The 72,089-nt window shown below is 36.1% G+C and overlaps 3 protein-coding genes and 1 long non-coding RNA gene across 4 annotated transcripts; 3 read left to right on the forward strand and 1 right to left on the reverse strand.

The window, feature by feature from the left end:
• Nucleotides 1-31,173: 31,173 nt before the first annotated feature.
• Nucleotides 31,174-43,357, reverse strand: LOC149162335 (potassium transporter 1-like). The gene is made up of 9 exons (XM_089437219.1): nt 42,887-43,357; nt 42,516-42,759; nt 39,075-39,320; nt 38,382-38,432; nt 37,807-38,067; nt 37,610-37,662; nt 37,414-37,528; nt 33,051-33,305; nt 31,174-32,940 (listed from the first exon to the last, which is right to left on the reverse strand). Exons 1-9 carry the CDS (start codon nt 42,914-42,916, stop codon nt 31,883-31,885), a joined length of 2,313 nt encoding a protein of 770 aa, XP_089293345.1. The 5' UTR covers nt 42,917-43,357; the 3' UTR covers nt 31,174-31,882.
• A 2,248-nt stretch (nt 43,358-45,605) lies between these two features.
• Nucleotides 45,606-46,391, forward strand: LOC149162336 (uncharacterized). Its single transcript, XM_089435161.1, has one exon. The coding sequence runs from the start codon at nt 45,606-45,608 to the stop codon at nt 46,389-46,391; it is 786 nt and encodes a 261-aa protein (XP_089291287.1).
• A 390-nt stretch (nt 46,392-46,781) lies between these two features.
• On the forward strand, nt 46,782-50,221 carry LOC149162337 (uncharacterized). The gene is made up of 5 exons (XM_089435162.1): nt 46,782-46,896; nt 47,237-47,446; nt 47,546-48,637; nt 48,978-49,079; nt 49,296-50,221. Exons 1-5 carry the CDS (start codon nt 46,782-46,784, stop codon nt 50,219-50,221), a joined length of 2,445 nt encoding a protein of 814 aa, XP_089291288.1.
• A 7,848-nt stretch (nt 50,222-58,069) lies between these two features.
• LOC149162338 (uncharacterized) lies at nt 58,070-58,436 on the forward strand. The gene is made up of 2 exons (XR_016261727.1): nt 58,070-58,171; nt 58,337-58,436. It is a non-coding gene; the product is annotated as an uncharacterized LOC149162338 (long non-coding RNA).
• The last annotated feature ends 13,653 nt before the right edge of the window (nt 58,437-72,089 follow it).

Below are 72,089 nucleotides of genomic sequence, written 5' to 3' on the forward strand. Positions count from 1 at the left end.
GAGGTTCATACCCAGCTACGCAAAAATTGTCAAGGGTATTATGGACATGCTCAAGAAGGAAAAATAGGTCAGGTGGAGCTCTTCCCCCAGAGATTCTTTCATCAAAAATAAAGAAGCTTTGGTTGAATCCCTAGTACTAGTCAACCCCAAATATTCAATTCCTTTCTACATCTTTTCTTTGGCCTCCCTACACATTATTGTTGCAATGTTGGTACAAAAAAATAAAGAGGATTATGAACAAGCCATTTCCTTATTCAGCCAAGTCTTGAGGGATTTTGAGCTGAAATATAATATATTGGAGAAACAAGACTATGCACTAGTCAAGGCTCTGAAGGAATTTTGTATGTATGTGCTACAATCGTAAATTATAGTGTTTTTCACAACAACAACAGTCAAGGACATCCTGGTGCAAGGAGAAAACGAAGGAAAGAGGGGTAGGTGGATAGAAAAAATACAAGAATATGAGCTAGAAATAAAGCATACCTATCTCATTAAAGGCCAGGGGTTGGCCAAGGTTTTATTCGAATCCAATTGCCAAGCTCTAGGTATAAACCGAATCATAGAGGAGGGCAGACCCAAGGATCATCAGAGAGGGATTACAAAATATGAGAAGAAAATCTATGCCAAATATGAGGGATCTCCCTGGTATAAGAACATTGTTCATTATCTATTATTCCTGAGGTGCTCGTTGGGGGTAGATAAATACAAATATTGGGCCCTGAGGTTGCAAGCGTAGAAATGTATCATATCCAATGGCCTACTCTACTGGAAGGACCCAGTGGGGGTATTTATTTTATGTTTGGTGGAGGGTGAAACCCATAAGGTGATAAAAGATTTTCACGGAGGAGTATGTGGAGGACACTTGTTATGAAACCAGCTCAGAAAAGATATAAAAGAAAGATAAACACCTTAGAAATAAGCCTCTTTGAGGGGGAAACCTCCTTTACATTACAAAAATGAGAAATTCTTCGATGATTCAAATGAAAAAACATGCTTTCTATATATAGGAGTCTAAGGGGTCACAATATAACCAAGCCAACCTAACAATAATAATATAAAGGCACAAAAATAATAATAGCGGGATTATATGGGGCACAATAATAACAACATGGGGATACAATGACAATAGTAATGGGGGAATCACTAGTATTATAGGGACCTAACATGCCCTTCTCCTTAAAAAAATCGGTGTCCTCAACGCTTGCGTAGTTCTGGATGCTTCTGTATAAAATTCTCATACTCCCATGTGGAATCTTCAATGGGTAAGTTCTTCCACTTGATGAGATACTTTGAAATTAATCGATTTCGTAGTTGTCGAGTTCGTATTTCTTTGAATGCTTCAGGTTCTAATATGATTTTTCCTTCCTCATCAAGTTCTAGCAATATTGTTTGAACCGGAAGCTTGTCACCTATAACTTTCTTTAAGCATGAAACATGGAAAACTAGGTGCACTCAGGAAACTGCATGAAGCTCCAATTTGTATGCCATAGTACCAATCTTTTACAACACCTTGTATGGACCATAATACTTTGGTGATAATTTATTATCCTTCTTAGCTTGCTTGAGGGACATTTGTTTATATGGTTGTAGCCGTAGGAATACCCAATCACCTACATCAAAACTTCTTTTGTTGCGATGTTGATATGCCTACTGTTTCATTCTATTCTGCGCCAAGGTGAGGTTATCCTTTAAGAGTTGGAGAACTTGTTGTTGATGCTCGATGTGATCTTCCACTACTTGAACCTTATAATTTTCTCTTAAATATGATTTCATGGATGGTGGATGATATGCATAAAGTGCCATAAATGGGGTCATTTTTGTTGCAGTATGGAAGGAAGTGTTATACCACCATTTAGTCAGAGGCAACCATTTGGCCCATTGTGTTTTTTTATCAAATACAAAGAAAGGAAGATATCCTTCCAAACATTTGTTTAGTATCTTGGTTTTCCCATCAGATTGAGGATGATAAGATGAGCTATGAGCTAACTTAGTACTAAGACAAGAAAATAATTTTGTCCAAAAACTTCCAGTGAAAATGGGATCTCTATCGCTTACAATAATCTTTGGGTTTCCATGTAGCTTTTGAATTGTTTTCATAAATGCAGTAAAAAATGCACTCGCTTTAAATGGATGAGATAATGCACAAAAGTGTGCATTCTTGGCAAGTATGTCAACTGCCACCATGATAACACTCTTTTCTTCGAACTTGGGTAAACCTGTGATAAAATCCATTGAAACCTCCTCCCAGTGTTGGCTTGGAATGGATAAACATTGTAATACTCCTGGGGTCATAATTGTTTCAACTTTATTTTGTTGGCAAACCAAACATGCTGCCACAAACTTTTGAATATCCAATTTAAGGCCATCCCAAAAAAAATGCTTCTCAACCTTGCGGTAGGCTTTTAGAAATCCTGAGTGCCTTCCTAAGGGATAGGTGTGCAATTCCCTAAGAATCTGTTGTTTGAGTTGGGAATTATTACATAGGTATAACCGATCCTTGTACCATAACGAATCATTTTTCCAGCTAAATCTATCAGATGTACTGGGATCTTGTTGTATCTTTTCAACGAGTGTCCACTTTTCCTCATCATTCTTCCATTCATCCCTTGCTTCGTTTATCCAATCTGGTTGGATAATAGAAATGGCACAAAGAAATGTTTCCACATCCTCATCCTTTATTGAGAGTGCATCTGCCACAACATTTTGCTTCCCTTTTTTGTAGATGATTTCAAAGTCATAGCCCAACATCTTTGTGACCCATTTTTGCTGCTCTTCTGAAGATAATATTTGTTATAAAAAGTATTTAAGACTATCATGATCTGTTTTTACCTTGAAGTGTCTTCCCATTAGGTAGGGACGTCATTTCTTAAGTGTATGTAGTATTGCCAACATTTCCTTCTCATAAATAGCTTTGTGTAAATACTTTCCTTTGATTGGACAACTTTCGAAATCAATGAGTCTTTCTTCTTGCATTAAAACAACACCAATTCCATTTCCTAAGGCATCGCATTCCACAATAAAGATTTTTGTGAAATCCGGTGTAGCTTAGATTGGTGTTTGGCACATTGCCTCTTTAAGATGTTCAAATGCCTTCGTTGTTTCTAGAGTCCATGAGAATGCATATTTCTTCAATAATTTTGTTAGAGGTGTTGCTATTCTCCCATAATTCTTAACAAACATGTGATAATACCCTGTCAACTGGAGAAATCCTCGTAGATTCTTTATGGATGTGGAGATTTGCCATTCCTTAATGGTTTTAATTTTGCAACCCTAACTTCCTCAGATCATATCTCCGAAAATATAGCGAGACAAGATATGAAATTCAGACTCAAGGTTCAACGATATTTCATCTCAAATGAGTTTTTTTCGCTTCTAAAACATCGCAAGTAAAAAAAAAAGTTATAGTGAAAATTCAAAAAAAAAAGAAAAAAGAAATGTTATAGTGAAAATTCCACGATGACCTGTTTGTAGCAGCGAAACCCTAGAATCCAAAGCTCTGATACCAAATGTTATGAAACAAACTCACAAAAGATAGAAAAGAAAGATAAATGCCTTATAAATAAGCCTCTTCGAGGAGGCAACCTCCTTTACATTACACAAATGAACAATTTTTCAATGATTCAAATGAAAAAAACTTCCTTTCTATAAGAGTCTAAGGGATCACAATATAACCAAGTAGACCTAACAATAATAATATAAAACCACAAAAATAACAATAGTGGGATTCTATGGGGCACAATAATAACAATATGGGGATACAATGACAATAGTAATGGGGGAATCACTAGCATTATAGGGACCTCACAACACTTCAATTGGAATATCATGGCACATAAAATTCTTAAGGCAGGGTTTTATTGGCCTACATTGTTTGGGAATGTTCACTCCCAGGTTAGGTTGTGCCAGAAGTGCCAAGTGTTTGTTGAGAGGCAAAAGTTTTCTCCTCTCCCCCTAATTCCAGTACATGTGGAAGAACCTTTTGGATAGTGGGGACTTGATTTCATAGGAGAAATAAACCCACCATCCAGTGGCCAACATAATTGGATATTGATGGCCACGGATTACTTCACCAAGTGGGTAGAGGCCATCCCAGCCAGAAATGCTACAAACACAGTGGTAATCAAATTTATGGAGGATAACATATTGTCTCGTTTTGTTTGACTCTCCAAAATTATCACTGATAATGCTTAGGTCTTCAAATATGCCAAGTTCACCAGCTTCTACCATAAGTTCAATATCATCATCAGGCACTTAACTACCTATTATCCTCAAGGTAATGGCCTGGCTGAGTCCTCCAACAAGACTATCGTAAGGGTGTTGAAAAAGACCATCTCCGAAAATCAGAGAAACTGGGACTCCAAACTGAAGTTTTCCTTATGGGCCAACCAGGTAACACCTAAACGATCCATGGTGAAATCACCTTTTTAGCTAGTGTATGGTAAGTTTGCACTCTTCCTGATCCAATTAGCATTGTCAGTGGCGAGATTATTACAAGAAGCAGAGGAAGAGCCAGGTGCCATAACGTGAAGGATAAATTAGCTAGTCAAGCTTGATGAGAATAGAGAACAGGTGGGGGCCAAATTGTCAAATTACCAACAAAAGATGAAATCCATGTTTGACAAGAAGGCTAAGGATCAGCTGCTGCAATCAGGAGATTTAGTTCTCCGCTGGCATGTCCGATGGGAAGAAAAAAGTAAACATAGAAAATTCGACCTGTTATGGTTCAACCCTTTCAAGATTGCAAAAGAAAGAGGAAATACCACATACATGCTTGAGAATATAGATGGTGAATCTCTGGAACTATCGGTAAATGGTCAATTCCTCAAACTTTATTTCCAAAACAAGAGGTACATGTCTCACATCCATGGTAAATATCAGTGTGTGTATTATAATTGTTATATGTAATTTTCAGTTTTGTTAAAAAATCAATTTTCACAGAATTATAGTTTGTTTAAAAATAATTCCATGCCCAATGGAAGGAAAGCTACTGGTCTGCAGGTTCTCAGCACCTTGCCAGTAAGGCACTATCCCCAATTGGAGCCAATGTTGTCAATCACTGCATTATGAGTTTTCAGTTGATCAAAGTTGCCAAAGAGAAGTGAATTTTGAAGCCATATTCTAGGCCATAGGAGCACTTAAAGCCAAATTGGAACCTCTCCATTGCATAGTGACTAGAACGAGATTTCCAACGGTATATAGAAGTCCCAAAATGGACTTCTGGATCAGAAGATATGGCATGTTGAAGATCAGGAGTTTTTTTGTCTTGAAATGAAAGAGCTTATTAGAGGGCCCCGGGCACAACGAGTCAAGCATATCCGCGGTGGGCAGATCCCGCAATCCCATAGTCCTGCGATCCCCCATATCGTAGTCTTGCATTCCCGCATATCGCAGTCCCGCAGCCCCACGATCCTGCAATCCCCCGTATCGCAGTCCCGCTTATCACAATCACGTAGTCCCGTGATCCCACAACCTTGTGATACCGGCAAATCGACGATCGCAGGCCCAATGTGCCATCCTTTAGGGAATTATGGGGAAGCGCCGATACAATGTTAAATTGTAGGGGAGGGCCAAAAACCTTTAACAAATAAAATCAATGGAAAACCAAGGTAGGGCGGCCCTTTTCTCTCTCCTCTTGGGGGGGGTACGTGGCAGAAGATGGTTGGTCCCGCATTTCGCACTTCCCGCAGAATGGCGATTCAGGACGGGTCCAGGGTTAAAAGATTGCAAAACAAAAAAAAATCGTCATTGTAGTGTTAAATCGCTGGGTAGGGCTGATTTCATTTAACAAAGGAATTCAAATAAAAACCAAGGACATGAAGTTATTTTTCTCTCTCCTCCAGAGGGCCACGTGGCGGAAGATCACTAGTCCTTATGAACCCACGTGGTAGCTGATGTGGTAATACGGAAGACACGTGTCATGTGCATTCGGCAATTTCAGGGTCCTGAGGGGGGAATTTCTGGGTGACATGTGGCAGTGATGACGTCACCCATCACACAAGGCAAGATACTTCCTTTGTCGATGTCCCTTCCGATGTTGCGATTGTGATACGCAGGATCCTCCCTGTGATATGTTATGTGATCCGACCTATAAATTTTTCACGTCCGGACGAGTCGGTCAGCGTTATAAAGAAAGGTAAAGAGGCTTCTTCTCCTAATTGTGATATGTGATGCCTTCGATGAGCCTGACCCCACAGATCGACGATTGCAAGAGTCTAGTGGAAACATAAGGGAAAGCATCGAAAATCATCGATATGTGGGATTTCATATAACAAAGGGAAAACCCCTTGGTAGGTAGTTCAATAGCTCTAGCACCCTCGGGCTAAGCCCTGGTTCCAGCCCCCAGTCATATGAAGAAAATCAAGGAAAGGAGCTAAGGAGGATCGAGACATTTCTCTAGAAAAATGCCAACATTGGAAAGTCCTCCATATTTCCACCAAGAGAGCATCACCAGGTAGATCATGGTTTTGATAGTATGGGGCAGGGCTTTTAACGCGTGATGGGTTGGCAGTTGTGGCTTTAAGGGAAATAGGTGGTGCATTCAAAACCAGCATGGGCCGATTCAGAAAATCCCATTTTGACACAGAATCAGCGTCAACGCTGACATGAGTGAAAAGAGACTTGGTAACTCATGAGGATTTAATTCTCAGGCATGGTTTCCCATACAACAGAAAGATAAAGTACCTCCCTGAGGCCCTCTACTCCAAAACCGCAGCATGAAATCGAGAGCGCCCATTCACATCTTTTAAGGATGAATGGGTCAAGCAGTGAAAGCAGAAGCGGCGGCTTGGCAGCACAGGAGGGCACATCGTGAGCAAATTACAGCATAAGACAGAGGTGATCACAGGATGGGCATGGGTATATTTCATTTACTTTTATGCCCGATTGTTTACTTATTGTTGTCGTGAAACGTGCCTCTCTTGAATGAGGAAATTAATTATGTAATGCTTTTGGGCCTCAAAGCCATCTCGGATGAGACATCTAGTCAATCTGACTGCTGAGACTCTGCTGAAAATATTTTTACTGTAATGAATTTTCATGTTCCCCTCTCCAGAATAAATAGGAGGAAGAAAGACTTAACAAAGGTTCATAAATTCTAAAGAAAACACTACATGTTATTTTCAGGCTGTATGGATTTAAAATACAGATTTTCCAGAATATGAAGGAAATGGTGGTGATTTCCCCTTCAAGTATTACAGTATGTTATCCCTTTGTTAAAACCCATTATGTTCATGTTTCTTCTCTGAATTCATGCAATCACAGTTGTTAGAAATATTTTAAAACTTCCTCACAGATTCGTTGGTGTCAATATGTTATGCATGTTCCTGTAAGCTCCTCACAGATTCATATGCATCGACATTATTAATGTTAGTACATGTATGGATTATTGAAATTATGTCTTTAAAATTTTCTCTTCATGAATCATAGCACCTAGCCTCTTTTCTGTCAATTATATCTGCCTGCAATCAAGTAAGTGTAGGAATTCTTAAAACTACAAGCTCTATGTGTTAAGCATAGAATTATTGATGTTGTAAGCTCCATATGATAAGTTTCTCCTTCTCCTTATCCTCTGTCATTGCTCTACAGAAACTTACTAAATTGTAAGTCATTGAACTACTCAGCCTCCACTATTTTACGCATATTTATGAGATTTGTATATGTGAAGAAGTACCAATAATGTATTTCTCCTTTAGCTGAATGAACCAACCCATTATATATACATATAGAATATAAGTGAGGTCTCCCTTTACCGAGAATGATTTGAGAGACTCCAAATTTAGATGTGCCCAGGCACTGGCCTTGTAAGCAAACTGAAGTTGTCTCTGGGAGCTACAACACAGAGAGTGGAGACAACCACTCAAGCAGAGGCATCCATAAAAGGATGGAAACAAACCAAAGAAGCTGACAAATTATTACATGATGCTAGAAAGAATGTGGGAGAAACCACTTCATAGTGCAGGTAGAGGAGGTCATTGGATCGGTACACTGGCTACATGATTCTTATGGTTGAGCTAATAGAGGTAGAGCCATCCTCATTCAAGGAAGCAATAGAGAAAATTGTATGGGTTGATGCTATGGTAGAGGAATATGATTCCATTGTTAGAACTGTGTTTGGGAAGTGGTCCCAAGGCCAGAAGATAAATTAGTGGTGGGTTCGAGATGACTTTATAAAGGGGAGAATGCAGTAGATGGAAGCATAGAGAAATACAAGGCCAAATTTGTGGCCAAGGGGTTCTCTCAGATTGAGGGAATTGACTATGAGGAGACCTTTGCTCCAGTAGCAAGGTACTCTTCCATCAGATGAATTCTAGCACTGGCTCCGTAGATGGGGGAAGATCCAACATATGGATGTAAAGACAAAATTCCTCAATGGAGTTATTGAGGAGGAGGCGTACATCAAGAAGCCAAAAGGTTTTGAGGCCTTTGACATAGAGTCAGGTGTGTGTTGACTCAAGTGAGTGTTGTATGGATTTAAGCAAGCACCACGTGTTTGGTACACCAAGATCGAAAACTATCTCACCGGGTTGGGCTTCACCAAAAATGAAGCAGATGAAAACCTTTATCATATTGTGGTTGAAGGTAAATTATTGATTATTGTGTTATATGTGGATGAATTAATTTTAACCAGTGATTAGAAGTTGATCAAATCTTGCAAGGTCCAAAATGAAGCATATGAAAACCTTTATCATATTGTGGTCGAAGGTATATTATTGATTATTGTGTTCTATGTGGATGATTTAATTTTAACCGGTGATTAGAATTTGATCATATATTGCTAGGAGGACCTTGCAAGAGAATTTGAAATGAAGGACATGGGACTCGTGCATTGTTTCCTCGGTTTGGAAGTATGCTAAGGAGATGGGGAACTATTTTTCTTTCAAGGCAATAAGATATTGAAGAAGTTCCACATGGAAAGTAGCAAACCCATGGAGACTCCTCTAGCATGGAATTGGAGGAAAGAGGATGTTACTTCAGGTGAAGTCGTGGAGGCTACCATTTATCGGAATCTTGTGGGTTCACTAATGTATTTGGTAAACACATGATTAGACATGGGTTATGCAATCAACCAGCGTAGTCAACCTATGGTTAGGCCAACCAAATCGTATTGGAAGGAAACAAAGCATGTTTTATGGTACCTCAGAGGCACCACCCAGTTTGGACTATGGTACAAACAGATAAAGGGATTGAAGCTTCAAGGCTTCACAAATGCAGATTGGGTGGGGAGTTCATAAGACCGTAAGAGCACATCAGGAGGAATTTTCTGTGTTGGATTCGCATTAGTTTCTTCGTACAATAGGAAGAAGAGATCTGTGACATTCAACTCAATGGATGCAGAGTACATCCAATCAAGCGGCATGTGAGGCAATTTGGATGAGAAATATTCTTGTTGGATTATTTGGTCAGATGATGGATCCTATTTTGATTTATTTCATGATCGATCCAAGCATATTGACATTTGGTATCACCATCTACGGGATTGTGTGCAGAGGTAGATTATGTTGTTGGAATACATTCCTACAAAGGAACAAGATGAAGATATTTTAACAAAGGATTTGTTAAGGGGAAAATTTGAGTTCCATAGAGGTAGGATTGGGGTATCTGATAATCATTTTCTTGTTGAGAGGGAGTGTTGAAAATGTAGTAAGAAAATATAAGTTTGACTTTTCCTTGGTCAAACTAGATTAAAATTTGAATTTCTATTTCAGCAGAAATCTTGGAGGTAGTTAACTGAGATGACATGGAACTTATCACTCAATTAACTTAGTTAATTTAAGTTGGAGAATCTTGAGTTCTGTTCAGTATGATTGATTGCTAATTTCTAGTAATCTGTTTCAGTTAAATTGGGTTATGGTCAGTTAAACTAGTTCTAAATGTTAGAGGAACAAGTGGAAGGTCAAATAGTGGGGTGTGACTTCATTCATCTTTAATGATCAACCAATGAACTAATCAATCGGCCCAAAGTAATTGATGCATGCATGTAAATCAAGTTACCCATTTGAGATGGATATTTAAGGGCAGTATACTATCAGTTGTAGAATATTACAAGTTGTATAGGCGATGCATGTAGTCCAAGATCAAACTCAAGGAATTGCGCAATCTAGAATAATTTCCTAACTAATAGGGGCCTAATTCCTCAAGGAATGGCGCAAGGAAATAGGATCTTGGAGGGCTTGAAAATTGGCTAGGTATTGACCAGAGTAAGTCAGTCAAGTAGAGGGATAGACTATACAATTGTAGGTTGTGCTCAAGCTTGAGCAAGCATTGTATTTCATATTTATTCTTTGATTAATGCAATATAGATAGGAAGGGGTTTTGAGTAGTTGCTTTCCCCTAGATAAATCTATGTGTATGTGTGATAAATCTAGATTCATGTTTATGATTTGTCTTCTCGATCGTGAATTGAATTCCACGGATGAGTAGAGTAGATTTGATTCTTGTGTTGTAGTAAATTACATGAACAATTTCATGTCTATACATTGAATTTCTACAAATTTATACATTAGTGGGGAAATATTTTTATTTTACTTCGAAAAAAAAATAATTGTGAGTAGCTTTCCTTGTGGTCATAGTTGGCGGTGTAAATAGTGTCAAGTTCTTACAATTGTTGTATCTAGGCTCTCAACAAGGCTTCAACAATTCACCACATGTAGGTTGGAACTCATGATCAATCCTACTGCTAACAATTTCTCCTTAAGCATGTTAAATGGTTGTGAGGCTCATTGTGTGTTTTGCATTGCCATATATTAGGTCTATGTTGTTAAGAGAAGATATATTCCCACATTCAATGGTAGCAAAATTGAAAACTTTCCATGGCTTGGACTTTTATGGACAATGGTTCTTACTCCATGAAATTTGTAGCACCTTAAATGTGGATTTGGCCCTTGATAGTGGTTACTGCACAAAAATACAATTTGTACAACCCAATATGAGGAACATGAAATTCCTTTCATGCTCAATTTTACAATGCAATATGAGGGACGTGTAATTCCTTCCATGTTCAATATGGAGTTGACATATGTCATTTAAAAAACATTAATAGAATGGCAATCATAGACAAAATATTTGAATGTCCACTTTGAAGTTAAAATATATATCAAGAAAAAAAATTAAAATAAAATAAATCTTACTACTTCCGTACCTACTTAACATGGAGTTAAAAAGTGACATTAAAAAAACTTAATAAATAAAAATTATTTCAATATTGGTCAGAAATAAAATATTTCAATATATCAAATTGAAAAAATAATATATATATATATATATATATATATATATATATATATATATATTATTGGGTAAAGAGGCACTTCTTGGAATATGAGGAAAATATATAATTCCTCAATTACTCAACATAGAATTAAAATAAAATGTAGCATTTAAGAAAAATATTAATAATAAAAATTATTTTAATGTCGATCATAAATAACAAATGCAACCAAGTATATAAATTAAATAGCTAGTAAACACTAATAGACATCAATATACCATGTGCATCAAAACACTAACTTTATGATACATTTCATGTTGTCAAGAATAAAAATATAATAAAATTTAACTAATTATAACTTTATTTTAAATTATTATTATTATTAATTATTAAAGAATTAATATACCAGTTAAACATATATAGATTAAAAAAACAAAAAACATAAAATATGCAACAATATTCTTAATCATAGAGATTCACCTTATCTTTATCTTGGAGTTTTTTAACTTGTAAATAGGAATTGTTACAATACCATGGATATTGATACCACATGCCTAAAAAATCCTGACTCATTTCATATGACATTTTTTAATTAATCAATTTAAATAAAAGGGTAAAATTAGCATGGGCTGTAGGAGCGAGAGGGGTGATATATTCCCTCGATGAATATGAAGAGATTAGATATACTTGGTGTTTAAGCACAACTACAAACAATAGGGTTGAATTCCTAGTGTCGTGGAAAGGTTTAGATATTTCCAAAAACAAGGGCATAAGAAAGCTCAAAATTCTTGGATTCTATGATTGTGATTAGTATAATCACCAAGTCTCTTTCAACCAGGGATACTACATACCGACCTATGGTAAGAAAAATTGCACTCCTACTAAAAAAAATGAAGAAATATTCTTTTTTCATGAGGCAACTAAATGGAGAGGCAAATGGATTGGCTAACAGTGGGGTGGAGATGGAAAATGGAACCATCAAAATTAATGGATATGGCAAATAATTTCCCCCTGCCATTATCTAATGTGAATGAGCTTGGATCAAAGAACCATCGAGGATGGTGGTAGTCTGAAATGTCATTCTCGAGCAATTAACTTCCACATGCACAAAGGAATGGTTATGATGTTCAAAGAGAGACCGCTTGGAGGTTCAATTGAATTCAAATTGGTACGTGGTAATTCTGGGAGCACAACACTATTTCCGAAGTTCGATAAGGCCAGGACAGCGGACAGTTGGATGGCACTGAACCTGGGCAGTACGGGATCCCAACTGGGCGTATTAATGGAGTAGGGTAGATCACATTTCTTCCCATAGGTATTCATAAATACTCTAAAAGGAATGTTGGTTTGGTTCCTCGATAAGGACAAGCCTGTAATAGATTCAACTAGGGACCATCCCTTGGAGCTTGAACTAGTGGAATGGAAGAAATCGACGAAGTTCTTATTCAATTTGTTGATGGGTCGAATAAACCTTTTGTCCCGCAAGATAGACCTTATGGAGAGTGAAAGAGAAGTGAGGGCTGCTCTGACAAAGGAAAATTTTGAAAGCTTTGAGGCAAAGGTGGAAACAAAAATCACAAAGTTAGAGGCGAAACTAATGTCCAGTATTGCAGAGCTCTCCAGTGGTGATCTATTCGCAGATTTCCAAGAACTTCTATTTGGTAATTCAGAGCTTGACATCAAGGAACAATGCGAGCACTCTGGCGATGGCGCAACATACATGCGAGAGAACAAAGGAAAAGAGGTCTTCTAGACTGAAATTGATGAAGCTAGGCCTCCAAAGCCGGTTTAATTCTACTTTTGTCTATGTATTTGCAAGGATATATTTTTTTGTCATTAGGTTTCTAATCAGAATTCTTGTTCAAAGGGTTTTTATAGGCAAAAATAAAATGTAAATGGCACTGGCTATGAAATTCAGTTTTTATAATAGACAAGTAATCGTTTCGTTAAAAAAAAAAACATAAGTATTTTTAAAATAAATCTCAATTTCTGATATGTGATTACTATTAAAAATATTTTAGAATATTTTATGGAAATTAAATTTCCATCATTCATCTATTAATTATTGCTAATTAAATTAAAAAATTTAAAATTTTATCTGATTAACTATTTCAATGACCACATTCACAAAAATATTTCAATTATATATATAGTAAAAGAATTTGTTATTATTAAAACATTTCAACGGTGTATTTCTTAGCATGAAAGATACATGTAATTCTATGTTCAATATGAACTTGACATCATTTAAAAATATATGTAAAAAAATACGATTGAAAGTAAAAAAAAACTTATGTTTGTAACATTTTAATGGTATATACCAGAGAGATGTATAATTCCCTCCATGCTAAACATGAAGTTGATATATATATGAGAGATGCAAACCTTTTTTCTAATACAAAATATAAGAAACTTTAAGAAATGATTTCACATCCTTGGATTTGATCCCCTTGATATATAGTTAAAAAATGGACCTTGGTTAAAACATTTCAATGGTGTATATAGGAGAAAGATGTGTAATTCCCTTGTTTCTCAATGTGAAGTTGACAAATGGCAATATATATATATATATATATATATATAATCCACCATAGATTCATCAAGAAAAATCAAGTTTTTGTAGGTGAATTTTTTTTTTTAGACAACAAAACTTAGAGATTAAACTTGGAGCAATTTGATCTCCTAATACATAATAAATATATAAAGTTAAAACAAGTCTAATATGCAATGTTTTTTCTTAGTACATGTCTGTTAGGTCCCTATAATACTAGTGATTCCCCCATTACTATTGTCATTGTAGCCCTTATTGTTATTATTGTGCCCCTATTGTCACCATATTGTTATTAGTGTGCCCCATAGAAGCCCGCTATTGTTATTGTTGTGCCCTTATTTTATTATTGTTATGTCGGCGTTGATTATATTGTGACCCCTTAGACTCCTACATATAGAAAGGAGGTTTAGTCATTTGGATCATCGAAGAATTGTTCATTTGTGTAATGTAAAGGAGGTTTCTCCCTCGAAGAGGCTGATTTTGAAGTCGTTGATCTATCTTTTCTATATTTTGTGAGCTAGTTCATAACATTTGGTATCAGAGCTTTGGATTCTAGGGTTTCACTGCTCCAAATAGGTCATCATGGAATTTTCGCTATAACTTTTTTTTTGCGACGTTTCAGAAGCGAAAAAATAAACCATTTGAACCAAAATCTCGATTATCCTCTGGTCCGAATTTCAGATCTTGTCTCACTATATTTCCAGAGATATTATCTAAGGAAGTTAGGGATTTTGCAGGCTCCCAAATTACATCCCAAATAGGTGACCTTGGGAAAATCGCCATAACTTTCTATCTGAGTATCATAATGAAATTTAGTAAGAAGTTATAAAAAGAGGACGAACTATAATTTTCTATGCATCATTTTCAGGTCTAAAGGTTGAAACAGTGACATGTGGAACTTTGCACAAGTTCGCTCTACTGAAAAAATAAAAAAATAAAAATAAAAAAGAAGAAGAAGAAAGTGTATAATCAAGTCATCTTGGGAGATTGGACATAACTCTTTCTTGGAGAATCAAATTTTGATTAGACTGGTGGCGTTGGAAAGAGGACTCGGAGCGCTATCACATTTCACAATTTCAGACCTTGGAGATCTGAAATTTCAGAGATACATCAGATTCAATATCGAGCTCCTACAATGTGAAAAAAGGTGTGTAGTTTTTTTTAAATTTTGCATAAATTTGATTTGAAAAAAATTAGTTTGAAGGAATTCAAAGGGAATAGTGAAGCATAATTATCATTAATTGATGCCCTGAAGAAAGAAAATGGAAACACCTAGTAAGCAACCTAAAAGCTATAGCATGACTCATGAAGAAGAGGAAGAAATGCAACATGATATATCAAAATTACAAGACCAAGTGCAACAAATTTCACTCTAACAAAAAGTAACAAAAGCTAAGATGGACGGTTTGAAGAAAGGCATGGAAGATGAGATGGATGGTTTAAAGAAAGGCATGGAAGCTAAAATTAATAACATGGAAGCTAATATGGATGCTTTAAAGAAAGGCGTGGAAGCTAATATGGATGACTTGAAAGCTAAGATGCAAGGAAAAATGGAAGATTTGAAGACAAAATTGACAAAGTTCCTAAAAGAAATGTTTACTAATGGTCAAAGGGTAGTAAAGGAAACTCATGATGAGAACAAAATAAATGTTAATCATGATTTCGTAGACTCTAACATTGGATTGAATACCCACCATGTTCCAAATATCGATATGAGGAAGTTTGATGGCAAGGATCCCGTAACATGGATACTATAAATGGAGCAATATTTTGATCTCCATAATGTGCAAAACACACCAAAGATACACATCGCAACTTTATATTTGGAACCAAATCAGTTTGTATGGTAATGATGGCTTTTCTCTTATAAACAAATTGTTACTTGGGCAATTTTTATGGAAGAAATGATAACACATTATGAGGATACAAAAAGAAACAACTTGTTTAACAAATTGTTAAATCTCAAACAAAAGGGTTCAATGATGGAGCACATTGAGGACTTCAAAAAATTGAATATAAGGGTAAAAGATATTCCAAAGGAGCATAGGACTGATGTGTTCATAGGGACTTTAAAGGATAACATCCAACATGAGGTTTGCCTTTGGGAACCTGATTCATTGGAGAAGGCATTTAGGTTGGAAATAAAAATGGAAAGCAAAATTATGGCAACCAGGAAGCCTACCACTCACAACTATAAAGATGCAAGTGTTGTTACCCCTAGGATTCCACAACCTACAAGGTTGACACCACAACAATTGGAAGAAAAAAGAGCAAAAGGGCTTTGTTACAGTTGTGATAGCAAATACACTAAAGGTAATAAGTGTACTGAGGAGAAATTATTTTACATAGATTATGAAGATGAGGAAGAAAAGGAACAAGAAACATCAAAAGAAGAGGATATACACTAGGAACAAGCCCTAGTGAAAGAAGAAATGAATCTGACCATATCTTGTAATGCATTAGCTGGAATTACCACTCCTCAAACTATCAATATAGAAGGACATATCAAGAAGAAAAAGGTAATAGTGTTGATTGATTTGGGCAGTACCCATAATTTTGTTCATTGTAAGATAGCCAAGGAATTGAATTACTTCCTATATTCAACACCAGAGTGTCAAGTGATGGTTGCAAGTGGAGGAACCATAAATTGCTCTGGAAAGTGCCATAATATCAAGCTATCCATGGGAGAATATGTATTGAATATCCCAATGCTTTCCATTCCAATGGGTGGTGTTGATGTTGTACTAGGAGTCCAATGGCTATAATCCTTAGGTACAATAGCTTTTAATTTTCAAAAACTTCTAATGAAATTTTGTTCAGAAGGAAAGGAAGTTGAATTAAAGGGTATCACAAGGAAACCGAGAAAGATAATCAACTCTAATGGAATGACAAAGCTTCTAAAGAAAGAATAACGAGACATAATTGCACAATCATGTTCGCTAGAGGTTTCCACATCAAAATCATCTATTTCTCCAGATCTCCAAAAATTATTGGACAATCATTCCAAGGTATTTGAGACTTCCAAAGGCCTCCCACCTATTCGTGAGGATGATCATGCTATTCATTTGATTCCAGGAAGTTTTCCTCCAAACATCAAGCCTTACAAATATCCCTATGCCCAAAAGAATGAAATTGAATGTATGGTTGCAGAAATGCTAGCGGCTGATATAATTCAACCTAGTCAAAGTTCTTTCTCTGCTCCAGTAGTATTGTGGCACAAGAAGGATGGATCATAGCGCATGTGTCCGGATTATCGGGAGCTCAACAAGCTCACTATTAAAGATAAATTTCCCATTCCTATTATTGATGAATTATTGGATGAATTGCATGGATCAATTTACTTCACCAAGTTGGATCTTCGTTCAGGATATCATCAAATCAGAATGAAGATTGAAGACATTCCGAAAACATTATTTAGAACTCATGAGGGTCATTATGAATTTTTGGTCATGCCTTTTGGCCTTACCAGTGCACCTTCTACATTTCAAGGTTTAATGAATTCCATTTTCAAACCCTTCCTTAGAAAATTTGTGTTAGTATTTTTTGATGATATACTAATCTACAACAAGTCTTGGAATGATCGTGTTCAACATGTTGACAGGGTGCTCAAACTATTGGAGGAGAAACAATTATATGCAAAAAGATCCAAATGTTTCTTTGGAGTACAAGAGGTGGAATATCTGGGTCGTATTGTATCTCATGAAGGTGTTAAGGTAGACCCTAGAAAAATTAAAGCCATTAAGGAATGGAAAATCCCCACATCCATAAAGCATCTGCAAGGATTTCTTGGGTTGACACAGTATTATCGCAAGTTTGTTAAGAATTATGGAAGAATAGCAGTGTCTCTAATAACATTAGTGAAGAAAAATGCATTTTCATGAACTCCAGAAGCAACAAAGGCCTTTGAACATCTTAAAAAGGCAATGTGCCAAGCACCGGTCTTAGCTACACCCGACTTCACAAAAACCTTTATTATGGAATGTGATTCCTCAGGAAATGGAATTGGTGTTGTTTTAATGCAAGAAGAAAGACCCATTACTTTCGAAAGTCATCCAATCAAAGGAAAGTATTTACACAAAGCTATTTATGAGAAGGAAATGTTGGAAATACTACATGCACTTAAGAAATGGCGACCCTACTTAATGGGAAGAGACTCCAAGGTTAAAACATATCATGATAGTATTAAATACTTTTTAGAACAAAGATTATCTTTAGAAGAGAAGCAAAAATGGGTCACAAAGATGTTGGGTTATGACTTTGAAATCATCTACAAAAAAGGGAAGCAAAATGTTGTGGCAGATGCACTTTCAAGAAAGGATGAGGATGTGGAAGCATTGCTTTGCGCCATTTCTCTGATCCAACCAAATTGGATAAATGAAGCAAGGGATAAATGGAAGAATGATGAAGAAGTGTGGGAATTCATTCAAAAGATACAACAAGATCCCAATACATATGATACATTTAGCTGGAAAAATGATTCGTTATGGTACAAAGATCGCTTATACCTATGTAATAATTCTCAACTCAAACAAAATATTCTTATGGAATTGCACACATCTCCCTTAGGAGGGCACTCAGGATTTTTAAAAAATTACCGCAAGGTTAAGAAGGAATTTTTTGGGGATGGCCTTAAATCAGATATTCAAAAATTTGTGGCGGAATGTTTGGTTTGCCAACAAAATAAAGTTGAAACAATTAAGGCCCCAGGTTTATTACAACCTTTATCCATTCCAAGCCAACGTTGGGAGGAGGTTTCAATGGATTTTATCACAGGTTAACCCAAGTCCGAAGGAAAGAGTATCATCACGGTGGTAGTTGACAAACTTACCAAGTATGAACACTTTTGTGCATTATATCATCCGTTTAAATCCAATACAGTTTCTACTGCATTTATGGAAACAATTCAAAAGCTACATGGAAACCCAAAGATTATTGTAAGCGACATTGATCCCATTTTCACTGGAAATTTTTGAATAGAATTATTTTCTTGTCTCGGTACTTAGTTAGCTCATAGCTCATCTTATCATCCTCAATTTGATGGGAAAACTGAGCTAGTAAACAAATGTTTTTAAGGATATATTCGTTGCTTTGTCTTTGATAAACAGACACAATGGGTCAAATGGTTGCCTCTGGCTAAATGGTGGTATAACACTTCCTTCCATACTGCAGCAAAAATTACCCCATTTATGGCACTTTATGGATATCATCCACCATCCATCACATCATATTTAAGAGAAAATTTTAAGGTTCAAGCAGTGGAAAATCACATCGAGCATCAACAACAAGTTCTCCAACTCTTAAAGGATAACCTCACTTTGGCGCAGAATAGAATGAAACACCACGCAGATCAACATCGTAGCGAAAAAAGTTTTGATGTAGGTGACTCGGTATTCCTATGACTACAACCATATAAATAAATTCCTTCAAGAAATCTAAGAAGGATAATAAATTATCACCAAGGTATTATGGTCCATACAAGGTGTTGCAAAATAATTGTACTATGACATACAAATTGGAGCTTCCTGCAGCTTCCCGAGTCAAGCCAGTTTTCCATGTTTCATGTTTAAAGAAGGTTATAAGTGACAAGCTCCCAGTTCAAACAATATTGCCAGAACTTGATGAAGAAGAAAAAATCATATTGGAACCTGAAGCAGTCACAGAAACAAGAAGTCGATAGCTACGAAATCAACCAATTTCGAAGTATCTCATCAAGTGGAAGAACTTACCACTAAAGATTCCACGTGTGAGGATGAGAATTTTATACAAAAGCATCCAGAACTACTCAAGCGTTGATGACCACTTTTTTTAAGGAGAGGGGCATGTTAGGTCCCTATAATACTAGTGATTCCCCCATTACTATTGTCATTGTAGCCCTTATTGTTATTATTGTGCCCCTATTGTCCCCATATTATTATTAGTGTGTCCCATAGAAGCCCACTATTGTTATCGTTGTGCCCTTATATTATTATTGTTATGTCGGCTTTGATTATATTGTGACCCCTTAGACTCCTATATATAGAAAGGAAGTTTAGCCATTTGTATCATCGAAGAATTGTTCATTTGTGTAATGTAAAGGAGGTTTCCCCCTCGAAGAGGCTGATTTTGAAGTCGTTGATCTATCTTTTCTATCTTTTTGTGAGTTGGTCCATAACAATGGCTCTTATGCAAAAAGTAAAAACTAATTAACAATCAAAAATATTGATAGCATAAATTATCCATATTAGTTGCTCTATTATTCAGACGTGAAAGTACAGTGGTCTTTCTATCTAAATATTTAATGCATAATTCATTCTATATATATATATATATATATATATATATATATATAACACTTTTTTAAAATTTTATTAACTCCAAATCAATAGAGCAATGAATGAATTTTATTAAAATTATAGAAATATAGAAAGTTTATAGTTTTTTTATAAAGGAAACGGGTAGCTTTATATTATACCTAACAAATTAGTATTTAAAACACTTTTTAAAATTTTATTAACTCCAAATCAATAGAGAAATGAATGAATTTTATTAAAATGATAGAAATATAGAAATTTTATAGTTATTTTTTTAAAGGAAACAGATAGCTTTATATTATCAAACTGGAAAATGGCCAAGAACCCTTACATTCACAAATTGTTCATCAACTGTTGAAAACCAAAACTGATCAAAATGGATTTTTTCGCTACCTTGCCTATATCCTATTATACTTCTAATTGAGTTTATCTTATATAGTCTCCAATACATGCCATTATAGAGCACTAATTTACATAATATTGATAAAAAAATAAGGTTGAAAGAAATCTACATCCTTGGAAATTCTCCATTTTCCATTGGGGTTCCATTTCCTGCGTCTACAAGTACTAGAACCTCTATTGCTGCCAAAGCCTTCCTTAAGAACCCTAACAATTGTTGCTTCCACCGTTACCTTGATTTTGTCCACCTTTGCAGAGAGATTGTTAATCTTCATTGCTACATTCACCACTTTAAGTTGAAGCCTCTCCACATCCTCCTGCATTATTTCAACCTCTCACATCAACAACGAAAAGTGAGTTCGCGCTTCCTTCGTTAGCTCAGCACCAACACCTTCCAATTTGGACAGTTTATCTTCCATTGATGCCACCTCCTGATCTATTCTAGAGCTATTTGCACTTACCTCACTTGGGGATGCCATTCTGAACTTCAAACAAATTTTAACTGAGACTCGGCACAATTCCTCTTCTGTTGATTACCATTCATAGCATGTTTATTTCCCATACCAAGCTCTATTTTCATTACTGATCATTGAATGCCCTTGCTGCTCATTCGTTAGGTGATGTTGTTTATGTACTGCAACCTTTCCATATTCCAACTATCAATCTTATCACATTTACTCTTCACGCGGGGAAATAAAGAGTCGGCATGAGGAATGTTATATTTCATGTTGAGATCATGTGGTGACTATCTACATATGTCCTTTGTAATAATATGTGCCTTCAGCATTTTACATATGGACGAGCTACCTGCCATTAATTCCACTCCCGAGAACTCTTGCTTCTTTGCTTTCTCTAAATTCATTATTATGCAATTGATGAATACCCAGACATACCTCACATGTGCCTTCACCATTTAGGCTACCTGCCATTAATTCTACTCCCAAGAACTCCCACTTCTTTGCTTTCTCTAAATTCGTTATTGTGCAATTAATGAATACTCGGACATACCTCAGGTCCCTATCATTCCTTCGCGTTCTCTAATGCTTGATGATTCTTATCATATCTTTATCAATTTTTTTAAATATCATGGAATATGATGATATGATTTATCTCCTTGATTGAGTAGTAGATCACCTTGTTCAAGGCAAGCCCCAATGTTTGCCTGCTCATCAACAATTTTATTGTTTTCTCTTCTTATGTGATAGAAAACAATGGTCTCAAACTTTTTAATTTGCTCTCTAATCCTTAGATCCAAGGGAAGCCAATCATGTTCACTTGGCTCTTTATCTTTATGAAATTTCCGAATGTTTAACATCCAGTTTCCCAATACAATTAATTGTTGTATACCTCTATCTATGGCTAGCTTCAGCCATAATCATAGAGCAAATGTTTATGCCTGGTTATTGGTGGAAATTCTAAATCACCACACGTATTTTATCTCTGTTTGTTCATAGGGGCAACAAATTACCCCTCCGACTCCTCCTCCCCCAAAAAAATTATAGTTATTAACATCTTACCATGTAAGAGTTTTAACATATTTTGAAATTCCTTTCCAACTAATAAACATATGGTGAAAATAAATGGAATTAAGAATTCCTTTAAAATTTAAAAATTTTAAATGAGAAGACAATAACTGAAATAGAAAAAAGCAAGCAAAAAGACTTATGACTAATGAAAAAGCAAAAAAAATCAATTGTTTTATTGTTAAAAATAAGTATGATAATGAATAGAAAGAAAGTATTAATTATGGAAAAAAAAATTATGTAACTAATTGTATTTCATAGTGTTTTCTTGAGAAAATAGAGGGAAAGTTTCAAATATTTCCAATCTATGAGGACTCTTGACTATTAGAGTGTTTTTTTTAACAATTTTTCATTCTAACAAATTGATTTTAAACCACACAAAATTAGATTGAAAAAATTAGAAATTCAAATTTAAAAAATTCAAAAATTAATTTTTAATTTCTAAAACAAATAAATTTAATATTTAATTTTACAAAGACTTTAGTAAACTTGAAAATAGTTTTAAAACATTGTAAATTAATTAAAAGTGAAAGCATTTTGATTCAAAATGATTACAATATATTGTGTCTTTGACAAATGTTTGAGAAGAGTTGTCCTCGTGCTTTCAGTGTTTATCCATACCCAATGAAAGAAAAACATGTATTAAGTGGTGCTTTCAATGTCTATCCATACCCAATAAAAGAAAAACACATATTAAGTTTTTCTTTTGGATTGTCATATGTCCATATAAAAGTGAAAGCATTTTGATCCAAACTGATTAGAATATACTATGCATTTGGCAGATGTTTTATAAGAGAAGAGTTGTGTTGGTGCTTCCAGGGATTTCATTACGCATTCAAGAGCCTCCCTCTTCCGGAATCGCACAGACTGTTAATGTCCTCCTCAGCCCCTGCTTATGTGAATTTACGATAATCCAACTCCCAAACAAGCGCTTAAAACTGTGCCAGTTTCTAATTAGGATAGCTTAGGATAGCTTTAGGGAGTCGTTTACCGAGGCGGAGGACTTGCTTGCACGGCCAAAAGTGGTCGGAATTTCGTAAAAAAATTCAAAAAATCTTGTACAGACAGTGTTTGAATCTTGTTTTTGAGGGTGGAAATGAAATCAACACCATAAAAAACTTCTAAGACACCTAAATTTTTTAAGTTTAACAATTAACTTAAATTTACAAAAATCCTTAACAAATTTTCTCTAAATATAACTAAAATTTCCATAAATTTCCCAACCAATCCTCCCGCTAGTTAGACTACACGTAGCTTTAATGGTAATCGCTGAATTAACAGGATTCGATATGAGCACCGAATGAAATGGCCTGGGAGATGACGACACGAGGGATGAGGTTAGGCCTCTATCCTCGATGTGACGGAAGCATTAAATGTCTCAAGCCACACTCGATCTAAACGTATAGGATTTATAAACATATTTTGTTTAATTTTAAACGAGTATGTGATGTGAGCTTGTAAACACCATACAAATTAGGGTCATTATGGAATGACCAGGGAAATGGACGTCGATTGTTTATTTTTTAAATCCTTAATTGATATTTGTTGGAAATATTAAATTATTTATAAAATGTTATTTTAATTAGAGAATAATTAACAATGTCGATGACTAAGGTTTATTTTATGAGATCTAAATTTTAAAGTTAAAGATATTTTAAACTAAATTAGCACTTATTAAACAAATTAAATAAGTTTCAAAAATGGTTATATAAGTTTGTATTTTAAAAATATTGATTCATTTAAAATAATATCAATAATAATAATTAGTCGTTAAAAGTATTTCATTAATGAGGTTATTGGCTTAATTTTTTTGTTTTCTTTGGGGTTAGGTTATGATAATACGGTGACAAGAAGTGATCATTTGCGGGTCAATTTTCCTTGATGCCTTTGGGGTTAGGTTATGATAAGTGATCCTTGTGATCCTTTTGGGTGCATTTGCTTGGATATTTCATTAAATCTCTCTCTAAAATCTATATGGTTTACTAGACCTTAAAAAGGTAAGAAATTAATAAATAAATAAAATAGCTTTTTTATTTCTATACTCAAAAAGAAGATAAGGTTGGTAGTGTGAGAGATGTATTGAAAATTAGAAAACATTTTAGTATAAGATGGACAATTTAAGAGAATGTGTTTTTCACCTTCAACCCTCTTAAGACCTCACATGATGTTAAATTATTATTCTCTATACTTAACGCTGATAAGTATTATTAGTATACGTATGAGGTATACATAAATTGAGAGAATTGATCTCTCTTTATGCATTATATATATATATATATATATATATCATTCCATTTGAGGAATGTCTAGATTCATCCTATATCTTTTCATTTTAAAAGAGCTTTTCATCTCAAGAAATTTGATCCTTCTCTGTGTTTTGTAAATCCAAAGTTAAGATAGATCTAGGTTGGTTTAATTATTATTTATAATTAATTATAAATATAAATATAATTATTAATTGCGTATTTTTATTTTATTTGTATGGAGTCAAAATATTTTTTAATTATTTTAATGTCCACGAGGCTAAAGATAGCCTATGGGACAGATTGCTTCTTCATCTACTTGATGTATTCGTCCCTTTTTCTTCTTCACCTACTTGATGTATTTGGCCCTTTTTCTGTGAAGCTTCAAAATAAGATAGCCTATGGGACAGATTGCTTCTTCATCTACTTGATGTATTCGTCCCTTTTTCTTCTTCACCTACTTGATGTATTTGGCCCTTTTTCTGTGAAGCTTCAAAATAAGTGCTCAAATTATTTTAATGTCCACGAGGCTAAAGATAGCCTATGGGACAGATTGCTCCTTCATCTGCTTGATGTATCTTGATGTATTCGGTGCTTGACTTATTCGGCCCTTTTTCTGTGAAGCTTCAAAATAAGTGCTCAAATTATTTTAATGTCCACGAGGCTAAAGATAGCCTATGGGACAGATTGCTTATTCATCTGCTTGATGTATTGGATGCTTGATGTATTCGGCCCTTTTTCTGTGAAGCTTCAAAATAAATTCTCCCTGATTCTCGACCAACCCCTAGCTAAATAGATTATCCCAAGAGCTAGTTGCCAACATATCTTTATAACTTTCCCTGATGTCTTTGAAGGCATGATTTAAGTTTACTTATGAACATCAAATATAAAGAATTTTTTAAATAAAAAGTGAATCTCGTGAAGGAAATATCTATAAAATATAATATTACAATATTATATGTTACCCAATATTTATTATCAACCTCATATTGGGTAAAATGCAATACACGAATACTATGGGTCAATACCATTGATTCTTAAAACCATGGGTCATTTTTATTTTTTTATTATTTAATTTTTAAAGTGTTATTTTTTTTTTGTAAACATATCCATGAATACTATGGGTCAATAGCATTGATTCTTAAAACCATGGGTAATTTATTTTTTTTTAATTATATAATTTTTACAAAGTTATTTTTATTTTGTTAAAAAAAAAATTACCTTTACAAACTACATGGATTCAACGCCATCACTTCTGCAACTAATCATGTATATAAATATAACACCAAAAGAAGATGGATCTAGGCTAGTTAAATTCCCTCAAATAAGTTATATTCACATGAATATTATGGGTCAATACCATTGATTCTTAAAACCATGGGTCATTTTTATTTTTTTTATTATTTAATTTTTACAGTGTTAGATCTTAGACTTTTGTGATCTATATTGCAAAAAAATCTATTTTATTTTCACAAAATGTTTACATTACGTTACACATTTCTAGCATACTATAGCCATTAGATCTAAGCTCAACAAAGGAATTGCATATATCTCTCATACTAAAAAGTAGATTTTATTTTTAATTCCAATTATTTTATCTCACCATATAAATGTAAAATAAAGGTAAAATTGAAGTATTTTATTTATGACTGACATTAATTTTTAAAGTGAAGTTATTAATTCTTTTTTAACATCTCACATGTACATATATTGGCCGCCACCACACACACACATATATATTTAATGTAACCTTTCATGAGAATATCTCCACATCTCCCTCATATTATGGGCTATAAAGCAACTCCGGCGGCAATAAGTTCTTAGAGGGATTGATTTTCAGGTTTACATGTCCATTATTCACCTCGCTACGAGGGAGGGTAGCCCAAGATTTGAACCCAAGACTTCCCGTTGAGTATTCATTTCCTTCTTAGAGGGATTGACTTTCGGGTTTACATGTCCATTATTCACCTTGCTAGGGGGAGGGCAGCCCAAGATTTGAACCCAAGACTTCTCGTTGAGTCTTCATTTCCACGGCCAGTGCCACTTGACCTACCCCAAGCGGCTACGTGTCCATTATAGCCCAAGATTTGAACCCAAGACTTCCCGTTGAATCTTCCTTTCCACGGAAACTGCCACTTGACCTACCCCAAATGGCCGAGTTGATATGGAAATATTTAAAAGACATTAAAATATTTTATTTCTATTTAATATTAATTTTTTTAAGTAATCTCTTTTTAAATGTCAAGGGCCAATTCCATTTTTAATACAAAAGGATTATATATTTATTTGATGATGATGATGGTGGTAGTGGTTAACGTCCACTGAGACCAAACTTTGGTCTATCAGACCTAAAGAAACAAATTATTTAGTTTGTTTTAAGATTTTATTCCTATGCTCAAAAAGCTTGAAGAGAAGCCTCCCAAGCTCACTGTAATTTTGACAACGTAAAAGGCTAGGAAGGTCTATTGCAACAAAGATTTTGAAACTGAGATCTAATGTGGTTGTCCCCGGGGCACTCTAAGAGAGTGATTTTCATCCTGGATGTTCGTATTCTCATAGAGATGGCAGAACCTTTCCATCCATGTTGTTTTAGGAATTGCCCAACGACCCGTTTCACTATGGAGCTCATGAGAGTTCGTTCTAATCTTGGCTATATTAATTTTCTTCTTTGAGCTAATTAAAACAGAGAGATACTTTTGATCTTCTAAGGTGAGGTTGATGACCTCTTTATAATATCTTAATTTTCCTTTAGCTGCTAAATCTTTCTCACACCACATTTTTTTTTGAACTTAAAAGTGACAGTAACTTTAATGTTTTTCTCACACCACATTTTTTTTTGAACTTAAAAGTGACAGTAACTTTAATGTTATTAAATGTTATTAATGTTTTGCAATGCAACATTCTGGTCTATCTCCCAATGGTTTAACGAGGACCTGGTGTCTTTATACCAACCTAGTTTGAGCCTTAAGTGGTTTTGGCTGGCATTTAAAGCTAGCTTAGGAAGTCTATGGTCTCCTATGTTAAAATATTTGTGTTATTAATATTTTTCCTAATTCTATCTATTAATTATTTATATATAAAATTGATAATGAAATATTTGATCTATAATCTACATTGAAATATATATTTTGTTATTAATATTTTTAAATATCACTTGTTAACTTTATATCGAAAACAAAAAGAATCACACATCTCTCTCCTCATGCATTATTTGTCATCTTTTTAAGTTTTCTATCATGGTGAAGAATGGAGTTGTGTCCACTTTGAAAAGAGAAAAAGTCACTAGCAGCAACATTATTGGTTATTGCTTATCTAAAATTAGTTTGAAACGAAGAAATTTATAGCTTGAAGATGACTTACAACAGCTATGGATGAATTCTGAAGATGACTTACAACAGCGATGGATGAATTCTCACCTTGGTTATTACTTAGCTAAAATTAGTTTGAAACAGAGAAATCTATAGATCTGAAGATGACTTCCAACAGCTATGGATGAACTTGAAGATGACTTACAACAGCCATGGATGAATTCTCACCATTGTAGACTGCAACATTTTTAATTCTTCACTTTACCCCTTTCTTTCCTTTTCCTTTTTTATAAATTAGTTTTTCTTTTCTATTTCATATTTATTTCATATATAAGAAAAACTATGTATATGATTTAGGATAGGTGCATTACATTATGATTATTACATTTTTTTAAATGAATTTATTATGTTGATCTTCTCAAAAGTTGATGTTAAGAAAATGTCATTTTTATTTAGAAATTAAATGGAAATTATTTCTCATTTGCATATTAAAATGATGGATTTGATATTACATAGTAAGTTCATTTCATTTCTATCTCATTGAAATTTGGTTCAAGATCCTACCCTTTTTCCTTTGATGTTACAATTAACTTTGTGATGAAATTGAAATTTTGTTACTGTGGCACTTAATTTACTCACATTTAGATTTATTTTTCGACCATAACTTTGTGATGAAATTGAAATTTTGTTAGTGTGGCACTTAAATTACTCACATTTAGATTTATTTTTCGAGGGTAAACCTAAAGCTTAACTTCCTTTTTCTTTATTTCAAATGTTGAGCAAATCATTTTTAGCCACTAAGTTTACTTAAAGCTAAGTTGAATAAAAACATGCTAACATGGGTAAAAGTGTCCAACCTATTAATTACTAAACAAAATCTCAACAAACATTAAATGAGAAAAAAAATTACACAACTTTTCGTTCGTGCTAATGCAGATGCATGTTATAGTATACATTTTATGTTAAACCATTATAAATGTTTGGGACTATTAGGGAAGAGATTAACAACTACATCATGGAATTAGAGAGGGTTAGGATTGTTAGTTGGTGATCTCCCCTATGATGTCTCAATTTCATGTGACATATGCTTTCATCATTTGTCACATGTTTCTTACCTATAAATTAGCATTTTCAACAAAAACAAACCAAAACAACATTATATTTGGCCAAAGTCTTAATTTCCTCTATAAAACTTCATGTAAATTAAAACCTATTCATGATAAAAAGTGATTTAGCCAAATATACCCAATTGAAAACAACATAAGATTTGTGATATTTCTCTATAATGTTTTTTAAATCTCCATTTAAGAATTGTATTTGCACTTAGAACTTGTGATTCTGTTACAAGAAAAGTTTGGAAATCCCTTTTACAATCCATGGGACTCTAGTTCTGTGAGGTATATTATGGTATCTACACAAATACTAGGCTCTTTTAGGGCCAACATTGTGATGTGACAATATTTTACATAAGCATCATGGAATTGGCATTGGTGGTGTGATAATATGTTACTTAAGCATATGGAGTCTACACAAATTTTATTCTCTTTTATAATTGAGATTTTTGGCATGACAATATGTTACTTGCAACATGCTAGAATCAACCATTTTCATTTCACTAATTTGAATTCAATGCATTTCTCCTCCCCATGTAGTATTATAAATTGTAATCAAGAACGAAGAAAGTGGATGATAATAATTCCTATTGTAACCACATAATTTACTATCATGTAGGCATCCATATACTTCTTCTCAAAAACAATCTTTCTTTGAATAAGATCGGTTTTTATGCATTGATCTATCTTCATCTCCATGTGACCATCAATGTAATTCTTGTAATAGCGAAAATTTTGGCCCACCCAAGTATAACCCTTTTATAATGTGATGCTTTGGTATATTCAAGAGACAAGAAAGTCAGTAAGTGTCAACGTACTAGAGTTTGTAAACACCTATCACTTATAAGATCCACAATTTCGTGGACATGGTAAGATGTATTTAACCATGACTTCATGTCATGATATTAATTTACTTAAATATCTCTGTTGTTCTGTCTGACATCGTGGACATGATAAGATGTATTTAACCCTATTTAACCGTGACTTCATGTCATGATATTAATTTTACTTAAATATCTCTGTTGTTCTGTCTGACAAACTTTATAATGTCCATTGGACACATTGACCCATTATCATAGAAACAACATTCTACCCTCCGTTTACAAAATATCCACCATCTATTTTCTTCGGTGTCTACTTCCCCTGCTCCGGGGTATGCTAGTTATGTTTAGCCCACATATCCATGTTACTTATGAGCATGTGTCGGCCTTTATAGTAGCTTGAAAACATGGCTAAAACACGGCCATAATAGCTTCCTTGACACATCATGGTCTGTAGTGGTATGGATAACAAAGAACCCTAGATGATACCTGAATGTTCTATCAAAACGAAGAGTTAATTAGTTGAATGTGAATAAAATTAAAGCTATACTCATAATGAAAATGACGCAGAGTTAATTGTTGAATGTGAATAAAACTAAAGCTTTACACTTCACGATGGAAGTGTCTCTTGGAATAGACTAAAAAATTATGTATGTCCATCGGAGAAACTCGTTCCTGTCATGAGTCATTTCCCCATAAACTGTCATGTAATCTTTGAATCCGTTTGTGGAATAAAACAAGTTTGAAAATTAAAGGATGATGAAAGTAAAACACTTAGTTCAGAGATCAGTAGAGTTGAATGTGACGTGTTTGGCATAATTATTTGGTTGAGGAATCCATATGCTTGGAATGTTGATGGAAATGACATGTAGAGAACATAAATGATGATAAGCATTAGCATAGAAACAGAATGCTTTATATTGCAACTGTTTGCAATGCTGCCCCAATCAAATGGAATATACTCCAGCGATAGAAAGCAATTGTATAACACTTGTGGATAAGATTCCGAAACAGAACAATAAATGCTCTGATATGCTTTCGTTATAATACCCAACACTCTTAAATAGCCATTAATGGTGTAAAGGACTGCAAATTGCTCATGAATGCTGGTCATAACTACTCATGCTACTTGGTAAATATGTCAGCTAGTTATAAAATCTAGTAATATATTTGTTCGATGTTGGGTACTGCCAAATATCATTTTGATCTATTCTTTTATTTGTTCGTTTATTTATTTTTGAAAATATATCATTTTAGTTAATTTAGTAGAAATAAATTATAAACTTTAAAGACTCGCTGTCGTAGGTAAGCCTTAAGATCCTGTGCAACTGCATGAGTGTTATTCAGGTAATGTATATTATGAGAATGACTTGAAAATATTGGAAATAGGTGAAATGAATTGAGTTTTGCACTGGCATCGGTTGTGTGTAATCATTGTTGTATTTAAAATATAAATATTTAGTCACGTTTTTGGTTCACTCTTGTTGACATAACGCTGAGGACGTTACTTTTTACTATTAAATACAAGTATCCAGAACTGGCAACCGAAGAGAGAGAAACACTGAGCATAAGGGTACTTTTTCTGAAATTATTTTGCTTTTTGAGCTTTCTGTTGAGTTAGAATTTACAATCCAATGCCAAATCCCATAAAGCATTCGTAAAGAATATTTTGATGACAAATGATTACATATGTAACAGACATGGGTACAAGATCCACAGCTAATGTCAAGATTATGTATATTATGAACAAGTTCCCTGTTAGCTGAGTATGACAGCGAAATTGTCATCTGCTTACTGTAAGTTGCTATGGTAGTTGGTGGAGTGAGTCCACAACATGACTGGATATGCTTCAAACTAGGTATTATACATTACCCATCAAGCACCGAGTCCAAAATAAAAAAGAAACAAGCTTGAGATGTACTCAACCTTCCAATTTAGAAAATTTTCCTTCAATAACATCACACATCATGTGTCAAAAATACGGATTGACCTTCCATATTTCAGTGGAGAGGCTCCTCATAGTGCTGCAGGCTACAAATTGCTGTTAATTTTCCTTCTATTTATGTTACAATTGCCACTCAACCCTAGCTCCCTCAACCAATAAATAAATACCTGTCAGGAAGAGACAAACAGATCTGCAGGAAAGGATGATGTTTAGTTTTTCTTCTATCAAGTATAAAAATCCAAGCTTTATCCAATCAAGCTAAGCTTATGGACTTCAACTATGTTCAGTTTTTGGCCTGTTGCACTGGAGCGCATGCTTTGAGGCCACAATTTTCTAATGTAGGTGTCTTCAAGTAAAATGGTTCGAGTCTACAACATCATGGCTCTGAGCATACAAAGGACCTGCGGGTCAGAGTAACTTAAACTTGAGAGCATCACTTGAATTTTGTGATTTGTTAAGTTTCTTTGTCAGTCTTTACTTTTGCTCAGACATAGTAGATCATCCCCACCTCAATGAGAGAAATGTGAGGAATGTTGAAAGCAACATCAGGACCTCTGCAGTTCTTGCGGAGAAAATTGTAAGCAATATCAATGGCAAATTTCTTCAATATGGAGGATGACTTTTTGGCTTTCACATGTGAGTGTCCTAACATGTATGCAACACCTGCTTCCCTGGCTTCAACAAGATCTATAAGCTCTTGTCTCACTCTTGGATCTATATCAGGGCTCTTGAGTAGCTCAAACCTGACTTCTTTTTTCCTTGGTGTAAGAGAATCTATCTCAGATGATCTAACATGAAACTTGTGCACTGGGGATAGTTCATTCTCCTGATCTGAAAGAACTATCTTCATCACAGAATCAGTTGATGTACTGAATACTGCCATCCTAGCAGTGCTACACATTTCAGTGTTATAATCAAGAGAATCCTCTTCATTGTCCTTCTGTATAAATTCGCTAATGTTTTGAACTATCTGATTCTCAAAGTCATAGTTCTCTTGATGAACATCCTTGTAACCATACCTCACTATGCACCTGAACATCCGGTATTCCTTTGGACCTATTCTTCCTATCAGGTAACGCTCTTCAGATGGGACATACGGAACTTGAACGGATTTGATGCACACAAACACAAGCACTCTGTGAAAAGCTGGTAAATTTGTAACAAAATGACCAAAGATAGCAGGCACTCCTGTTACTAGATCTGTGTAAATAAGCCCAATTCCAGGCACACGCACCATCCCAAGACTCGGCCCTAAACTTAATATTCTTTTCATTGAAACTTTGTTCTGGGAATCAAACTCGTGCTTCTTCAATGTTCCATAATGCCACACATACATGATTGCCATGAAAATTAGAGAGAGTGCCAATGGAACCCATCCCCCTTCAGGAACTTTGATCAGACACGTTGAGATATATAGGAGTTCAATAGATCCAAAAATTACCAAAAAGGAAAGCGCTACAAGAATATTCTTCTGCCATACAATGATGATCACCAAAGACATCAAGCAAGTTGTAACAAACATCACAGTAACAACAGCTAAGCCTGCAAAACAATGAAGAAAATCTGATCAGCCATGGCTGCCCACTTGAGATATTGGCACACATCATCCATATTTTAAGAAAGTGTCTAGAGAAAGTTGATTCAACACATACCATAGGCATGGCCGATCAGATTTGTGTCTCGGAAACCAATGGTAACTGCAAGACATAGACACATGAGAATCCAGTTTACTTCCGGAATGTATATTTGCCCAAATATTTGATTGGAGGTGTGAATAATCTTCACTCGAGGAAAGCAACTCAGTGCTGAGCATTGACTGATAATGGAGAAAGTCGCTGAGATGACTGCTTGACTTCCCACTACGGATGCCAGAGTAGCCACAATGAAAACTGGCCAGAATACAGCTTCTGAAAGGAGGACACTGTAAATTCAAACTCTATCCATATAAATCTAGAAAGCACTTATGCAAAAACATATCTTTATTATAGGGGTTTGCATAAATGTAGATTTGTGTTTGAAATGGAGATATGTATTTGGCAAAGCAGATAAAATCAAAATTCCATTTTTTTAAGTTTATAAATTACAATATATACTTAAGGATAAATAATAAACTGTAATGAATAATATCCAGTTATGCTTATAAGGTTTTCTGAAGTTTTGATTTTTTTGAAGATAATTTTAGGAAAAAGCTGGGCGAAGTAACCTATTTAGGCCTGAGATGTATTCTTCAGACATTAAGAATGAATGTTGCAGCTGCATTTAATGAATCAAAGATTTATGAAAGAAGCCTGTCTCAAATACTAGGTGTATTCAACCCCATCTGGCTAGGCTGTGACCTTAAATTATATTATTATTATCATTTAGTGACTAGAGTAATCGGCAACTAGGGCAGTCTCGTATTCTTGTGACACGGGGTCAATTCCATCCGCTACCACCATAACCACTAGGTACACCATACTGACCCTACTGCAGACAGAGGTAAATTGAGGGGATCAAACCAAGGACCTCATAATATTTACATAACAGGTTTACATGCTTTGCCAAGTGAACTACATCCCTGGGTTATTATTAAGTTTATCTATTATTTTTCTGGAGTTCCCTGCATTAAGTGGTGTCAGAGCAGGTTTTGATTTTCTTTGGGCAGCAGTAGAGAGGACTACAAATTGGAGTTTTGCAGGGATGTCGTCTGAAATACAGCAAGATGCCATCAAAGAAGACAGAAGATTCTACTAATGAAACTAGTGCAATTAAGACTAAGGGTATTTCTCCTCTGAAAACTTTAAATTTGCAGAATATGATGGCAACTATTCTGCAAACTCAGAGTAGCTTGAGCTCATCAACAGCCAGATGAGGTACTCTTAACAAGGGAGAAACTTCATCATCCCCAAAGCTCATCATCAAGAGGATTTAGAGAAATGTTGAAACTCAAAACAAAAGGAGTCTACATCATAGGATCTTAAAGTGTAAAAATTCTTCGTTACCTTCATTTTTCTGCTCTAGGAAAAGTACAAATTGGTATTTCAAAGTTTGAAAGGAAAGAAAATGGAGGAAAAGTTACACAATTAGACTAACCAAAAAGAATCAATCATTCTGCAACATGGGGAGATTTTTTGGTATTAACGGACACATATTGGGCTCAAGATTACAAACAAGTTATGTTCAAAATAGAACAAGCTCGATGAGTCAATTGTATACTATTGAAACAAATTTTGCAATTGGTGCACCAGAATGAATTTGTCTGAGGAACCTTAGAATCTAGATAATGGCTACCTGATTCATTAATGAGTTGGGATTTCCTATCCAAAAGGAGACGAGGCTTCTGAACATGGGAAATATGCAGGAAACACTAAAGCCAATAGAGAAGGATAACACAACGAAGGACAAGTGAATCAACAGAGAGGCCGAGGCACTTACAACTTCAGCCATGGAGGTGCCAGGCAAGGAATCTGACCAGGTCATCTAAAAAAATTTTGAGACAAAGAGCATCCTGAAACCAAGATCATGGACATGGAGGAAAACACGTGAATGGCCAAAGGCATGGATATGGATTCCCAATAACTTGTTGCTAATGTAGTGTCATTGATAGATTGGCCAAGTCATGGAAATGTCCGACAGTCCCAAGAACCGACAAAGGACAAAAAGGAGCACAAAGATTTCTTTTACAAGTTGAATGCAAGGAGACTAAACAAAAGGAAGGGGTGGATGTACCTCAAGTTTTGCAAAAAGAGGGGGAACCATGGTATGAAAGAGCCTATTTCATATAAAATAAAAATGCAATGTAAAAGTTACAGTATGCACTTTGGTAATTGACTCAGGTAGGAGTGAAAATTTTATACGTTCCTATGCAGTTTCTTCTCTGAATGTGGCTAAGCAGCCACACCCAAACTCATATAACCCAGGTTGGGTGTATGATGCAGAGGAGATGTGTGTATCTCAATGGTGCCTAGTCACTTTCAAATTTTCAATTTGGGGTCTTATGTAAATGAAATGTGGAGTGATATTCTCCCCATTAATTGTCATATCTAATGGGAACCCATGGAAGTACAATATTTTCATTGACTTGTAAACTTTTATCAGAAGTTCATCCAAAATTCGAGTAAGATTGAAACTGAAACAGCTATGATTTCATTGATGAAAGCAATGAGAATTTTGTCAACCAAGGTAGCTAAAGCTAGTTTTCAGACTCTCAAGAGGTGTCTAGCAGAGGCTCCAAGTTCAACCCAGCTAAATTTTAACAAAGTTTTTGAGGTTGAATAAGAAGCATTAAGTTTGACTCTTGGAGCAGTATCTAGTTAGGAAGGTCATCCCATAGTATACTGGAATCAAAAGTTTAATTAAGCTAGGAAACAGTATTGCACTAATGATCGAGAACCATATGCAATCATACGAACTATATGTCATGGGAAACATTACTTGACGCCTAAGGAGTTCATACTATATGCAGAGAGACCATTAAGCTTTAAAGTATTTACAAACATAAGATAAGTTCAATGCTTGTCATCAAGATGGCTAAAACATTTGAAATCTTCACTTTCATGACCATGCACAAGTAAAACAACAATAATGTAGTAGTAGATGTAATAAGCCGATGGAGGACAACAGTGTTAACTACCAGGAGGTGGTTTGATTTAAACACCTGAAGGATGCTTATGAGGATAATCTAGACTTCAGAGTAGTTCATGGAAGGTGTGAAGAACCAAGTATGGGCTACCCACTTAGATTATGAGCTACACAGAGCAATTTTATTTCATTGGACACAATTATGCATTCCTAAATCCACCATGAAGCACATGCAGGAGGTCTTGGTGGAAATTTTGGGTAGCTTAAACTCTTAAACAGTTCTAAAACATCACTATTGGCCAAGAATGGCTAAAGAGATACTTCAGCATGTAGATGTAACATTGTGTCAAGTTTTGAAGGGTAAGCAAAACTAAGTATCAAATAACAATCTTTGCCAATTCGTAATAACCCATGGAAACACATAAACGTGAACTTTGTGTAGGGGTTACGGTGAAGTGAAAAGAAAGGACTATATGTGTGATTGTTGTTCATCACTTTTCCTAGATGGTGCATTTTATACCTTATAACAAAAATGGAGATGCCTCGCACACTCCTATGCCTTTCTTTGAAAAGATGGTTCACTTATATGGTTTACCTCCATGACCTCTGATAGGGACAACAACTTCTTGACCTATCTTTGGAAGTATGGTAGATATTGGCTACATGACTTCAATTAATTCTTCCTATCCTCTAGCTACAATAGTCCAGACTACTAAACTGGACAATTGTGGCAATGTCTCATCTAGGACTCACCAAGACAATCGGACCTAATACATCCTCAAGTTGAGTTTGCTCTTAACAACACTATGGATCTATCAAACAACTGGTTATTCAAGATAGTATGTGGACACTTTGAAACTGACTGAATTGAGACTTATGCCATTGGATACTCCTGTTTCTACTAATGTCGAACACCATTGAACAAGGAAGTTCAAAGCAAGGCTTTACAACAAGGAGGGTTTGATGCAGGAACATATCATTATTATAGGAACTTGTGTAAAATTTAATTTTCCTTTCAGCTAGAGATTTTTTTTGGCAGCAGATAAGATTGAAATTTTATCTTTTCATATCCATGGATGATAATAAACCCCTCAGTATAACAATATCCAATTTTGTTTAGAAGACAGGCCTTTAAGGAACTGTTTTCCGGGAAAAGCTAAGAAATACTCCACTTTTAAAGGGCTGAGATCTATTTTTCCTGACAGGTATAATGAATTTTGTATATGTATCTAATATAGAAGAGATTATGGAAAATGTCTGTCTCAAAATTTGAGTGTATTTAAATCTAGGTTTTCTGATATTGAGTGTATGGTTTAATTCATGGTTCCTTATTTAGTTTAACTGCTATTTTTCTGCATTTCCCCAAATAGCCCACTCAAAATATATATTGACATTCTTAAAACATGGATTTTTATTCCCATACAAAGATAAAAGAAATCGGCATCTGAGGCTTGCCTGGGATGGCCTTGTAGAAATTCCGTTGAAGGTCCCACTTGTGTTTGGAGAGAAAAGCAGCCTCACCCATGTATGCAAGAATCAAGCAAGGATAGACCAGCCCTGTGAAAGCAATCTGCCATAACATACTAAACAATCAATGTATTGAAAGACAATGTGGATGCATGGAGATCTCCAGACAAGGATATTTACTGACCTTAATTGACAATTGGGAGAAATGTCCCAAATCAGCAAACATAGCCTCAGCACCTATCAAACACACATGGAAAACAAATATTAATCAGCTAAAATTCTGTGTACTTTCATCCCACTTGACCTCAAGATTCATAACCACAAAGATTCAAAAAGACAACAAGCACACTTTTGAAGGTCAATTGAAATATGGGCACAAACCTGTGATACAAAGGACTACGCCGCCAAGTGAAACCCAGCCTTCTACATTTGTCTTCCTGAGGAAATTATACATATAATAAGGAGAAAGTGCTCGGAACACTTTTGGATTCCAATGTATAATATTGTAAATACCAACGCCACTGATACAGATGAGCCAGGCTATCACAACAGGTGCAAACAGAAATGCAACCCTGTGTGTGCCATAATGCTGTAATGCAAAGAGCCCCACCAAGATGGCACAGGCAATGGCGACAACATAATCTGCAAAAACAAAACATAAAATATGGAAATCAACATTAACATCTAAAGGGAAGAGTAGAAACTGTTGAAACTTGAAACTTCTTATGGAGAGCTTCCTCTAAGTTCATTTTGAGCTATACAGAACTTTCTGGTTTGGATGTAATCTTTAAACAGTGCCAACAACGAATACGCATAGAAGCATTTATAATTCAGGAACAAGTAAGAAAATGGAAAATTAAGAGAACAGTGCAAACACAAAGCTAACTCAACACATAACTAGAAAACTTTCTGGAAATTCTTGAAGTATGATTGGATGAAAGCAACTTTTTACTTACTCTCATGTAGATTATGAATTTTAACTTTAACCCCTGATACCGCAGAAAGAACTGCAAAATTCACAAAACAAATTGCAGAATTAATTAGAAATCACGGTTCCAAGGCTGATGCTAAAATTGCAGCAACTCGCTTCACAGAATTCAAATTGTTCTAAGCCAAGGTATTCATCAGGCAAAACAACCTAGTTGCACAGGTCCACTTCTCCAAAATAGACTATCCTCAAACCATCATGCCAATATACTAAGTGTAACCCTATGTGCTGAAATGCTATGCAGTCCTCTGATGTAAGGGATCCATTTATCATCCTCGAGGGAATCCTATCAACGAAAATCCATTGAGACATATTGATACATGATACATCAATACCTTCAAGTTCTTGATTCGCAATGTTGCTTTCATCCTACCAAAAATAACATGCAACTGAAAATGGACTCAAACACGAAACACCATGCAACCTTTTAACAATTAACTTAATTAGACAAACGACAAACATATGAAGAAATTATTTCCTTAGTACATATGAGATCAAAACGTGCATATGAAAAAGTTGCAAACAAAAGGTGTTCTCTTTAAGGCAATGCAAGGAAAATGACATCTCATTAACAATTTCCTATTGATCAAGATTACACGACTACTAGATTGGAAAAGTGTTTTAACTTTTGATAAAGTAACAGTGACTAAATTTTCCGTACCTGATATTGCTGGTGTAAGCACTCCATCCCCAATGACCATACAAGTTCCAAGCAGAACTACAACCAAAAGCACAAAACGGAACCTATGGTGTTTCTCAAAGAATGCCTTGATTGCAGAACTCAGAGGTGTCTCACAAGGCCTTTCCACTTTGTAGGTAGAAACTTGCTCATCTGCTGCCTGTTGGTTGGGCAGAAGGCTCATTTTGGCATGTCTGCAAAGCAATGAGTAGAGGGCAAATGTACCACCTGCAACGCAACACACGATTAAGGTACAATAGTTATCAGGTTTAAACCATTACCTGTGATATTTCTAAGTCTCGAGAAACAAATTCTGATCTCGGGGTTAGTCGGTAGCAATTGATCACCAAACTCTAGGCCAGACAATAATTAATCTGATTGAACTTTTCTAAATTTTTGGCAGACAACAAGGTTTGTCTCAAAAAATATATTTCTATGTAAGCAAGCTGCAAATGCAACCATAACTTCCGTATGCAACCTGATAAATTCTAAGTTTTTTTTCCCCTTCAAGATGACATTTATTTATCCACTTGTTAAACAAGGCTTGAGATTGTATTCAATGAAAAATGACAAAAAACTGTGACCCCTTAGAAGATACAGCTAAACAAATATCCAAGGAAATGCACGAAATCTTTGTATCTGTGGATTGGGATGGCAGGTCATTTGTTTTTAGTATTTACACAACTAGATCATGGATCTAGAACATTGCTACAATTTTTCCATGGATTCTTTCAAGGGGATTATTTTATCCATTTTGGATACCCTGGTGGACAGCCAATATCCTTATGTATCTACCCCAAGGGTAAACGGGCTTGTCAGCTTTCATGTAAAATCCAAAGTATGATTTTAATGAAAAAGCAATTCAAAAACTAAGCGTGTTTGTTTTCAGTTTGGCACATGTATATGGGAAAATTTTACATACTACATACATAGATGCACAATATGCAAGTAGGAACAGTCTTGGGAATTCTTTCTCTTTTCTTTTAGACGTAGTATGTATCAGTTCAGGAGACGTGTATGTCATCATAGTGCATGAGAGAAGGATCCAAGATTTGAACAGCGCCTAACCTGGTATCGGCCTGTTGCCCCCTAGCAACGAGGGGTTAGAATTGAGCCTATAAGACTCATAGTAGGTGATTTAAAGTTTAAAAAACTCTTCTTGACCACCAGACCATTTCTATAGATCCTTAGTATTGGCTGACAAAAGGAAAAATGAATGTTGTGGACACTGTGTGTGTATATATATGACAACAGGGAAAGTGAATGTTGGGGAACACTCTGTGTGTGTATATATATGGGATAGTTCGGTTGGTTCAGCCCCTTTTGCTGAGGTACAATCCTCAGGGAGATTGCAGGATTCATTCCCACTGAGTCCTACGCAGTTGCTAGTCACTATTGTGACTGGTGGTAAAACCACCCTTCATCTGATAACCCACGCAAGAGGGGGAACCCGGGGGCAATGACAAAGCACCATTTTCCTCACTTTGAATACACAAGTATGGAAAGATAAGCAGTATATATATATATATATATATATATATATATATATATATATATATATATATATATATCCTATATATATATATATATATATATATATATATATATATATATCCCTTTAACTAGTACATGCAGCCATTGTTACATTAAAATAGTTTTCTCCCTTCCCATCTATCCATGGAAGCAGGGCAAGTGCATGAGATCTTGTTTTTACATCTAGCTTATAGTAATATCTTTCTCAAGGCACTCAAATTAGTTGAGCACTCAATAACTATAGAATCCAAAAGCGCATAATTTGTCAATATTAGTTGCCTTTTGGGCAAATCAACAAACACTCTGTCACATCTCTTTGACTGACCATGCATGTATTCGCCAAGGCAGGTAACATGGCATACTTGTACTCATACATACTCGGCAACGTCAAAACAAAAAAAAGAAGCCAAAGTTAATTTTAATGCACGAAAAATCATTGATAAGTATCACAGGTATTGACACGGGATATTTGGCATACTTGGTTAGCCCTTGCCAATACTCCCAAGTATGGTGAATATTGTGCTGCATACGGAACTTATAGCCATACTCACAAGTACATGCAGTAATGCTTGAAAGTGTGATTATACAATTAGCCAGTGAAAATTCTGATTTCATGAAGGAACTCGATATAGATCTGTGAAGGCACCGAGTATCCAAGAGAACAGCCCAGTAGTAAGTTGCGATCAAAATATGTTTTATTAAAAAATAAAGCATTTAAGAATAAAAATACACTAGGTAATGCTCCAAGGTTCTAAATAGTTGCACTGAGAAAAGCTAGTTGGTCTATAGCTTCGGTGGGGGTGGGTGAGCAGTCCATCAACACTTTTGTGCAGCAGTGTATATATTTTATGTAAAAAAAGAGTATTTAAGAATAAAAATATACTAGGGAATGTTTCAAGGTTCTAGAATCTAAATAGTTGCACTGAGAAAAGCTAGTTGGTCTATAGCTTCGGTGGTGGTGGGTGCGCAGTCCATCAACACTTCATTCAGCAGTGTATTGAATGTAAATGGTGATTTGGGAGCATTGAATACAGAATATAGGACCAACCCATCTAAGCCCAGGTTTAATATGCACATTGAGATTGCAATGCTATCTTAAATTCGCATTATGAAACCTCCAGCTTTGCAATCTTGTGGTACATAGTAGACAGGTTTAGATGGGTATGTGCAAGATAAAGATAAAGCTGTAGGTTTAGATGGGTTTGTGCTAGTAATCTTGCAGTTTAGATGGGTATGTGTGAAATAAAGATGCAGGTTTAGATGGGTTTGTGCTAATTATCATGTTGTTCATACCAAGATATACCAAATTAAAGCCGTGGGATTATTTAAACAAAGAAAGATATATATTCACCTATATTGTTCCAAAATTTCACTTTGAAAAAACATGATGAAAATTCAATTAGAAGAAATGGTGTAGGGGGGTCAACAATATGGAGCATAAACCCCACAAAAGGATATGCTACTGTAAAGATAACTTATAATATCGCAAAGATAACAACCACGAGGCAAGACATCAAAACTGACAACATTCTATCAAAAGAAGAAGAGTAAAAGGATTAATATGTAACATAACCCCCACAGAGGGATATGCCACTGTAAAGATAACTTGTAATGTCACAAAGATAACAACAAGGCATGACATTAAAACTGACTGAGATGTTATTAATGGAGTATGGGAAGATGCTATCGCACTCAAAGCCAACTTCAGGATTGGCAAAGCTGTTGGTGTAGATAAGGATAGACAAGTTTGCTGATTTCCAAGTTCTTGGACAGTTGTTATTGAACCCAAAAACATAAAACATTGGCAATGCAAAGTTCAACATAGAAACCCATCAATCAACATGGGTTTTATCTCTCTGTCTTTCATTCATCGATTTTCGCAACACATACCTTCACCGTTGTCGTCTGCATTCAAGACTATAAAGATGTACTTGAAAAGGGGAATGAAGGTGAAAGTCCAGAAAATAAACGAAAGAACTCCAAGAATCTCATCGTCGTTCTCATGGAGCCTCAATTTCCCAGAGAAAGTGCTCTTGTACACGTAGAGTGGAGAAGTGCTGAGGTCACCATATACCACTCCCAGGCTCTGGTAAGCCAGCATTAAAATGGTCTTGCAAGAAGGCTTCTGGTATTTCTGAGAGCACAACAACAAGATGCTCTAAGGATCGAATCCCATTGCAATACCATGACCCAAAAGCTTATTGACACTTTAAAAAAAACCAACAGAGTCCCACATTCATAAGAGTAAGCAGAAGCCGTACCTTGTTGTAAACGCCCGCCTCTGGATCCATGACAGGTGAGCGAATCGAGTTGTGAGTGAAAAATAAGAATGAGAATGATCAGCAAACTCGAATGAGGGAGTGGGATTCGATAACTGAGGGAATTTGACAGCTTTTACGAGGATTTCCGACAATGGGTCTCTGCCGGGCTTCTTTACAGCGAGGATGGTGCAGCTTGCAGGGCGATAAGGGGGGGAGAAGAAGCAAAACCGTTCGCGGTGTAGCGCAAATCGTGTGGGTTGGGGGTTTCAGACCCGGCGGTTTGTTTTGGGCGGCGGAGGGTAGTTGATCCGCACATAATGCGCGCAGATCATTGAATAATGAATATGTGATGATGACGAGAATATTATTTTGCTGTTTAGGAAGCGTGTGGGAGGGCGACGTTATGATGATGAAGAAGATGGGACGAAGGGCCCGTACACCAACGTGTTCCTCATTGAGGGAGCAACAGCACAGTACCGGTCCATCCCTTTAGTGTACATCAACATCTACTACCAGTAGTAATTAAACTATCTGGACAGAGAGAAGTTTGTTCTTGAATTTGGTTTTTACAGTGAAGTGCATCATCATGTTGCTGGAGTAATTCAAAGGGACATCAACATCTACCAGTAGTAATTGAACTATCTGGACACACAGGTTTGTTCTTGAATTTGGTTTCTACATTGAAGTGAATCATCATGTCCCTCAAGTAATTTTGGGAAATAAATTAGCTGGCTTCATATGAATGTATTATACTTGGACTATATACATTTCATTTATTATCATTATGAATATATAAATTTTTTAAAAGAATTATTCTATTATTTAAATAATCCCATGTCATTTAGATTTCTGGATAAAATTTGATTTGGTTATAATGGATGGTAATTAGATTATTAGGATGGTTTGTATAATTTTTTGTAATGAAATTTATTAAAAATAAGATTTAATTTTGTTTAAATTTGCTAATAAAATTAAATTATTATCATTAAAATAAAATAGATTATTAAAACAAATTAAATTATTATTATTGATGGAATAATGTTTCTCAAAGTATTTACGATAGCAGACGGCATTATTATTAATGTAAATTAGATTATTAGTGTTGATGGAATAATGTCTTTCTCAGTTTTATGCATTCATAATGGTAAATGGAATACAATGTAAAATGTTTTATAAAACTCTTCGCAATTTATTTTCAACAACAAAAAGTGAGAAACAAAATATTTTACAAATCAAAATATATCAATAATCCATTTTTGAGTGGAAATCAACCTCTTTTAGTGTAATTAGCAGTAATTAGTGTTAGTGAAAAGTGAAGTGTTACTTAATCAATTTTCAAAGTGATTTATAACCATTACAAGTATAGATAGTGATTAAAAACACTTGTAGCAAAAGTAGATAATGATTAAAATCATAAAATCCTATACAATTGATTTCCAATAATTATATCAACAACAAAAGTAAAAAGTAAAGTTTTTTACCAATCAAAATATATCAATAATCTATCCTTGAGTGGAAAACAACAGTGTAATTAGACTATATGTATAATAAATAAAGAAATGGAAAAATTTACAACTATAGATAGTGATTAAAAACACACAGCAAAAGTAGATAGTGATTAAAACACTTGTGGCAAAAGAAGTGTCATGCTTTACTAAAGATAACATATATATAATGGCATGCCTTACAAAAGATAATATATAAAGTGGTATATGTCATATTCAAATAAATACAAAATAACATAGGGTTTAATCTAGAATCTCAAAAAGATATGACATGTAAGGAAATCAAAATCTTGTCTATATTGATGGATTTTGATTTTTTTTAATTGGATTTTGATTTTTTTTAAATATTGAATATTTTAAATAATAAAAATTTGAAATAGATTTTTAAGGTTATAGTTTAAGTGGAGAAATGGTATGATTAATATTTTTAATAGGTGATTGTGTTAAGAGGTGCATTATAGAGTTGAGTATGAGGGAGATGTGTAAAGATTTTTATGTTCAATTTCGAATTGACATGTGTCTTTTTTAAATTAAAAACTAATATGGAATATAATAAAAACAAAAATGGATATACAGGTTTAGTTAGTTTTAATTAAAATAATTATAAAATATCAGAAATCTCACTCTCATTGTGTTTTGTTATTGCGTCGAAAGATCCTCTACAACCCAATCTCTCATTGTGTTTCTTTATTGCGTCAAAAGATGCTCTACAACCGAATCTCTCATTGTGTCCCGTTATTGCGTCGAAAGGTGCTCTACAACCCAATATGGTAGAATAAAAATAAAAATTCATCCCTGTCGACACTTGGTAGATTCAAAATTAAGATGGATCTAGATTGGTTAATATTACAATCAAATATGAAGGAGATGTGGTAAAATTGTTTCGTTTCCAATCTCAACCATAAACAAAACATTTCGATGTTCATGTGAAATAACATAATTGCGTAGAAAGTTTTTCAATGTAAAATCATGTTTTGTTAAATAAACAAAATACAAATTCATTATTAGAACGACTCGATCCGAGATCCCCGCAGGCCAAGCTCTATCACCCGATAGCTTCCTCGGCCCTCCCCGGCCCTCGACCTTTCCTTTCACTGCGAGGCCTGATCTCTCCAGATCCGTCACGAGTCTGTCCGGCAGATCTCATCCCGACGATCTGTCTGGCCATGGATGTCCAGTTACCCTGAGCAGTTTGCAAGCCTGATCTAGCTTCCATGGAGGTGTTGGGCACCCCCCAGGCCCCTCCTTCTCCTCCGTCGACGATCTCCTCAGCTGAGGCGTTCAGCCGACTTCTGGAAGGGCTGCCTAAGAAGAAAAATGTTGAAGCGGCGAAATTCGTAAAGAAGCTAGATGATATTCCAGAGATCTCTCTTCCTCCGGAAACTCCGATACAGGTTGCTTTGTCCTTATCCGAGCGAGCTCTCATAGGCCAGTTTACTGGTCTATGGCCATCCCCCAAATCCACAGAGAGCTTGGTTAAAAGAAACTGGGCGCCACTAATCAAAGAAAGTGTGACCTCTTATTTTCTGGGGCGAGGATTCTTCCTCTTTGAATTTAACACCAAAGACGACAAAGATTTGATTTTCCGAAACGGTCCTTACTTCATGGGCCCCCAGGGCCTATATCTGAATAAATGGACTCCTAATTTTGATCCAGAAGTGGACGTCCCCAAAGGTGTCCCGGTCTTGGTTAGACTCCCAAATCTCCCAGTTCATTGCTGGAACTGGGATTCTCTGATGCACATCGGAAATGCCCTGGGGAAATTCATAGACCGAGCGAACAGCAAGGATCAATATGACTGTGCAAGGATCTGCGTTGAGGTGGATCTGGAGGAGGGGCTCTCGGAGGCCATCAAAATCAAAGTAGGAAGCTGGATGCATGTTCAGAAGCTAGACTACGAACAGTTGCCCTTCAAATGTCGGAAATGCCAGGTTTATGGGCACTTCACCAGGAACTGCCCATCGGCGAACGAAGCAGCTCAAGGGAAGGAGGCCGGCTAGAACCAAGTTAAACTATCCAAAATGCCATCCAAGATCCAGAAGCCAGGAGGAACCACTGGCAAAGGGATTCATCAAGACCCAGCTCAGCAGATCTAGCAAAGCCAGCCCAAGTTTACCCCAGAGAACAGGTTCGATCCTCTCAGCTCCCAACCAGAGGACCCTCATGCAGTTGCAAACCAAAAGTCAGTGTCCCCAGACAAAGGCTCCCCACCTCACATCTTTAAAGACACGGGAGTTCCAGAAAGCTCAAAAGGAACCCCCGCTGTAGCCGAGGAGGAGGACCAAGAATCAGAAGACTCGGAGGAGGAAGGAGAAATAGGAGAGTCCCAATCCTCTCTAAGGAGATTTACAAGAGGGCGCAAAACGGATCGGGAAAAAAGAGAGCATGAAATGTACAAGGAAAAACTACAGGGCATCCAACCAACACTGGAGAAGCTGCTAGCAAAAAAGCCGAAGATGGCAAGAAACCAGCACCAAGGCTCCAAGGGAACCCAGCCGAGCAAAGGTAAATAATGAAAGTAATCTCCTGGAATTATAGGGGTATGGGCAACAAGATCAAAGAAGAAGTTATTCGAAATCTAATTAGAATAGAGGGCCCATACATACTCCTCCTCCAGGAGACTAAAATGGAGGAATCAGATTTCCTTCAGGTAAGCAAAAAACTTTGGAAAAAAAGTAACGCAACAGCAGTCTCAGCCCGAGGAGCCTCCAGAGGGTTGGGTACTCTCCGGAATGAAAGTAGGTTTTCCCTGGTGTCAGAGGTATCAAATATCCACTAGGCGATGTTAAAGATGTAGCACATAATCACAAAAGAAATATTTTGTCTTTTCAATGTTTATATACAGGTCAACGCTGGAGAAAAAAGATCTGTTGGGATTCATTAAGACAACAAGCAGATCTGGGCAATATGGATAATGTCATCATAGCAGGTGACCTGAACATCACGCTGCACTCTTCAGAAAAGCGAGGAGGCTACATTGTGCGAGACCCGGCAAGGGAATGGGCAGAGGATCTCCTCCTAGACTGGGATCTGATAGATATCAAGCCTGTCTCAGGTAAGTTTACTTGGTCCAATAAAAGATTAGGTCCCGGACATATCGCTGCTAGGCTGGATAGATTCTTTGTTCATAGCTCATTTCTCTTGCTTGGTTTAGATGCAAGCATGCACATACTTCCTTGTAGCACCTCTGACCATAATCCAATTATGCTAAATCTTAGAGCTCACATTGACCTTGGCCCTATACCCTTCAAGTTCAGTTCTTTGTGGATCAAGGAACCCAGTTTCATGCAGATTGTCAAAGAAAGTTGGTCCCTGCCTGTCAGTGGATCTCCATTCTATATATGGGAAGAAAAAATCAGAAGATTGAAATCAAATCTAAAGTGTTGGGCCAAATCTCTGGCCAATCCAGCAACTGAAAGGAAAAGTATTCAAACTCAGCTTGAAGCCCATCATTTGCACACGGAAGAGGCATATATCACTAGAGAAATCTTAGACAAAGAGGCTCAACTCCAACAACATTATCATAAAACATGCCTGGCTGAAGAGGAAGCATGGAGGATCAAATCACGTTGTCTATGGCTAAAGGCAGGCGACAGAAATACCACATTTTTCCACAAAAAAGCTGAATCCAGGAAATGCTTTAATTCCATAACAGAAATTAAAGAAGGCGATATCACTCACAAAGATTTTGTAAATATTAAACAAGCAGCCCGTCATCATTTCAAAATTTTGTATAGTGTAGAGGAGAATACACAACAGAATTTTCATCTGTTGGACGGGGTTCCCACCCTAATATCTACTGAGGAGAATCATTATCTAGAAAAAAATATCACAATGGAAGAAGTCAAAAGCACCCTGGATGCTATGAACCCTGATAAATCCCCAGGACCTGATGGGTTTTCCGCCTCTTTTCTCCAAACCTGCTGGCATATAGTGGGGAAAGATCTGTTCAAAATGGTTCAAAAATCGCAGACTTATCAGAAATTAGGAGGTGGCATCAACTCTTCATTCCTTGCTCTCATTCCCAAGGAAAAGGGAGCTAACTCTTTCAATAGGTTTCGCCCCATATCCCTTTGTAATATTGGCTACAAGCTGATCACAAATATTATTGCTAACATGCTGAAGCAAATTCTCCCTAGAATCATTCCAGAGAACCAAGGAGGCTTTATCCAAGGGAGATATTTGGTGGACAACTTCATTCTAGTCCAAGAGGCTATCCTGTCAAGTCAGAAGTGCAAAGAACAAGGTATGGCTATTAAATTGGATTTAGCAAACGCCTTTGACCGAGTTAACCATTGCTTTCTCTTAAATGTTTTGAAAAAATTTGGGTTTGGAGTAAGATTTATCAATTGGATCCGGGCCTGTATATCGGAACCCCTGGATCGCTACTTTAGTTAATGTTAGACCTGCAGGTTTCTTCAAAGCTACAAGAGGACTAAGACAGGGTTGCCCTCTGTCCCCTCTGTTGTTCGTTATTCAAGCTTCAGTTCTCAGCTTTCAACTAAACAAAAAAATGCAATAGCAAGAGATCCCAGGGATCTCCATAGCAAGGGGAGTCCAAAACATAAACCATGCCCTATTTGCAGATGATACTCTGCTTCTTGGAGCAGCTTCGATTCATTCAGCCAGAAAATTCAAAGAGGCACTTGACGAGTATTGTATCGAGTCTGGAAGCAGCCTCAACAAGGGTAAGTGTCACACTTACTGCTAGAACACTCCCCCCTCTCTGATTATTTCCATCACCAGATGCCTTGGATTTGTCGCCACCACAGATTGGACATCGTTTAAGTACCTGGGTTTGCCTATTTTTCTCAAACGCCCCTACAGCAGGGATTGGCTACCACAGGTAGAGAAATTTAAAAACAGGCTTTAGGCATGTGGGATTAATTGGTTAAACATGGCAGGAAAGACAATCCTCATAAAAGTTGTCCTTAGCAGCCTCCCACTATATCAGTTCTCAGTGCTGCTTGCGCTCAATGGTATTCTCCAGAAAATGGATAAGCATATCAGATATTTTTTTTGGAAAGGGGGCAAACACAATGAAAGGAGATTCCCGCTGGTAAAATGGGAGACGATCCTCAAACCTCTGATGGAGGGAGGGCTCAATATCAAGAAACTTCATCTGCAGAATATAGCAATGAGTGGCAAGCTCCTCTGGAGACTAATAGCGCCCAATCCTGGCTGGGCACAATTAGCACTCTGGAGAAAATACTTCAAAGGCATGCGATCGAGATGTTTAGATGGGCCACCACCTCAAGGAACCTCGCCTTTCATCAGTCTCTGTTCCAAAGCAGCCTCGTTGATTCGATCCAGAGCCTATTGGATTCCCGGGAATGGGAAAAAAATAAACTTATGGAAAGACCGAATCATGGACAGAGACCCAATTGGAGACTGCCCAAACGTGACAGCATTGAAAAACTGGTTGATGGCTTCTGGAAAAATCAAACTGTGGGACATTACATCATGGAACGGATCGCAATGGGCGGGTTGGAAACTGTTGGACCTGCCTTCAGACCTCCATCAAGAAGCCATCCACCTCCGCGGCCTTCTGAACGGAATTGCACCCTTGCACAGCCGCAAGAAAGACAGGCGAGGCTGGGGCGATCGGTCGGCTGGCTACTCAGTCGCCCAGGGTTACGCGCACCTTGATTCAATCCCAAACATGCCACCCGATCCGGCCCCGTGGAAGGCCATCTGGGGAATTACTTCGCTGCCCAAAATTGATTTTTTCTCTTGGCTTTTATGCCACAGAAAAATCTTAACAGAGGACAAACTCCAGAGGCACGGCTACTATGGCCCTTCCCGGTGCTCCTTGTGCCAAGAATCATAGGAAAGTGCCACGCACTTTGTCCTCGACTGCAATTTCTCCATACAAGTCTGGAGAGAATTGATGGACGATTGGAACCCCAGATTCGAGATTCCTACCTCTATAACAGGCCTATTCGCCACTTGGAAAAACAGCTATCCCGGACCCTCCCCTAAAAACAAAGTGATCAAAGCGGCCTGGTCATCACTGCTCAAAATTTGCTGCTGGCAACTATGGTTAGAGCGAAATGGCAGAATCTTCAGAAGTATTCAGCACAATGCCAAGAAAGTTGCGGCCAAGGTAAAGAGCCAATTAAAAGAATGTTTGGGAGAACAAAAAGACGACTCGAACCTCAGCCAGATAGACATAGATTGGGGGTCCTCCCTAGACCTACAATTTCGCCAAAAAATCAGAAGCATGGACCTTCCTGAGGAATGGAAAATTAGGGGAAAAAATAGCGAGGATTTTCAAAACTGGGTCCCCAAACAAAAGGTATACTCCCTCTTCTTTGACGGGGCAGCAAAAGGAAATTTGGGCAATGCTGGAGCAGGAGGAGTTATTAAAAACATCGATGGAGTATCGATCCTTCAGTTTGCCTGGGGTCTGGGAATCAACTCCAGTATCCAAGCTGAGGCATTAGCACTCTTCCAAGGACTTAACCTGCTCTTGAAGCTGGAAATCAAGGAGGCAATAATTTTTGGGGACTCTGAAGTGATCATAAAAACCATGGTGACCAATTCTATTCCGCGGGATCTAAGATTAGCAAGGTTGATCCAAAGAATCAGAAGCGTGGCGAAGCTGTTCCAAAATCTGAAATACTTTCACGTGCTGAGAGGCAACAACAAAGAAGCAGACCTTGAAGCCAACAAAGCAGCACAACTCTCGGCCGGGGCAATGAAAAGTGACGGGGAAGAAACATGGGTCCCAATTCCTTAAATCTTTGCAGCAAATATGTTTTTTTGTTTGATTCTAAAGCTGTTTGTTTGTATATTTAAACTTGGGCAAATCGCAGAAATAAATTCTCTAGATGATCCCAAAAGGAACTGGAAGTGGAATTCAAGCTTCACAATATCTCAGAAGGACGAATCCAACTGGATCGGGCCTACTCCTATTGTAATCAGAAAATTGGTATTCAGACCGATCCAATAATATATTCCATAACCGTTCTTGTTAAAAAAAAAAAAACATAATTGCGTAGAAAGACTCTCTCGAACCAATATGAAAGAGATGTTGTATTTGCAGATTAAATGAAGTGTTAGATTTAAAAATAATAAAACATAAAACATAATATCGACACAATTAAAATAATAAATTAATTCAATTCAATTTGTTATATTGTAATTTCGTTTTTATTAATAAAATTGCAAACAATTAAAAAAATTATAATATGCATATCACACTAAAATAAATTTGAATTATAATGATTCAACTATGATATCTGAAAATATACCAACCTAGATCCATTTTAACTCAAGATCTACCAAGTGCTAAGAGGGATCAAATCTCTTTCCACTCTAAAACATGTTTCAATCTCAAGAGATTTGTTCCCTCTCAACACTTGGTCGATCGAGAGTTAAGATGGATCTAGGTTGGTTTAATTATTATTATAAATTTAATTATTAATTATAATTATAATTATTAATTTTATGCTCTTTTAATTTTATTTTATTTTTAGTTTTATGTAATTTGACCGAGTGAAATGTTAAACAAGACATTACAACATCTCTACCATATTGGGTTGGCGGGCCTCTCGGCACGATAATTAATAAACATATAATTAGAAATAAAAATAAAAATATGAAAAAATCCCCTAACAAATGACGTATATATAGGAGTTGTCTATAATGCGACTTTTTGGAGATTCCGGTGACGGAATCCGGCGGAAGAAATTGAGGTTAAATCTTGATTTGTTGCAGTTAAAATGGTTTTTTAATTGCATATTTGGATTCAACACCCTGAAAAACCCTTGGAACGCTTTGATTGTGCAGAAACTAACTATCAAACTTGCGATTCCACTAAATTGTTGCCGGATTTTGACCAGAAAAACCCACCAAAAAGGCTCCCAAAAAGTTGCATTATAGACAAATGCGTATATATATACTCAAGGTTTTAGTAAAAAAAAATGTAACTAGGTTGAGCCTAGGTCGGGACCAACCTACTTATTGGTTGGAAGAAGACTGATACACCCATAATGGGATGCTTATTACCAGGATCATACAATAATAATATTATTAAGAACCAATACAAATCCATCTTAACTTTGGATTTATCAAGCGTGGAGAGGAATCAAAGCTCTCAAGGTGTAAATATTTTATCAAGTTTTGCACCTAAAATAGAGGTTTACATCTTGAGAGATTTGATCCATTCGGATGCTTGGTAGATTAGGAGTTACGCTGAATCTATGTTGGTTTTATATATATTTTTACTTTTGAGTATTAAGAAAATGTATAATTCTTATACTGTTAAAAAATATTTCAATCTAGCAGTTAAATAAACTATCTGAATGTCCATGTTAACTAATTTATTTCAATATCAACTTGATATATATGTCTACATAGAAATAAATAAATAAATAAATAATTTTGATTATAATACAACATTTCAATGCACAAAGAAAATAAATAAGTGAAATTAAATCAACAAAGATCTATCAAGAAAGGAATCAAAGTTTTCAAGATACAAATCTAAGTGCAAAATTAAAATTTGATGAAAGGTTTAACACACACTCTCTCTCAATCTCTCAAAAAAAAAAAAAAAATATATATATATATATATATATATATATATATATACACTAATTATTATTATATACACACATATATATATAATAATAATAATAATATATATATATGTATATATATAATTATATATATATATATATATATATTTTATTATTAATTTTATTGAAACCCCTCATTACAAATGGTATTTTTCTTTAGCATGTTTTATAACTTTTATAAATCATTTTTTAATGTGATACACTTGCATTGGTTATATACATAGCTTAGAAAAAGAATCTAATAATATATATATATATATATATTATTATTATTATTATAATATATATAGATATATTATTATTAATTTTATTGAAACCCCTCATTACAAATGGTATTTTTCTTTAGCATGTTTTATAACTTTTATAAATCATTTTTTAATGTGATACACTTGCATTGGTTATATACATAGCTTAGAAAAAAAAAAAAAAAATATATAAAAAATATATATATATATAAATATATAATATATATATATATATATATAATATTAATATATATATATATATATATATATATATATATATATATATATATATATATATATAAAATATTAATATATATTATAATAGTATATATTAATATCATATATATATATATATATAATTATAATTATAATAATAATAATATTATTATTATTATTATTATTTATATATATATATATATATTATTATTATTATTATTATTATTATATATATATATATATATATATATTATTAATTTTATTGAAACACCTCATTACAAATGGTATTTTTCTTTAGCATGTTTTATAATTTTTATAAATCATTTTTTAATGTGATACATTTGCATTGGTTATATACATAGCTTAGAAAAAGAATCTAGTAAAGTATTTAGTTTTTATTTGTTTTTAATTAAGTTTGAATATCCCCGGATGTGATGATTAGTATGGGGTGGGCAGGGGCCGGGGGAAACCAATAAGTCGAGGGATGTACAAATGGTATTTTTCTTTAGCATGTTTTATAACTTTTATAAATCATTGTTTAATGTGATACACTTGCATTGGTTATATACATAGCTTAGAAAAAGAATCTAATATATATATATATATATATATTATAATAATATATTATAATATAATAATATATATTAATATCATATATATATATATATATATAATAATATTATTATTATTATTATATATAATAATAATAATAATATATATATATATATATATATATAAATTTTATTGAACCCCTTCATTACAAATGGTATTTTTCTTTAGCATGTTTTATAACTTTTATAAATCATTTTTTAATGTGATACACTTGCATTGGTTATATACATAGCCTAGAAAAAGAATCTAATATATATATATAGATATATATATATATTATTAATTTTATTGAAACCCCTCATTCCAAATGGTATTTTTCTTTAGCATGTTTTATAATTTTTATAAATCATTTTTTAATGTGATACATTTGCATTGGTTATATACATAACTTAGAAAAAGAATCTAGTAGGGTATTTAGTTTTTATTTGTTTTTAATTAAGTTTGAATATCCCCAGATGTTTTGATTAGTATGGGGGGTGGGCAGGGGGCAGGGGAAACCGATAGGTCGAGGGATGTACAAATGGTATTTTTCTTTAGCATGTTTAGGCCGATAGGCCTTCCTTTGAGTGAGACTTTCGTCGTTCTTTTCCTTGTGAGATTGACACCTGGCATCCTTCAGACGAGAATGTACTTCTGACATCTGTGGACAGTTTTTTAGGGCCACTACTGTGCTCTCTACTGACATCTGTGCACATTTCGTGATATTCGTCACGGTTTTCCTTCTTCAGATACTCGTCATGGCCTTCATCCTTCAGTTACGGGCGGAACATGGCCTTCATTTCTGTTATGGGCGGAGGGTTGTTATCGGCGGAGAGCTCGAGAACCATCGTCTTCATTGTTACAAGTAAACGAGTCTATGTTGTTACAGGTAAACGCTTTGCTGATATCTCCTTCACTATCAGAAAATATGTTAATCTATTTTGTATAGATTTATGGTGAGTAATATGTTGCAGACTTGCTGCATAAATATAAACTCTCAAAAAACATCACCAGAAGGGGTACACGTCAATGTTGTGTAGAAACTCAATTGAACAAACATTAAAAAGTATGACTAGGATTGTTTAGTGGTAATTTGCCTAACTGTTCACCACATTTTTATTACAGGTTTTCACTTATTCCAAGGTTTCGAGTCTTGGCCACAATATATTGCAAATTTGCAATTATTTCTTTATCAGGCACCGAAATTGTTCATCAATAGCAGCTTCATGCAGGAGCTCTTCACATTTTGAAGTGAATCATTATTTTTTTCAGTAATGGCAGCTTCATGCATGACCTCTTTACATTTCGAAATGAATCATCATTTAAGTTCAGTTTTCTCCTTTTTCATAAAAAATGTTAACAGGTATAAACACAAGCGCAGGGTTTAGAGATGGGAAACATGGATCCAAGACTCTGATGAAATTGCAGAATATTTAGACAAGCACTATGCCGAAAACACCCTAAAAACCCCTATGGAATTCACGGAGGTTGGGTGTAAAATCTTTCCAATATTTACAAATTGGCTCCAAAGCAAGGATCTCGGCAGCTCCTGTAGAGATGAATTTGTGGGAGAGCTCGTAGGGTTTGATCACCAGCGTTCTGCAATCTCGTTTTCTTCCGGAATGAGCATTGGAATTTTTTGGCTTCTTTTTTGTGTCGGAGCCCCTTGCAATTCCTTTTCTTTAGTGCTCTTATTCCTTTTCCAATTTTCTTTCCTATTTGTCTTCTTCTTTCTTCTTTCCTATTACGCATTTCTTGTTTAATATTGAAAAAATGATTATAAATTGTTTTTTTATCTCAGGTTTGCCTGTGTCTCCTCTGTAATTTCCTGCCCGGATTTTTCCAGGGACAGTATGGCCACGTGTTGAGCAGGATTAACTAATGGATTTTTGTGGTTTCTTGCTAGAATTTTCATAAATTGCAGAGGAAAATAAGTGTATTGTGCCGTCAAAGAAAGATGAACTGCAGAAATGACATTCAAGACAGGAGGTTTGAGAGTAAGTAAATATTTTCATGGCCCTGAAGTTAAATCGTTCACAGGAATGCTCATTTAGAAGATCAATTTAAGGGCCGCGAGATCATTCCCTCTATTTACTATTGTATATTTTCAGTTGTATGGAGGTTTAAACACTTGCTCATATAAATCTCAGACTCCATTGTACCAATTTAAACCTTTTTCTTTAGTCAGATTTCTCTGGATTACCTCAATTAAACCCCGAAGGTCAAGCAGAAAACATATGTCAAATAACTTTGGTGGAAACTCTGCTACAGAGTAGATGTAATCAATCACCAATTCTCTGCTACCATTTTTAATGCTTTATAAGCCCAAAATAATATATTTTATTCTGAATATGCTAAAAATAAATGTGAATCAGGAATTCCAAGCAAAATGATGATAATGGGTTTTTTTTCCAAGGAAAAACCTGTAAGGTAACCCAAGGGATGCATGGCATATCCAGTAAACTTCTTGGTGTAGATTAGTGCATCTAGCTCGGAGATTTGAACTTGGTACCTACTGACAGGAAACTAGAATAATGACGACGCATCGCACTGCAAATTCTAATAAACAGGAGAGTATCTCCTATATATTCTAATCTCACAATCAACCCACGTACCATTTACTTCCACAAATGATCCTTTACATTGGCTAAAGGGTCGTAACAGTTGATCAATGTTTACTCATTCAAGACTTTAACAAATGATAGCATTGAACTACCATTATACATTGTGCATTCTAATTAGTGTATGCATTTCAAGGTGTTGCTTTAGACTCCCTTGATTGATCCCTTAAACATTTCTTTTCCAAAATTTGAAGCAGGATGTTTAGGGCAGCAAAATGGAGGGTTGAAAGGAACAAGACCAAAGCTCAGTTCAAACTCCAGTTTCAAGTCACTCAAGTATGTGTCCTGACCAAGTTGCTTATCTATTTGCAAAACATTGTAAACAAAACCATTCATGGACAAGTTCTCACCAGCTGTTATGATTAGGTGAATTTCAATTGTAGCTTCTGAGATGGATAATTGCATATAAATTGTGTTACAAAATGGAGGTTCACTCGCCTTACCAATCTATTAAACGTAGCATCAGGTCTCGGAATTTATCACGTATGGATTTGTTTTCCATTAGTGTCTGAAAGGATAAACTCATGCATTGCATTTTTGATAGTGCTACAAATTATGCAAAAACCTTTGCAGTAAGGTTAGGAATTCTCATTTTGAGTAACTGTGCAAATAATATATAGTTTTTCCTTACCTATTATATATCACGTCCAGACCAGAGAACAATTTACAAAGTCAGGAACATGCCTGAGAAAACCATGTTAGATGAAAATATAGCAGAACAGCTGACCTTTGATTGCAATGGTGCCAATCTTGTAAAATTAGGGTTTACCCTATCCTTAGAGCACAATCCTGTATAATCTGAGTTTACCCTATTCTTAGAGCACAGGTGAACTAATTAACGTCTGTCTTCTTGTAATAAGGCAATTTGGAGCATGACCCAAGTCATCAAGATCGTTTTGCTACATTATCTTGATTATTTAGGATACCTAGAGGAATGGATGCACCTATGTTAACTTCTATTAACTTTGAACTAGCATTGTGTTGATTAGCCTTCTACAGTTTCTTCATAGTTGAAAACTACAATGGACATATATTGTCCTGCTCATTTCAGGTACCACAACCGGGATATGACAAGTTGAGTATATCCCTGATATCATTAGAGACAGGTAAAATCGTAAGCAATACAGGAAGAGCTTCCATCAATAACGGAACTTGTCAATGGTCTGATGCAATTTTTGTAACTACAAGACTCGAGCAAGATGCAAAAACTGGGAATTATCACGAAAAAATGTACAACCTTGTTGTATCAACGGTACTGCCTATTTCTCATCTTTTACATACATTTTAATCCTTTTTAAATAATTGGATATTTACCATTATATTGACTTGAACACAAAAACATTAAAGCAATTCTGATTTGTTTTTCTTTTGTTTAAATATAATTTCTGCAACTTGCCAGGGCTCTTCTCAATTTGGTTTCCTTGGTGAAACAACCATCAACCTCGCAGATTTTGTAGGAGCCATCACTCCATTATCTGTTTCTCTGCCCCTTAAAAGCCCTATCACTGGTACTATTTTACATGTAATGCATCCGGAGGTATACCTAAAGTTTTTCTCTCATCAGAGTTTTAACAATAGCTATTTGTTGTTGTTTTATATTTTAATGAAAGTAAAAAAAGTTAAAAGAAAATTTTGAATTCAGCTATCTATACAAAATAAATAGTCTTGTTACCTTGTTTGTTGGCAGGTTAGGATTCAACTCTAGATACTTTCTTTTCTGACTGATTACACAGAGATTTTGAGCGAGAAAAGGATGTCTTGGAAAGAGAGCATCATAACATGAATAATGAAGCTGGTGCTATGACCCTGATGAAAGTGCTATATTTTCTGAAGTGACAACAAATGGCCATGGCAGCGAAGTAAGAACTCTAGGCTGATACAAATGGTTCCTATGTAAACATTCATACTCTATCATAAAATTGTATGTTGGAAGTTTGTGATGGCCAATAATGCTTTTGAATGATACTCTATAAAGTGGTAAACATCAATAAGAAGGGTGTTAATGGTTAGTTTGGACAATCTGGAAAAATTATGCGATAAGCTTTTTTACATCCTACACTGGCACTTGTGCATTCTTTTCTTATATCAGCCTGTAAATTATGTTTGGTGCATATGGGCAAAATATTCATAATTCAATGGCCCTGCCACTATCTGGCATCTAATGAAGGCAGATCAAACAACTTGACTCGAAATTTGTTACAAGTCATGTTTGATGGTTGGCTATTCCAAGACATCAAAGCGAAATGTTGGCCTTCTTATGATGTTGACATCATCAAAGCCTTTGCTAAGTCACCTTCCTTTTACAATTTTCCAACCTTACTGTAACGAACTATAGAAGAATATGGTACTGCATGGCAATCCAATCTGTATCAAAATTGACAATTTTTGCTGTCAACTGCCCCTCTTGCAGTGAGAAAATATATTCTGACAACCAACAAGTACTTACATTTAAATTTAGCATACTTTTGCTCGATCCTGTGAATTCATTGCAGACTCTGGATCTCTCAAACATGTGGTTGCCTCCAACTTGATGAAGTGCTTAGATTTCCATCTCTTATGACTCGGGCCTTAATTGTAAGCCTCCTGTGAGTTGTATAGCCTGAAAATGTCCTAAGCACCTGTTCCTTTAGTTCAAAATGAGATGACATAGCAAGAAAAACAAACATTGCAACAGATATAAATAAAATTATAACAGATATAAATAAAATTATAGCAGGCTGCAAGATTAGCAGCTATATTTAAAATTGCATATTATGCTATTCTTGGATGCTACTGAAATATAGTTATGAATGAGAAGTATGCTCTTTCTCTGGTACCATTGAACGATGATTCTGAAATGGCACACAGAAGGTTTACAAGAAATCTTATGAATCCAAGAGAATGTATCAAATTATTCTACCTTCCCTGTTTCAAAATCATGGCATTGTCTGCACTGAATCACTGATGATGAGTGTGGTGGGCATTGCCATATACTATATATTTATTTCCTATATTTACATATCAACTCTACTCAACTTTGCATCCAACTTAATCATAATAACTATGGTGTACCTTGTGTCAAACTCCTAGAAAAACTCCACAGAGGCATCATAATCCTTTTAAGAGAAAGAACTTAATCATAATAACTATGGTGTACCTTGTGTCAAACTCCTAGAAAAACTCCACAGAGGCATCATAATCCTTTTAAGAGAAAGAAGATTGGAAGACTTCATTACTCACCATATAATCAAATGCACAACTATCCATGGAAACTACATTTATCAGCTTACCAGGGCCTTGAATATTGAAGCTTGTTGACTAACAGTTTTCTTATTGCTAGGAAACACTGCTTGAAGCATGCAGACCATGGATTCCCATTGGTTTTGACTTATTGAGTCTCCAACAAACATTAAGCGCTTTCCTCTTAACCGCTCTAGCAGATTTTTGGCATTGAAACTGAAACACCATATACAGAAAAGTCCAAATCCTTTTATTCTCATATACAATATCACCTTGTAATTTATCCATTTATTTTCATATGCAATATCACCCTTTTTGCATTTCATTTCATTTTAGCATAAATGCAATGCAAAAGTGAACATACTTCTAGGTAGGCTAATTTGTTTGCATTTTTATTTGCAGGGTTTATTTTGATTTCTGAAATATTTTGGAATAGAAATGATTGAGGTAAAAAACTGATATTTTCTATTTTGGAATGGGGATTGCCAAGAGTTTCGCTGCTACATCTAAGTTCTAACAGCTTTGAAGAAAGCATTTCTAAAGATATTGGCAATGCTAGAAATTTATCTAACCTACAAATTGACTGTAATAGATTTTCAGGTAAGCTTCCATTTGAGATTGCCAAGGTAGGGCTTTAGTAAATAATGTTGATATTGCGGAATGGTTTATGTTTATATAATCTATTTAAATAATGCTTTTTCAATTCTCATGGTTCAAGTAAATAATGTTTTTTCTTATTTGAAATTAACCATTGTTGATCTGACTTTCACTTGAGGGGTTATCATTATTAATTAAGGTGGTTTTATATATGGTATAAGTGGACAACAATTTTAGAAATAATTAATGAGTTTACAAGTTGAAGATAGAAATATATTAGATAACGCGTGGTTATTTTAAAATATTAAATTACAATGTGGAAAAGCATATTACAATTACTTAATGTCTTCGTCGTATGTAAGTGGTTTGTTTTAATATTTGCAAATCACAAATTTCTCCGCTTTTCATTTATCATGTAAAACAGTGTAATTTATTTTTTATTTAAAAAAATAAAGTGTGTTGCCAATAATCTATTGAGTTTTTAGTATGAAGGCGTTTTAATATATTGATATGAATGGTTTGGTTTTGGTTTTGTTGTTTTAGTATGAAATCTGCTGGTATGGGATGGTCATGGTGGTTATTGTCTTGGTCACTAGCAAGCTTTGTATATGCTTGACTATCTGTAGAGGTTTCTTGCTTTTAATAATCCTATCGACCTCTCTTTGTACCTTTTGGGACAATTGCTAGTTTATAACTTTTATAAATCATTTTTTAATATGATACACTTGCATTGGTTATATACATAGCTTAGAAAAAGAATCTAATATATATATATATATATATATATATATATAATATAATAATATATTTTATATATATAATATATAATATATATTATATAATATATTATATATATATATATAATATATATAATATATATTATTATTATTATTATTATTATTATTATAATATATATATATTGTTATTGTTATTATTAATTTTATTGAAACCCTCATTACAAATGGTATTTTTCTTTAGCATGTTTTATAATTTTTATAAATCATTTTTTAATGTGATATATTTGCATTGGTTATATACATAGCTTAGAAAAAGAATCTAGTAAAGTATTTAGTTTTTATTTGTTTTAATTAAGTTTGAATATCCTCAGATGTGATGATTAGTATGGGGAGTGGGTAGGGGGCCGGGGGAAACCAATAGGTCGAGGGATGTGGCACCACGCCCCGACAAGTGTAATGGAATTATACGATTGTATAATTGTACATCGCGTTGGTATTCATGCAAGGATGACGAGGAACAATGGGATATGGCTTTGAGCGTGTGAGTAGGAAGGTGGCAAGCATTATATGCATGACTGATAAGAAATGTCCATGAGGCTCGACAATCCAAAGCTTTGGGGAGGAGGTTCGTTTATTGATTCAAGATTTGTTGGAGGACTGGCGAGAGAATATTAATGACAAGAGAGTACTAAATAACATAGGGAATGGTAGACGCTTAAGGTATCACATAGAGTGGGGTGTAAATTCGTGGCAAAATTTCTTATTGCATTGGCACGGGGAGTCAATTTTTGGGCCTTTTGACAACAATGGTCAAAAGGATAGTAGTGAATCCCAATATACAAGAGGGAAGAGAAGATTGCTAAGTCTTGAAGCAAAAAAGGCGAAATCCATTATTATTATTTTGCTTGGGCTAGAAAATAGAGAAAGAAATCTTTTGTTATCCATCCAGGTAATAAATATTACTCTACCTATTACCTCTTTCCTAGGTCTACATACTAGTCGTTTAATTTAGAAGTAAACATGGACCTTCCATTTTCTATTGCTTGGAAATCATTGGTGTTTATGTACTTGAAAGTATACATCTGTAATTTGTTGGTCTAAGAAAGAAGGCCAAGGGGGATTCTAAGGGAAATTTGTTACTAGGATTATTTGGGAATGGGCAGAGGTTTTTGGAAGGCATATTGTCTTATATGTCATGGAAGTTAGTGCTTTTCTTATGGAGTTGAATGTTGGTGGTCCTGTGTCAGATACCCCGTCTACTTTGATCCTCCAAAGCATTGCCTTTGTGTTAAGAGTGTGGCTTGTGGGTGGAATCAGTCTTGGGAGAACTATGTGGGATTAGGAAGGCATCTTGAACGTATGTTGTAGTGGCTACAACCACCCTCCAAAATTTTGGCATGCATCCAAATTTGGAGCCTCCCTTGAGAGTTTGACTTGACAGTTGCATACACTTGGGTTCACTCCGTGAGCTCGTGTGAGCCTTCACACCCACCTTGCTTTTTCATTCCACCCAAGCTTTTGCATGTTGATGTCAATGTCTTGCTTGCGACCATATTCTAGTCATGCTCAAGGTCTTCGCTCTATGTGTACATGTTATGTTCGCTATGAAAACATCTGTCGCACTCACACACGAAAGTCTCATTCACTATCGCGCAAGCGTCGTTATGGTCAATCAACGATCAATCACGAGTGTCGCGCTTGTCGCTTGCATCGTCGATCAGTCATGTTGAACATGTGTGTCTGGATGGTTTGAGTCGTCTCGTCGTCAAGTCATGTAAGTGTGTGTTTGTAAGATCACATTTGCATCTTTCACTCATTCACACACTTAGTCATTTTGTTGAAGTTCTGACGACCGGACTCCCCTCTGATAGTGTACCATCACCCCGCCAACGACTCGATTGACTTTCACCCAGAACAGCGCAACAGAACCAAGCAATTCATTTCAAGTTGCGCTGCTCGTACACATTCAATCAACCTTCATGGTGGCCACCTAGAGAATTGGACCTAGCAGCCAACCCGGGGCTGACTTCCCTTAAAAATTGCGCAGAGGTTGTTGACCTTTCCCACTGATCTGAATGGAAAATGACATCAACCCATGGTATTCATCCACCCATGTTATTTATCTACCCATAGTATTGTAAGTGACATCCACCCATGGTATTTATCCACCCATGGTATTGTGACATCCACCCATGGTATTCATTCACCCATGGAATTGACCCGTGGTATTGTGACATCCACCCATGGTATTCATTCACCCATGGAATTGACCCATGGTATTGTGACATCCACCCATGGTATTCATTCACCCATGGAATTGACCCGTGGTATTGTAACTGAAAAATACTATAAGTAACAAGTCACATTTTGTAAAAGGACAGATTGTCCACCACAATGTAGTCCTTACAATTATTATCTGTTTTAATAAAAAATTCTTTGTGGTTTTTTTTATTGGGCATTCTACTCGTTTTCTTCTGGTAATTTCAAATTTTTAGATCTTGGGGGTCTCACCCCCAAGATCCATTTCAATCTTTTAGATCTTGAGGGCCTCCCCCCAAGATCCAGATCAGTGGTATCAGAGCAGGTTATGATTCCATGGGAATGAGGGTTTCATGCATATTTCAGTTTCAATTTTTTCAACAATATTCAACAAATTTCAGGCACACGCTGCTCCTCCCGCAGCTAGGAGTATTTTCTTCCTGCAGCATCAACCCATGGTATTCATCCACCCATGTTATTTATCTATTGTAAGTGACATCCACCCATGGTATTTGGTATTGTGACATCCACCCATGGTATTCATTCACCCATGGAATTGACCCGTGGTATTGTGACATCCACCCATGGTATTCATTCACATGGTATTGTGACATCCACCCATATTCATTCACCCATGGAATTGACCTGGTATTGTAACTGAAAAATACTATAAGTAACAAGTCACATTTTGTAAAAGAACAGATTGTCCACCACAATGTAGTCCTTACAATTATTATCTGTTTTAATAAAAAATCTTTGTGGTTTTTTTTATTGGGCATTCTACTCGTTTTCTTCTGGTAATTTCAAATTTTTGGATCTTGCCCCCAAGATCCATTTCAATCTTTTAGATCTTGAGGGCCTCCCCCCAAGATCCAGATCAGTGCTTATGATGTGCGGAGTAAAATAGATCTCATGGACCCATACTCATGGACGATGATGCTCCTACCATTCTTCGAAGTTTTTGTGCAGAATTTCAGAAAAAGGATTGTAGATTTGAGCTCCTCTTGAAAAATCACCCAATTAAAAAAAAATAAAAATTAATAAATAAAATAAAATAAAATGGGTCGAATCGGAGTTCGGATGTGGGAGATATCGTTGATTTAAAATCAACTATTTTTTCAGAACTTTTGTGACGACGGAAAACTTGCAGCGCGAATCTGAGATTCTAGAGTGTCCAGATAAGGATTTCCAACACATGGGAAGATGCAAAATAGTTCGTCTGCTTCGAAAAACAGGTTATAATAAATATTCTGAGTTATATTGACCGAGTTATGTCCATTCTAATTATGGAGCAGCATTCAAAGTGGGTTCCCGTTCGAGACGTGCCTTCCCACCCCACTTTAGTAGGCACCTGCTTAACATTCATCAGTTTCAACATAGTAGCATTCGGCTTGGGTTATTTGGAGATGTGCCCTCCCACCCCAGGCTATGTAGGCACCTGCTACTTCATCAACAACCAACATCATGGCTATGGGTCAATCGCACAAAATCCTTGTCATCGAAGTCCATTTGCTAGGCCGCACACTATTAGTATCACAGTTGGTCACAAGCATTACAGGGTATCTCTATCCTTGGATCTTCGTTCATCATGGTTATGGGTCATCCACAAACCCACACTTCATTGAAGTCCATTTGCTAGGTTGCACACTATCAGTATCACAATTGGTCACAAGAATTACAGGGTATATTTGTCCTCAGATCTTCGTTCATCATGGTTATGAGTCATCCACAAACCCTCAGTTCATTGAAGACCATTTGCTAGGTCGCACACTGTCAGTATCACAGTTGGTCACAAGCATTACAGGGTATCTCTATCCTTGGATCTTTGTTCATCATGGTTATGGGTTAACCGCATAAAACCCTTCTCTTCAATGACTCTTCATATTCCACAAAGGCTTCGCAGGAGGGGACTTCATGCAATAGGGGCCATTGCTTCTTAAGGAGGGAGGAATGATCCGAATGGAAAATGGCATCAACCCATGGTATTCATCCACCCATGGTATTGTAAGTGGCATCCACCCATGTTATTTATCCGCCCATGGTATTGTAAGTGACATCCACCCGTGGTATTTATTTACCCATGGTATTGTGACATCCACCCATGGTATTCATTCACCCATGGAATTGACCCGTGGTATTGTGACATCCACCCATGGTATTCATTCACTCATGGTATTGTGACATCCACCCACAGTATTCATTCACCCATGGAATTGACCCATGGTATTGTAACTGAAAAATACTATAAGTAACAAGTCACATTTTGTAAAATGACAGATTGTCCACCACAATGTAGTCCTTACAGTTATTATCTATTTTAATAAAAAATTCTTTGTGGTTTTGTTTATTGGGCATTCTACTCGTTTTCTTTTGGTAATTTCAAATTTTTAGATCTTGGGGGCCTCACCCCCAAGATCCATTTCAATCTTTTAGATCTTGAGGGCTTCCCCCCAAGATCCGGATCAGTTGACTGAAGAAATTTCATAGACAGGCCGGACAAACACCTAGTGCCCCTCCCTGTCTCCCTCAGAAAATTGCGTAGTTTTTCCATCCAGTCCTCCTGACAGTCGACCCGCTGCTCATCCAAAAAATTGCTCAGTTTTCATGAGTAGGCCCGCTGCTGCCCAGCAGTCCGCTTAGGTCAGAAATTGCGAAAATATGATCAGCAGGTCGGCCTCCCAACATCAGTGCAATTTCTCTCGCCAACAGCTCCCAGCAACATACTGATAGTTCCCTCTAGGAATTGCGCAGTTTCTGCTGCCAAGCTCCCAGCAGCTGACTGCCTGTTCCCCTTGGGAATTGCGCAGTTTCTACTGCCAGTGACCCAGCAGCCAACTGCCAGTTCCCTCCAGGAATTGTGCAATTTTGGCTGTCAGGCTCCTGACCAGTTCCTCCCAAAAACTACGCAAATCCTATCTGCCAATCCTCCTCACATCCCGACCTGTTCCTCCAAGAAATTGTGAAAATTTTGCTGTCAGGCCCCTACTGCCCGCTCGTTCCGGAAAATGCACAGATTTTGTCTGCCTTGCCTTCCCACAGCCCAAACTTTCCCTCCCAAAATTTGCGTAGTTTTGCCTTCCAGCCAAGCTAGACCTCACGAACAGTCACTATCAACTCAGATTGCCCATCTTCATCACCTAGTGACCCTTGCACAGTTTTCATCAACAGTGCCCAGAGCCATCATCCCGCCTCGCAACCTCGTTGCCTCTCTCGGTCACCTGCATCCGAAATGATCATGTGTAATGTTAGACTAGGAGGTTTTTGGATTTGATGTCATCTCGTCATGAGTGACTTCAGATACAGGTACACCAATAAACATGGCACGACGATGGATGGGGTGATTTAAGGGAGCACATGCAGAAGGACATGTTCACCAATGGACGAATGAATGATGCATGTGAAGAGATGTACTCGCGAATGAATGATCATGCAAAGATGTGTTCATGAACGGACGGATGAGCAAACATACAAGATATGCTCACGAATGAATGAATAGACGAACATGCACCTTTCGTGAACAGATGAGTCTGTCAAGCCTTCCAACATACAAGCAAGGAGCAGCATGCCAAAGCAACATCAAACGAACCAACACCCGTCAAAGACTCTGTGCACTTTTCCATGCGGAGGTGAAGCTGTGACACACCATGAAGACATCCATCACCCATAAACACTGCAACTCGACATGCACTCCAACAGCAACACAAATGTACTAGCATTGTCATGTCAAGTCATGTCATGAGTCATGTCGTCCATATCTCTACTATGGGCCATGTTTTCAAACAATGTAATGTAATGTGGAAGTCCAAGAGACCCACTTGTTGTACAAAGAGTCATGTAAAGTCGAAAAGTCATGGAAGTCAAACAGTCATGAGGGTAGTCGAACAACCACAATGGTTAGTTTCACCCTTGGCTATAAATACTCCCTCATTTGTACATGAAAGGACTTTTCACCTCATCTCCTTCCACATAGCCAAAGAATTTGTAATATTTTCTTTGAGGAGTAAGTAGTGGCTCCAACACCCCGCGCATGGGGTTAGTGATGTATGGTGTAACGATGTGTCTTGGAACTTTTGCTTAATTCCGAAGCCTGCTAACATGCCAGCACGTTTTCACACATGTATTGTAACTATTGTAAGACTAATCTTGAACGCTTGTAATGCATGTTGCTTTAACCTGTGTTGAACACTTGAACCTATTTCACTTGTTGTAATACATAATCTATTAATGAAATGTGTTGTACATGTTGTTAACGATGTCTCGCCCGTGGTGGCTACCTCCTCGGACATCAGACAGACCATTCACATAAAACTTGTTGTAACAATTGTTGCACTCATGCGGACTCATCCGTTGAGTGGTGTACGCGTTATCTTCCCTTGTGTGTTGTGACTATCGCATTTGTGTGGACTGCTCATCCAGAAGTTGTGATTGTCTTGTTGTGTTGTGTGTTCCTAGCAAAGTTGGAGCTTTCTCCCAATTGACTTGGGACTCACTCTCACTCTCTCCCTCTACAGTGAAAGAACCATTGACACAAGTAACACTAGAAATCACCAGGCAAAGCAGACCACTCTCTTGTGCTAACAAGCAAGAGTTGAGGCAAATCTTTAAGACAATGGCAATCGGGCTATCATACCAGATGGTACTCTCACACAAAATGGTGTGAGGTATAGTTGGGACTTCATACCGTGGTGATCCCCTAATGTTGTCGGGTCTAACACCGTCAACCTTTCTGGCGCTAGAAGGAGGGAAGCCATTTGTATATGGTTGAACATCCTCTCACACTCATTCATCAAACATCTGGTCAAGGTAGTAACTCGCACTCCCTGTCACCTACACGTGACTCTACAGTTGGTTACTCCTCACCTCCCAGGATTGAAAACGAGATTTTGTATCAACACCTTTGCTTTGTCAGTCCCATCACTCGCTAGTTCGTGAAAGCAGTCGAATTGATCCCAAGCATACAACACCTTCCATACGCATCAAGAAATCCAAAAGCCACTCCTATAGGAGTTGTTGTATCATCAGTGGAAGAAGAAGTCCTTGCCACACTTGAAGGTCTGAAAGAAGCTATTGAAGATGGAGAGGATCCTCCGGTCTTCCGGCAAGGTGAACAAGACATTCTTGTGATCTTAGGATCGAACTCTGGTACAGGAGGTGGAGGGGAAGGCAACGGAGGAGGCGGAGGCAGAGACGAATCAACAGACTCAGAGCTGAAACCATCAGATTCTGAAAGAGAAGAGGAGGACGAAGAAGAAGAAGAAATGGCTGACCCAAATCTTGAATGGATGACTTAGGGACCATTGGCTCTCCTGGTTGTTCTGCACAAGATGCCGAAGCGAGTGGAGAGAATGAACATCAAGTTCAACCCTGACAGCACGGTGAAGGCAAAATACTGCTTAGACAACTTCTACCTATAGTTGTAGACCCTTGAGGTACGGTATGACGACGTAGCATATAGATTATTCCCATGTACCTTGGACGGTCGCTTAACTGCATGGTATCATAGCCTTCCACCAAAATCTATATAGAATTGGGGTGCATTCAAACGCATGTTCCTTGAAAAGTTTGATGATGACAAGACCCCAGCCATGCTACTCAAAGAATTGGGAAGCCTCAAGATGAAGGGAAAAGAGAAAGTGAAAGACTTCAATCATAGGTTTACATGCATATTGAACAAGTTTGCAGCAGACACTAAACCTCATGACTCCATCATTATTGATTACTACATGTCCGCACTACCAACCAACATTGTGCAGTTTGTCAAGCGAGCTACAAAACCAACACTCTTAGAAAATTGCAAAGAGGCTATTGATGTTGAGAAAGATCTGCGTGCAATTGGAGTCATAAAGGATGATGAATCAACAAAGGACTCCAAGGATGCAAGCAGGAAGTCCCAAACAATGGCGAGCAAGGATAAAGACAAGGAAGCAACCGATATTAACCTGCAAATATATGAAATGATACCAATATACCCAATAACTATAAATAAACACTAGAAATAACAAGATCTAAATATAGATAGAAATGCTTCTTTATTGATCAAAACCCTTAAGGTAGGGCAACACCATACAATCACTCCTTAAGAAGAAGAACACTCCACAAGCCATATGCATTTATATCTATTTCTATCTTGTTATTTCTGGGTTTTTTTCTATATTTTCAAGTCAGATCTATTACAAGTGGTATTAGAGCATTTTCTTGGGCAAAGCGGAATTTTATTTTTTATTTTTGTAGGAACCTTTTGGGGTAGCGAGTTTACAGATCAGTTTTGTATGTTCTGGTGAAAAATTTGCAGAATCTAATTGCAAATCTAGTTTTTTTGCGAAAAAATACCCAATTTGAAAAAAAATCAGTCGAATCGGAGTCCAGATGAGAGAGATATCGCTCATTTAAAAATCAACTGTGTTGCAGACAATTTTCGGGGCAATGAGCTTGCAGATCAAATCTGTATGTTCTTGTGCAAAATTTGCAGAATCCAATTGCAGATCTGGGTTGTTTGCAAACAAATACCCAATTAAAAAAAAAAAATAGGTTGAATCGGAGACCGGATGAAGGAGATATCGTTGATTTAAAAATCAGCTGTGTTACATAAATTTTTGGGGGCAGCGAGTTTGCATATCAGATTTGTACGTTTTGGTGAAAAATTTGCAGAATCTAATTGTAGATCTGGGTTCTTTGCAAAAAAAATACCCAATTTAAAACAAATTGGTCGAATCGGAGTCCGGATGAGGGAGATATTGCTGATTTAAGATCAACTCTTTTTCATAAATTTTTGTGACGGTGGGACAGTTGCAACACAAATCTAAAATTCTAGTGCCTGGATTGGGATTTCTATCACATGGGAAGATGCAGAATGGCTGTTCCATTTCCGAAAACATGTCATAATAGGGATTCTGAGTAATGTTGATTGAATTGTGGCCATTTCAAATTTTTGCCAAGTAAGTGATTTTTTTTCAAAACCTTCTTCATGGCTTCTTTTAAGGTTCTATATTTTATAGGAAAAGATAATGGTCCTACTATTGAAGAATTCATAGAAAGACAAAAGTCATTATGGGAAAAACAACAAAAATTTTTAGTATGGCTTAGTATGAAAGAAGAGGCTGCCAAATGGTTGAACTCACTTGACAACAAGAAGTTGTACAACCTTTCAGATGAAGAAGTTGAAAAAGTCTTTTTAGACAAATGGTCTCATGCTAGAAAACAACAGAACGAGACATGTAAGGGGTTATTTTCTACTCGTGTCTCCTTGTTACAGGTTCATGGATATATTCAGAAGGAGAAGATCATTATGTGTATAAATACTAGTTGCAAGCAAAATCTTATAAATGTCAATTTGGCCAAAAAATTGCAAGTTCCAGCAAAACAAATGGAGCACACACAGGTTAATAATGAGGAGGTGCAAGTTTATAAATATTTGAAGATTTCTATGGACAAGTATGTATTGCATTCTAATTTTTATGCTTTAGATATGGCTAATGTGGATGTTGTTTTTGGATACCCTTGGATGGAATCTTTGGGTACTATCAATATTAATGTGCAGAAGAAATTCTTGAAGCTTTGGTATAAAAAGAAGAAAATTACATTACAAGATATTTCCATCAATAAACAGGTACAGTCCAAGGAGGCTGAAGCAGAAGATGTTCTAGGAACTGACACATCAGATGATGAGCCCTTGATGGTCGACAACCAAACACAAACATCAAAACAGGTACGAGAAAAATAGGTAGGGTCCAAGGAGGCTAAAGCAGAAAATGTTACGAGTACGGATACATCAGATGAGGAATTTGTGGTTGAAGTAATATTGGAAGATAAGCAACAACAACAGACGCCACAACATGTACCAAGTACCAATTAGGTTCCATTATGTGGTGAATTAAAGAAAGATACACCATTGGTTAAAACTTCAACATATCACCACCCACATCACCTCGTAAGAAAACAACCAACACGATGGCAACAAATTAGCCACAAGGACAACAACCCCCGCATGACATATAGAGAGGGGCGACGATCCACCTACAACACATCAACACAGAAGAGCCACCAGGGTCAACTTCCATCTCAAGCGAGCGAGGCACCAGCTAGATCGATGGTTCACCTTTCTCTTGGATGGCTAGATGTATGTGCATGGTACTAGTGGACTACTCTTTTGAGTAGATCTTATTATTTGTGTTCTTTTTATGTTTCGAGGACAAAACATGTTTAAGGGGGGTGGAATGTAGTATACCTAGGGGGGATAGTATGGGGTACAGAGGGAGGTACCCAAGGGAATAATGTAATAATGGGATGGGCCATAGTTAATAAATAAAGTGGTTAACCCGCATCATGTAAGGGACCACAAGTAGTTAGCAATAATGTAATAAGCCCATTTTATTAGATAGATGGTATTGAGGGAACCATGGTAATGACCCATGGTATTGTATGTATGAGGCCTATATAGAGGCGGGAGACTCCCCATGGAAAGAGGTTAAGGAGTATTATATGGACAAGCATATGGCTTGTGGAGTGTTTTCCTTCCTTAAGGAGTGAATGTATGTTGTTGCCCTACCTTAAGGGTTTTGATATTAATAAAGAGAATTTTATCTATTTCAATCTTGTTATTTCTGGGTATATTTCTATTATCATATATTT

The sequence above is a fragment of the Pinus tabuliformis genome, chromosome 5_2, assembly GCF_031772625.1.
Source record: "Pinus tabuliformis cultivar Carrire ecotype Pingquan chromosome 5_2, CPIR1, whole genome shotgun sequence".
NCBI lineage: Eukaryota > Viridiplantae > Streptophyta > Pinopsida > Pinales > Pinaceae > Pinus > Pinus tabuliformis.

Bases quoted from the DNA above. Each gene is read 5' to 3' on its own strand.
- LOC149162335 (XM_089437219.1), bottom strand. From the start codon at position 42,916: ATGGATCCAGAGGCGGGCGTTTACAACAAG. The intron at 38,433-39,074 runs GTACGGAAAATT...TGAATTTTGCAG, and splicing joins GCTTACACCAGCAATATCAG to TTCTTTCTGCGGTATCAGGG. The intron at 37,663-37,806 runs GTTTGTGCCCAT...TGTGTTTGATAG, and splicing joins CGTAGTCCTTTGTATCACAG to GTGCTGAGGCTATGTTTGCT.
- LOC149162336 (XM_089435161.1), top strand. From the start codon at position 45,606: ATGGAGGTGTTGGGCACCCCCCAGGCCCCTCCTTCTCCTCCGTCGACG.
- LOC149162337 (XM_089435162.1), top strand. From the start codon at position 46,782: ATGTACAAGGAAAAACTACAGGGCATCCAACCAACACTGGAGAAGCTG. The intron at 47,447-47,545 runs GTAAGTTTACTT...TGCTTGGTTTAG, and splicing joins AGATATCAAGCCTGTCTCAG to ATGCAAGCATGCACATACTT. The intron at 48,638-48,977 runs GTATGGCTATTA...CCCTATTTGCAG, and splicing joins TCAGAAGTGCAAAGAACAAG to ATGATACTCTGCTTCTTGGA.